This window comes from Barbatula barbatula, assembly GCF_947034865.1.
Source record: "Barbatula barbatula genome assembly, chromosome: 13".
In the NCBI taxonomy this organism is placed as follows: Eukaryota; Metazoa; Chordata; class Actinopteri; order Cypriniformes; family Nemacheilidae; genus Barbatula; species Barbatula barbatula.
The window spans coordinates 18,623,044-18,673,933 of record NC_136776.1 but is presented as its reverse complement, the minus strand read 5'-3'; the positions used below and the strand labels follow the sequence as shown (position 1 = coordinate 18,673,933).

Genomic DNA, 50,890 nt, shown 5'->3' with positions numbered 1-50,890 from the left:
GGATCATATATGAATTCATTCCAGGATGTGTTAAAAACTAGACACAACAATCGGATCACCTTCGTGTACAGTACAGATTTTGCGGAGCAGCAATACAAATAGAAGTTTTTCTTTGTTTGACATGAAGCAAAACATCGGTTCGGATGCCGGGCACCTGATGACCTGCTTCTGTCATAACAAGAAAATTAAATCAGGCCCGTAAACCGCTCTCAGGATCGTTGTGGAACTTTCTAGACAAACAGAAACAGCTTTTCTTTAAACAGGGCAGTAAGCGAGACGTCGAAACAATGCATTACAAACATTTTTTATGGAATTGTTATGGCCTGTTAGAGCAAACAATTAATTCCAGTTCCAATGTAATAAAAGTACCCGGGATCAGAAAATAAACATGTCTCAAAAGTTAAACCAGATGCTGAGTGCAGTCAGGAGAGCCTTTCAAACGGGAGAAAGCGAGGGAGATTTTTCAGACAGGAAAATGAGTCAATAGCCCCTATATTTCTGCCACTGTTAGTTAAGGGGCCACCTCATAAACAGTACACTAAACCTTTCAAGTCCCTCCATAATGTTATATAATGGTATACAACCTTGAAAATAAGATTTCAAGGTACCTATTAAAACTTAAATGGATAGTTCGCCCAAAAATGAAAATTCTGTCATCATTTACTTTCCTTTTTGTCATTACAAACCTGCATGGCTTTCTTTCTGCAGAACACAAAAGAAGATATTTTGAAGAAAGTCGGTAACAGAACAGTGCTGGCCCCCATGCACTTCCATTGTATGGACACAGTCTACAGCAGTACTACTTTCTTCAACGTATCTTCTTTTGTGTAAGAAAGAAAGTCATACAGATATGAAATGACAAGGGGGTATGACAGAATTTTCATTTTTGGGTGAACTATCACTTTAATTCTACTTGGTCGGTGCTGTTCATTTATTAAGCTTTGTATTTTGCACAGTGTTGAAACTACATGCTGCGACAGATCAGTGACTTTTTGACCGATTTTGCACATAGTAGTCACATTTCATCACAGCTGTTTGGGTGAAACTTCAATATTTTCTTCAATAAATTCCTCAATATGATTTCACAATGGTAGGGCAATAGGTAACTGGAAAACCGACAAATTAAAAGTGACATGCAGTATTCAGTGCAAAAGTTTGATTGTGATATCGCTTGTATTCAAATGTTCTATAAACAAGTTATAGAGTAATACAATAAATAAATAAATAAAGTTATTGAGTTCCTCGGGTTAAATTTTGACATTATTTGGCCTTTTGGTTTGTGTGTTTTTCTATGCTTTTTCCTAACATTCTCTTATTTAGACAATTACTCACTGTGGGTCAAATTCTTCTGTCCGTCTGTTTTGTATTTCATATGTGTATCTGTTTCATATAAGATTAAATATATTTTAAGCTTTAAAAGTTATTAATTTAGGGATTGGGTGATACAAAAATGTCACCATTTTTATGCTAAGAGAAAATTTCATGAAATGTATACGTATATGTACGGAATGCCAAGAATGTTTTAGTATTGATTTTTTTGAGTAAGACAAGTGACCCTTAAAATATTCTGCTGTGTTGATATTTTTACAGTATATACTCGGATACTGCAAAAGGCTTTACATGAAGGTTAAAATATCATATAAGGTTATACAAGATTACACAAAGTTTAAATCTTGTATTCGCAGATCACCCAACCATTTACTGGGAATTACAAAAATATCAAATGACTGACTTTTTACTGCGTCTAGTCATTCAATTTGTCATTCAACCAGTAAGCTACACAACAAGGTCAAGTGACCTTAAAAATAGCATAGACACACTATGTGAAAAAAACATTAACACGGTAGAATGTACTGTACATTTTTGGACTGTCCCAGCGCCCTCGTAAAAAATGCTGCCATTAGACTGTAGCTGGTTATTTCATTGCTTGGTGGGTGGCTGAGTTTTGTCCTCGTGCCAGTATTGCGTGCACTGCAGCGCAAGGCCTGGAAGCGTTGCTGTTTTGGCTGAGTAATCCTTGTGAATACAACCAGCACACGCACAAAACTTTATCTCAGTGAGTAAACAGTCTCCCATGTCCATAAGATTTAGGAGGAGAGCCACAATTCGTTAAAGGCATACCTGGACTGTTCAAGTGGAATCTAAGGTATTTCAGTCGGACTCATTTCGAAGTTTAAAGGGACAGTTCAACCAAAATTTAATTCTGTCATCATTCACTCATCCTCGAGTTTTTCCAAACCTGTATACATTTATTTGTTTTGATGAACACAGAGAAAGACATTTTGAAGAAACATCATTCTTGGATGTAAAACTTCTGGCTTTAAAAGCATTCACCACTTCTTCCTTATTTGAGTATTCTGTTACTTGTGTTACTCTTACCGCTGGTAAGGACAAAATGAGGGATTGTCTCAAAGAAATCTGTCAACAAAATGAATACACACAAATGCCCAAATATCCCGAGATGTGATTGCAAAAAGGGTACTTGAGGTATGAGATCTTGTTTTTTATATTATAAAATCTGATGTGATATTTATTTTGATGATTATTCAATAAACCTTTAGTTAATAAGTGACTCAAGTTTTAGACACAATTAAACACAAGTTTTTGTTCTATTTTGGCTAGTCCCAAACAAACACATCTAAACGTTTGTGAATTTCTGAGCAACACACAGGTATTTTGCTATCGATTAGATATGAAAGCAATGACACATATTAAGTCACTGACTGTTCTGTTTTGTTGAAGGTCACAGACTTAAAAATACCATTTTATTTTATGTTTGGTGGTTGGAATTTTTACCTGCACAAAAATGGGGGTGATAAAACATTGAACATAAAACATTTCTGCACATAAATCACCCAAGTTACTTCTATTATTATTTTATCATGACTTTATTATGAGATCTTTTGAATGCATTTTGGGGCGTTCAAACAGTCTGCCTTGGTCTTGTTCTTGGTCTCGACACCCTGTGGTCTCGGTTTTGGTGGTCTAGTAAGTACTACATATGGTAGTCAAAGGTGCACCAGAACTGCTTGCCTTCCTACATTCTTCAAACTATATTTTGTGTTCAAAGAATAAAGAAATTTACAAAGATAAGTTTTACCACTATAGTAGTCAGTGGTGGCCAGGAACTGTTTGGTTACAAGCATTCTTCTAAATATCTTTCGCTGTGTTCATCAGAACAAAGACATCTTTACAGATTTGGAAGAACTCGAGGCTGAGTGCATGATGACAGCATTACATTTTTGGGTGAACTGTTCCATTAACAAGAACTGTGTCTAAGTGAAGTAATAATGTTGTAACCCTTGCTGAGTTGCCTTAAAAGGGAAAGTTCACGCGAAAATAAAAATTCTGTCATTGTTAACTTACTGTCTTTCGAAACTTGTTTGTCTGTGTTCAAGATGAGAGGAGTTATTTATAGGAGAATTTCCAAAATGCTCTTATTATGTGTAATATAATACATTTAATGCATATAATACATAATGAAAGTAAATGGTCAACACAGCTGTAGCAGAATTTTTCACAGCCCCTGGTCACCATCCATAGAATAGAACAGTGTAAACGTCCTTCATTTCGCCACAAATCTCTTTTCGGAAGACACTCACATTAAACTCAAAATAAGTATATATTGTAAGCATAAGTGCACTTTTTATCCAAAAACTAGCTGTATTATGATGCATTATAGAAAACACACAATATACGCCTTAATAATGGTGTCTCAAACGTGTTAAAACATAAATAACACTGACTTTATTACTTTTCTCCAATAAATAGTAGCTTGTAGTATATTTACAATATGCACATTGTCAGTTCATCAGTCCGTGTGAAGCAAAGGCACATTTCCCTTTAAATATGTATAGCATGCGTTAAAATTATAGTAATGTTTTTTTAACAGAGGATCCTGTTGTTAAACTATATGGTTTTGAACAGGGTCTCTCTCACGTCATATGTGCCATCGTAATATGTACATAAAGCAGGAAAGCTGGCATCCTCAGAACAGTGAATTTTCCTCGCTTTCTTCATTACCTGGAAGACAAAACATACAACCGTTTTATTTGACTGATCAGATTTTGGTGTGTCATGCATGGGTATTATGGCTTTTGGTATGATTCGTCTTTTAGGGCCTCTTGGGCATCTTTTTTGGCTTTTAAGGGGCATCTTATCTAACAAGCCAAGTGCAGATTCTACAATTTTGTTAAAACGATTCACAAAGTAGTGACAAAAAGTTACTTCTGCAGTGTCCATAGTGGCGGACTCCTATGGATCGACCCAGAAAGCAAGTAGCCCGACGCAGGTGGCAGGAACTGGCGTAAGTGATGTTATCATTGCCGCAGATGCTTTGGTTGGTGATCATTGGCATCGGGCAGGGCGCGGTGCGACACATGACACAGTGGGCGCTGTTGGTCTGGTCCGTCACACAGGATTGCGTACCAGGACATACAACCTTTAAGCAGGACTCTGAAAGAAAGCAATGTGTCAAGTATATGTGGAAAAATTCACATTTTAGGAACATTACTGGCAATACCCAGAATTTACTAGTGCAATGCATTTTAATGTGCTGTTTTTAAATCTACCCAACATAATTGAAAGTGTTTAATTTGTATAATAATGTAAATTAATAAAGAAGTAAATAATAACAAGATGAATAAGCACAACATTTTCCAAAAACAGGTAGATGAATCAAGATCTCCGGTCTGCAGTGTGCAAGAAAAAAAATGGATTGCGATAAGTTAGCAAAATGGTGGGCTAAGCAAGTGCATCCCAAAAAAGACAAGCTTACTCTTGCATTCCCCCTGGTACATAACTTCCAAGTCAGGGTGACCTCTGCAGCGAGCCATCAGAAGAGCGCACTCGTCTTTATACGAGTTCCCATCGCTGCCACACACAGCGTGTTTAGCGGAGATGTTGGAACAGTCTGGAGCGCACACGCACTGTGGACGTCCAGCCTTCATCCTGCACACCTTTCCAGAGCCGCAGTTCACCCCGTCACAGTTCTCTATAAAAGAAAGATGGGATAGAAAATTAAAATGTACACTTACGAATGAGGAAAGCACATTAACCTTGTTTGAAACCTTTACTATTGCGAAACAAGTTGAATGCTGATGTATTATTTTCTTCATCAAAAACTCATTTTTGTTGATTTTTTAAGGAAAAAAGATTGCATGTTTAAAGTTTGAAGCTATAGCTCTATTCTGAAACCTTTTTCCCGATGTGACTGCTGACCCAAAAGGCATGTCAGTAATGCCTTCTACGGACAAGAAACATCTTTTTATTAAAAATGATGAATAAACACTACACTTATTCATTCAACACTACAAAATATTGATAAAAAATAGTTTAATTATACAAATATTATAATTTATAATACATTACTATATATTGTCTAAAATAATAATATGTTTGCTTATTTAAGTTTTTCGAGTAGCCACAAAGTAATTTCGGAATCCCCTGTGTTGTCAGTTGTTGCATATAAACGAAGAACGTTCTAAATCTGTCATTTTGTTTGAGAACAATACTTGTGATACAGTCCACATCTTTTCTACTTTGTTCATAACTCCTGGTTCCTTTTCCTGCAAGTCCTTTAATATCCTGTTGCTCCATTTCTCCGTGGTGCCACCCCGTGTACCACCAAACCACCTCCTGTGGAAATCGCACTTATGGTTCCTCAAGATCCGTGAGCCGTCACACATGATTTACGAACTATCCGTCTCCAACAGATATGTAAGGAAAAGCGGAACGTTGAGCATTAAAGAATGCTTTGAAGAGTTTGACATCGAGAACACACTAGAGAGGTCACGCTGTAGGGTCCGTCAGTCCATATAGTTTTATGGTACGGGAAACCGAACGCCACAGAACAATATACAGACTTTCACTTGTTTTTTTACAGTCTGATGATGTTGATTGTGTTTGAGCTTTATTAGGACCAGACCTCTCCAGCATGTGGCAGACATTTTTCTTTGTGGTGGGCTGGAATTCTCCAACAAAACAAGCCTGCTTTCCAATAAGCATTAGGAAAGAGTGAACGTGAGGAGAAATGAAGAGAAAATTGCAATTTTGTGTTGTGTTGTTTTGTTTATATATAATTCAAATCATTATGAAACTATGAAGAGATACAATAAACTGTTGAAGAAGTTGAAACAGTCAACACTTGTCTTGGGCAATAGGATTTTAGTCTTTGTGGGTTGAAGCAATTCACTCAACTTCAATAAATCTTAAATCATAAAAATCACACAAACTTGCATAACTTGCCACATTTACTAGTAGGCAGCGCTTTCCACAACAGCCCACGAAAATAAAACCAAACATCTGGTATAGATCCGTGTTTTGTAAACTTGCTGGCGAATTTTCAAAGAAAACATTCCCAAACCTAGATCTGGCCGACCACTTTAAAGGATCCGCTCAGAGTACAGAATGCTCTCTACAGTGTGTTAAAGTCAGGAGCATTTTAGTACAAAGTATCCATATCAATATCTTGCATTGATATCGATACGTTTGAACATCTGCAGAGCGAACCAAGCATGCTTAGATCTTAGAACAGATACACGGGTGCGTACCTTTGCACGGCTTGCAGGAAACGATACCTAGGAATCCCAGCAGGCTGACTTCATTGATGGGCAGACTGGTATTGGACCAAGCGGTGTCCAGACGGCCGGTGGCGCAACACTCCTCCCTGCTCACGCCTCTCATGAGCACCATGTCACAACGGTGCTCTGGACCCTGCTGCAGCCAGCACATGCCAGCTAGACACCAAAACACGATTAAAACGTAGCCTACGATTTATATTGGATACATACAACCTAGTCGAATAAATGATGTTGCACCCTGTTCCTTCTTAATTTTGCAGGTGACATTAATGCCAAACTGGTTGATGCAGGAGTAAAGATCTTAACGTAATTTTAAAAAGGGAATATATTTCTTGGACAAAGCCATGGAATTTTAACTTATTTGTCCTATATCTGAGCGCTTTTGGACTGTTTTCATGGCATTTGATTTGATTTTGAAACATTCAAACGTTTTGATGAGATAAAAAAGAAATGTTATATCTCAAACATAACACCGCAGGACTGTTGCAAGGATGTTTTACTAGGATATGTTTTGAAAATGTTTTTGTAAATGTGAACAGTTTTAGTTTTACTTCTTGACGAGGCTTTTTTTGTATATGTTCTGTATAGCTCAAATGTTGACTGTCTCTGACTGAATTCATAGTAGAATAAAGATTTCATTATAATGAAGATGGTGGCGCTAAGAATCTACACAACTTGTTTCATCTGCAATTTAACATACATTCACAAATAAAAAAGCAGAGAGTCAAATAATGAATAAATAAAAACACACAAAAACGTTTAAGTTTACTTTTTTGTTTCAACTTCTATCGGGTTTTCATGACGTGCACCTGCGCAATGCGCACGTCACATCACATCGGCTTTGAAATTAATTTGATAAGAAACATCTTTACAGTACAAAGTTTAGATACACTACGGCTTTGATTTGTTAAAGTAAAAAAAGCCGTATACAATCTTATTTAACTGTCGACTTATAGAAACGGTTTATCTAAACGGTTGAATAATACCGAAAAGGCGAATTATCGCCAAGCTTTAAACTCCGTTATCGCTCACTTACCGCTCGTTTGGTGTTTCCCAAGTATCACACAAACCGAAATATGTATCACAACGTGTAGGACAGACAAAAAGTTCATGGTGCTGTTAAGTAGGCTACTTTAAACAGATGTCTGAAGTATGCGGCAACTTTCCTCACAAGTATTTAGACCGATAAGATATCGCGAGTTGTTTCCTCTCGGTTTCGTGAATGGACTTGTTGTAAGTGATTTCGGTCCGCCTCTGTATAAATATTTTGCCCGAGCAAATTATGCTTCTGGGATGGGCGATCATTCCAGCCAGTTACGTTGCCGATGTGGACGATGTCGTGGAAGTGTTGTGTACTTGAGTCAGTTCTCGGATATGAGGCTGAAAACTCCCACACTTCATCTCGGTCCGTCTGTACGCAGTTAACCAAGACATGCATCACGCAGGCTGCAATGGCCAATGTGTGACGTCTGTTTCGTACTCCATTAAACGTATATAAATCACAATACCTTTGATAAACCACGTGGTGGGCTTACCCCAAAATCCGAAGGTTTATTTTGGGGTAATTAATTACATTAGAGTTGTTGAATCTAGAAATGCTGTGATGTGTGTGAGCAATACAAAAGGCAAATGGTTATTTTCATTCTGCGTTGAAGACACGTCGGATTTGGGATATTTCCCAGGCGGAAATAATGTCTAGATTTAGTAACATCAAAAGCATTAGATTAAAGGGATTGTTCGCCCCAAAATCGTCACTTACTCACCCTTAGATTGTTCCGAACTTGTATAAAGGTCTTTGTTCTGATGAGGACAAAAGTAGATATTCGGAAGAATGTCAGTAACCAAACAGATCTCATCCCCCATTTATTGCAGGGAAAATTAAATAGGATCAATGGGGGGTGAGATCTGTTTGGTTACTGACATTCTTCCATTTCTTTGTGTTCAGCAGAACAATGAAATTCATACAGGTTTGGAACAATCTGAGGATGAGAAAATGATGACAGAATTTTCATTTTTGAATGTGTACTGTCCCTTTAAAACAATACAGTTACTCATTATTTAGTATGCTATCTCTAAAACTGAATCCGAGGTGAACGCATGCTAATGATGGATGATTGAGAAATGATCATGTATAGGCCTGTTCTCTTTCCAAATCTTCGGTTTATCATGCTTAAAGAAAAAGCATTAAAATCTTCAATAGAAATAACCGATTTCATACCTAATACTTATCAATTATTCACTGAATGAAAAAGCATATACATAATGTTGGCTTCCGCTTGAATCATGTCAGTTCACGTCTTATTTTTCAAAAGTTCACATCAGATTTCTTGATAAAACTTTACTCTGCATGAAGCCAAAGAGTAAAGTAAACATTGACAACGTTTTATGTCTATATACGGTATACTTGCATGCCATTTATAATCTCTTTTTAAGTGAGAAAAAGTATTTCATTTGTTAACATCCTCTGTCACAAGAGACTGTAAAAGGTTTGCCACACAGTCTGCCCTGTGTTGCAAAATTCTGCGTGCAAGAATTTATCCAACGAAAGCACAGAATGAGGCCTAATTTCGCTGGATATCTTAGCCATTATACAGTTTAAATAAGTGATGAGAGACATTTGTAGCCAGATAAACTGAGATAAACAGTGCCGTGACCACCAAACAGGACAAGCAGGGGGGCTTGGCATCACAGTCCTCTGCCCGTCACTCATCAGCAGGTGACTTCTATTAAACTGTGGTCTAAAGCTCACTGCTGTGGCCGCTCAACAGATGAGACTCACTGTGTCTGTGGGCCGATCAGCCATGTGGAAAACCACCGTCCACTGCGCATGGAGCTCATTAAGATGTTGTGCTCAAGACAAGAAGTTCCCTGAGATCGGAACACATGGTTCATATTGGCAACGTTGGTTTTGATGTAAACTCTCAAAGTCAACCATTGGCACGCTTTCCGCATTGGCACAACCTGCCCCACTGTGCTCCTTTCACCGTGGTGATGTCGTATGCCAGCTAATATTTTGCAGGATTTGTAAATCTGTCTGGAGCTTGAATGTGGGATCTTTGATCTGGAGACATCAGATGTGAACTGTCTGTATATGTGTTTAGCTAAATGGGTGGGGGGGGGGTTCTGTTGATGTATAACAATTCACATGATTTGGGTTTAAATACTGACCTTGAGGTGGGTGGCACGTGGACTGCCCAAGGGAAACACATTTTTCACATGGTTTGCATGTACAGAAACTCGTGGGAATCATTTGTTTGATTGTACCAATTTTCATCACATTTGTAAAAATACTATGGGAACATAGTCAAACACGTCTGATTTTGATTTGCGATAATGAAAAACACTATGATTCTACATAAAATATATAAAAACTGACAGTTTTATATTTTATATCATGACAGTAGAGCATTTAGCACAGAATATGACTTTGAACGTTTCACAGTTATTAAACATTTATTCAATAAAATCAATCCCAACAAAACCATAGAAACCCAATAAAAACCATCACAGAAATTCTGGTTTCCATTTAAAACCCTGCTAAAAAACCGATACAAACCCAATAGAAACCATTACAGAAATTCTTATGGTTTCCATTAGAATACTATTATGAACCATTAGCCTTTCCCATTAAAACCATTACAAAATTCATTTTTCTAGTGTGTTTTGGGCATTATTCCAATAGGATTCAATGCCCCACTAATATAATCCACCACATACATGTAGAACCATTACAGTTTCAACTAAAACCAATAAAAGTCCAATAAAACCATTATAACGTCTTCAATGGTTTCTGTTGTTTTTTCCAGCAGGGCATACAACCCAATAGCTTTTATCATTAAAACCATTTCAAAATGCCTTTTTGTTGTACGTCTCTGCACAACACAATACAATAGAAACCATTAAAGAAGTGATAATGGTCTTAGTGGTTTTAAAGGGATTTGTATTGGTTTTAATGGAAACTGTAATAGTTCGATGGATTCTATTGGTGGGATGTTAAATCCTATTGGAAAAATGCCCAAAACACATGAATGAATTTTAACGGAGAAAGCTATTGGAAAATTTAAATCGACTAATATATTAAACTATATGATATATATTTCCTGTAGCTCAGTGGTTAGAGCATGGCGCTAGGGTTCGATCCCAGGGGATAAACCAACACAGTGGGTTATTTAGCAATGCTGCTCTCTGCTGGTCGTATTTCACTAGACGTTTTTTGCTTAATTCCTAAAATAAAGCATTTCACATAAAACGTTACACCCTTTCTACACCGAGTACCTTTAATTTCTTGCAATTATTACATTACTTTGCAGAAAGTACAGTGTCTCAGCTAAATGAGCTGACACAGACACAGTATTTCAGTGTCAGCTGCTGTGTCTAATAAAGAAATGAATGTTTTGTGTATGATAATCCTGGATTATAATGAAATTTATTCTGCTTGTTATTTTGATTTAAGATATCAAGACAGAACAGAATAAACACACTATTCATTTTGTTGCGTAATGGGATGAAAGCTTTGATTTACATCTGTGATGCAGAACGGATGCCAAATCTGGAAAGGATACTAATGGCTGTAAAAGCATTAAAAAACATCTCAAAATGTTTACACCATGATCAACTTTATTTATAACTCCATTGCTTTCTCGTTTCACAATCACTTAGCAGATCACTCAGTTAATTTCCTTTGAATGTGTTCTGTTGATTGAAGATCTGAAGTGACTCACCCCCTCTCATCAACACACCTTGCTTTTAATGGCCATTTAAAGTCCCTCCAGCTGTTCATTGATGAGTTAATCCTCCTTAGCCGGCTACGCCATGGGGTGCCGGGTCTTGCTGCACAGAACGTGCTCTGACGCAAGTCTAAGGAGAACGGACTGTGGCAGGAAGCCTGGGAGCCTCGGGGCGATGGGAAGCATCCATTGATGTCTGTTCAGGCCTGTGCCAGTAAACGGAACAAACACAAATAACATGCACATGAAACAGTTAGCAATCTCAATGACAAAGTAAACAATTAGATGAGCATCTATTTGTGAAGAGGAAGAGCACACTGGCAGGAAAAAAGTACAAAACTGTAATTTTACCAAGGTTTCTTTTTGTACCTCTGCAGGTACAATGGTTTGTATGTGTAGAGGTAGAAAAACGAACCATTAAGGGACCTTAAAAATGATTCATCAATGAATGTGTTAGTAGATAAACATGCACATTTATTTTATAATGCCCGATTTATGTCTGAAAAGTTACATATCTTTATTTTATGTTATCTGAAAGAATGTTTGTTTGCTTAAGCAAAGCAAAAAAGGAAAGAAAAGTGTCTAGCTTTTATATTAACAATATATATTTTTTATATTATCAAAAATGTGTGAAACATTTTCATTTTGAAGATTAACAGTATTTTTATTGTTTTTAGTTGTGATGAGCTGACAGAGGAAAAAATACACCTTCTGTGGTGTTTGTATGTTTTTATATTTACATCAATTAATCGTTTTTTTCAACATCAGACAGTCATATTTATTCAAGATAAACATATTATTTTCACCCAAATCATATATTTTTCTGTTTTATTGAGCTTAAAAAATGTGTCCTTACAAATAGTTTATATTAGTAAACATTCATAACAATAATTAGAAAGACAAACGATTAATCATGATTTGTTGACTCTTGGAATAAAATATTGTGTTTGTGTAGTGTGAATATTAACTTTGTAAACACAAACACATACCTGAATACATATTTAGGAAATATTTACATGTGTTTATTTATATTTACCAATCATTTAAATTACATATAAATGTTTATACATTTTTATATTTATATACATGTATGTGTATGTTTTTATAAATACAAAATTAATGTGCACAGTACTCATGCATATGTCATGTAAACACAGACTTTTATTTTTTTTTGGAAAGTTTATAAAATGAACGTAATATGCGCAGTATGTGACAGCATACTATATTCTATCCATCTTGTACATCTTTCGGTATCTTCAGTTCTTTATCTGAGCGTCCTGTTAATGTCACAACTATCTGGTTCTCAGCAATATTATAATAATATTGAGTGGAGCTGCACAATACAGCCATCTGTATTGGTCTGTTTGGTTAGTAGCCTACTGATGTACTGATTTATCTTAACAATGTTATCTGTGTTCATCTGCTCAAGATAACCCAAGGCACCGGAGTCTGCTTTTGGAAAAAGAAGCAGATGGAAAAATACACAGGTGATCCAGTAGGTGGCACTGTTATGGCACGAGCATCTTTACGACAGTTGGCAAGCTGAACTACTGCATGCTGAAATGCGTAGGTGGGATGAGAGTCGTGATGTTTGTCATAGCACTGATGGAGCTGAAAGGCGCTAAAATGGCCTTCAGGTGCTGGACAGCATGTGTTTTTACAGTTGCCTACATGTTTCTGGAACAGTTTATCGTAAGTAAAGAGGTCAAGTGGGTATGTAGGCAATTTTAGCTATTGCATTTTATATCCTGGCTTCGGTTCACCTATGTATTAGCTTGTTTCCTAGGAAACATTTTTTTCCCTTGACATATGCTTTTTATGATTAACCTAATAACTTAGACAAATCAACTCATTTTATCATAGTGCTCCCAAAAACACTGTCATTTGCAAATGACTGAATGTTTTAATGGCATTTGCTGCAAAGGTTTCACATTTGAACACCAGACAGTCACGGATGACATTATTTAGATGAATAATGGGGTGTGGGTCTATTATGATGCCGATGGGATATCACGACTAAATGTTCAGTGACATACTTGATAGAGACCTTCAGTATGAAACAAAAGCCTTTGAAACAAATATTTATACCCTATACCCCTTTTGTATTTTTGAATTTGTATAACACTTTGCATTAAGATACTCTTTATGAAGCATTTATAAAGCAGTTCAATTGTAAAGCAGTTATAACCGCATGAACAAAAAGGGGGATTCTAACGAAATTCCTGCCAAATAGTGAGCAGGTATAAGAAAAACAACAAAACGACCTACAGTGTCCAGTCTGACAGCCTATATTGCAAACAACATCAAGATAATAATGAATCTGCTTTCCAGTCAAATAAATGATGAATAAATACAATTATACATCGCTCACTATTTGGCAAGAATCCCTCGTTTTATCCGTGCAGTTTTAACTGCTTCATAATGTATTTGTAAATGACTTATTTATCATTAATGAATGCTCAATAAAGGGTACCTTAATGTGAAGTATTACCATTATACAATTATTATTATTTACAAACACAAGTAACATTAAAAATACAAGACATAACACAATATACATATCAAACATCACAAACAATAATCGTACATAGTCCAACGTGAGCAATTGTTCTGTCCAAATGCTCTGCCCATGCCATTATCTGTCCAAAAAGTCCTTGGAGCAAAAGTAGTAAAACAAAAAGGCAGCAACAACAGTAGATATTTCAATGATCAATAAAATATATATATTTTAAATTATTGCTTAAGTAAAACAAATTGTATATAAAAAGATGTTGTGGCTTTAAGATGCAATTGCTGGAGAGGCGACCAAAATGCGTCAATATTTATTTTTAACTCCGTTCAAAGTTGCAACACTGAAGCAGAAAAACGTCTCTTGATCACACCTGGGTAAAACAATCTAATGTGGCATATAAACTGTTCACAAGTCTCGGAAGCTCATCCCAGAAGGCCCGGACACAGTCGCCATGGCAACAAATGACTGAAGCGTAACATCCGTTTGAGGACGTTCAAGCTTGTCTGGCTAAGCGAGCGCGGGAGTTTTACCCACTTCTCGGTGAAGAATCTCAATGACCTGTTGTTTAAAACACAAGGGGAAATGACGATTGTATTTTTTGTTTCATGGCAGTGATGAGTGATTTGTACCACTAAATTCTGCAGAATACAAAAGAAGATATTTTAAAGAACGTAACCAAACACCATTTACCACCATTTATTTCCACTGTATTGACACAAAACCGCTACACAAAACATTTCTCAAAATATAGTCACAAGTTTTGAATGCTATGCAAATGTATTGATTTCTTATTGAAAGATTCTTGTCTTGTGGAGTGAATAAATGACGACAGAAATATATATTATATAATTTACCATGGTATTTGTAGTAAAAATTGTTCACAAGTCAAACCGTACATGGTTTGTACATGTAAAAGCACTCACTGACAATAAGCCATGGTAAGATACACTCATTATTTGCTCATCTATTAAATAAATCACCATGGGCATATCAATGCTCAACATGAAGCAGGATATGAAGCAAACGTAGAAGGAAGAAAAACACTTTTTTATAAATATTTAAACAACCTAAAGGGCAGACGGGTCTTTAAAATTAACAGCACAGCTCCATGCAGAAATCATCTTTAAGGGGATTTGCCATGGAACAAAGGCACCATTCGGTAACATGCTATGCAAATTTAATGATTTCTTATTGAAATATTCTTGTATTGAGGAGTACCGTAAACCAAAGTTATGGTTATTACAAATTGTCATGAACTGCACGAGGACACACAGATGAGGATGGTCAGTCCAAACACAAATCCACAGGGCAACGGCAAACAGATTTTTACATAGCAAGACCAGATATCCAGACATAGAGAATGGCCGTGTGACACAAGACTTTGCAATGAGTGACTGAGACAACCTTGTAAATAGGCAGACAAATATTTCAAAGTACACAGCAATAACAGATAATGAGTCCGGTTAATGGTTATGGGTAATGTAGTGTGATATGGCAGTCCAAGTGATGAGTGCCCTCTAGTGGATTTGAGAGGCCACTGCAGCTGGTAACAGTGACACAAATGATGAAGAATGATTCACAATCTTGAGATGAAGTTTTGTGAAGTTGTAACTTTACATCCGCCCTGCTTGAAATTCTGCACAATTTAAAAGTATGAGGTAGTCTTTTACATATTCATAAGTGAATCAGCTGTTCGCTCTAGTTCCTCATCAAGAAACGTTGACCTTACACCGTATTTGCATTCTTTAACAGATGAATCACCGTGATTTTTTTCAATGGTTATGAAACAAAAACATGCATACATTCCATGCACGTAGTTATCTTATTTTGTCACTGGCAATAGAGCGACCATATGCTCAAACGTTACTCTTGCTGCCTTGCGAGCAAAGGCCGAACTGTTCCTCCATACAGAAGCTCCAGAAAGTGACTGTTTTTTTCATCCTAAATATGCTAATCTATTCTCCTTGAACTTCAAAACCATTTCATTGGGCCATGATTAGCCTGTCCTTCGGATTACCCTCAGAAGTTAATGACTTTTGCTATAAGGACATCTGCTGGGGCAATCACTTCAGGCTTAATTGAGAAAACACAGTAGTCTGAGGATTGACTGCGGCTTCTGTGCAGACTATGTTTAGATTTCTAAAGAAGTAACCTTAATTTCCGCTGTAAATGTTCTCTTAAATAAGTGAAATCATTTGATGGGTATAGGTTGATTTGGTTGATATTTCTTTATATTTTTCTCCCATCCCCTCTGTCTTATAAATATACACACATGTTTGTCGGAATACTGAAAATCGTGTTTGACTGTATTAAATTACTTATTAAGGTTTGTACCAGAAAGCTTTTAATTTGTAGCATCGGATTGAAAAACGCAGGAAACTTTGTAACCCACAAGATGTAAGATATTGAAAGGCGGGTAAATCAGACTATGTTTTGAGGTCAAAATGAATGAAGATAACTGCAGCTGTGACTCACCAAATATAAATATTGAACTTTTGAAAGTTGTAAACACGCACGCATTGAAATGAATGTCTTTGACTATAGAAAACCAGCCGTGTTTCCCAATTTTAAGCTGTTTGTGAATACACAGCAAGCAAGGAAGGCGGATTGTTACTTAATGCTTTGACATATTGAGTCACAACCCGGGTTGTAACGATAAAACACGTTAATCAACAAGGTCAATTTAATTGTTTTTTTTTCATTTGTTTCTCAAAACATAATGCCTATGGGAAGGCAGACACATTTTATCAAAGGGAAGTTATTATTTCCTCAATGTATTTTCCTGGGGTTGAATAATGGTTGTAATAATGTTTGCAATCATGGAACAAGAAGAAGTGTAATTTAAATTCATATATTAAGGTGTTTTATGTGTTCTTCCGTTGATGTAATTGCATTGACTTCATTGAAATGCTTATGTATTTAATGCAATGCATAATTTGCAACTTTCCTAGAAGCCCCTAAACCTCTAAATATATTTGAGGAAAACTACAAATCATGTTTTTTTAAGTTGGCTTTCTTAATGTTGTTTCTTGTTTACTATGTCATTCCATTATTCGGGCATCCATTAAGACCCTGTATGATTGTTAAAATTGATGTCTGCTTTTATAACCCATCCCTGGTCTTTTGGGCCCGTCCAGCGCCGTGCCTTGATTATTTTACTCAGCCTTCGCTCTCTTCATCGGGCTGCTGAAATAGCCGATTAGAAAGTAAGTGGTAAAGTTGCCATGGCAACTGTGAGTCATTCTGCGGCAAGCAAAATAGTCACACTTCTACAATAGACCGTGCTGGCCCTTTCTCTCTTTCAACACATTCACAACTCTGATTCGCCGTGCATTCTTTTATGTTCGCCATCACCTTTATTAACGCACGTCACAGAGGTCAGCTGCATTTAGTTAGTGGTAGCGGAGATAGCATATAAGCGGCGCTAACAGTCACGTTTATTGACTCTGGCTAATAATTTCAGGAAACAATTTTTCAGCGAATTGCCTTTTATGCCATGTCTTATTTTGATGTTTTGTTATTTTATTTTTGTGTGTGTAATTCAATGAATTGCTTAGTTGCCCCCACAGACTACAAATTTTGCATTGTTATCATAGCAGTTTATAGTTGTCGAATATGAGACCACCTGATTGGTTGATCGATGACGTGTCCATACAATGAACATGGCCAAGGTTGTTTGGTTATCAGCGTTCTTCAAAATATTTTGTGTTCTGTAGAAGGAAAGACATTATATTTGAAATGACATGAGGGTGAATCAATGATGACAGAATTTTCATTTTGGGGTGAACGGTCCCTTTAAGAAATCTGAACATATTGCTTTTTGGGTAATTGCGTGGACGCAGACAAGAGCAATCCTACGCGTATCATCTTTATAAGAGGAGGAGGAGAGGCAGAGGAGGAAGAGCGTGTGGGTGGATGTGTGGGCATGAGCTGGATCCTAATCTGCTTTCCAGGGATCTCTCTTTCTCCCATTTTAGTCTTTCGGTCTATATTTCTTTGGCTTTATTGCTCTTTGTTAAATGGATTATTTCATTATTTACACATTCCCGTGTCATTTTAAACCTGTATGACTATCTGAAGAACAAAATTAAGAACGTTGGTAACCAAAAAACATTGGGTCCCATTGACTTCCATTGTATCCCATTGACTTCCATTGGACCTGAAACAGCGGAGACGTTTCTCAGAATATCTTCTGTTGTTGTCCACAAAAGAAGGAGGTTTTGAATCTCTTTAAAAAGAACAATGAATAACAATATAATGAAAAAATGCAAGATATTAATAGTCATTGTGTCTACTCTTCTATATACTGAATTAAAGACTCGCTCTTTCTCTTCAGTGTTGGTGGCTCTTGCCCATTGATGTGGGCTACACTGCCTATGACTCATTCATAAGCACAGGCTCAATCACTTAACAAGTTCCCACTTTCCTCTGCCTACTCTGCCCCTTAGGAAAGAAGCTGCTAAAATCACCTCGCATTGTGCTCCCAATGCAGCCATCACCATTCATCAGAGTCAATGTTAAAAACGGCACTTTCTTGCATTTGCATCCTGTGTCTGAGAAAACGCTCAGAGGATCTCTGTGGTTTGAATGAGACAGACTTATCTGTCATGTTCTCACGCATTACCAAAACACGGGACATTTTATGTGACGTCAAAATGCTCAGAAAGGAAGTGATAAGACGACGTGGAAGATAATGTCATTGCTCAAATTTTGAAAGTCGACTGTGTTTCATTTACATGTTAGCTTTATATCAAGTGTTGTTCTGAAAATGTACTTAATCTGAAAAATATTCAGCTGAAAAAACATTTAATGATCATTCCAAATTTTCATTAAATCAGCATTTTTTATATATTGTCGCCCTTCCAATCCAGTGTCTGTTGAATGTCAACAAAATCAATCCACAGGAGTGACAAAGTCATCCAATGGCAATGTTTAAGACTGACTAAATGTGATAAAGGTTATCACACAAAAGTACTGTTAAAAATAAAAATTTTTACTGTCGTATTGCTTAAAAGTGAATCTGAACTTGTTTTCATTGCCATATTTGTTGCTTGAATAAATACAGAGCATATTTTCTGTTATTCTGACCTGTTTCTCCAGTTTTAATTTCCTGCAAATAAATGCAAATAGAAACAAGATTTGTATTTAAAATTTGGAAGAAATATTGTAAACAGTACAGAATGAAACAAAAATATTCATTTTACCTAAACACATACCCACAGTATAAATAGTAAAAAAAAGAACGACTGAAAATAATTTTGAAATGGTCTCTTATTTTTTCAGCCGCTGTACATACATATTAATTTAATGAGAAATGTTTAAGATCATCTCTATTGGTTGGAGATTTTGACATCTAAGCGAATCCGAGCACAATGTGAGAAATCGAAAATATGTGATGTTACTAAAGATGTCAAAAATCTCACAAGTAGAAAACGTGGCTTTCCATTTAACCTCTTGACTGTCTAAAACAAACTTCTGAGAGACACGAGAACTCTCATTTCTAATTATTTTCCCTGTGGGATCTTATTTGGCAGCTAAAGTCCAATGCTTCTGAAGTCTGGCATATTGAAAATACCAGTAACCAATTTTTCACATTTTAAACATGGCTTAATTGGAGAGGAGAGTCTGAGTGACCTTCCAATAAAAGTGTCTTATCGTGTCTGAGTCACCAGGTCTCCCACGCGTTCTCTCCCTCCCTCCCTCCCACCCTCCCTCCATCCCTCCCTCCCTCCCTCCCTCCCTCCCTCCCTCCCTCCCTCCCTCCCTCCCTCCCTCTCTCTCTCTCTCTCTCTCTCTCTCTCACTACCTCCCTCCCTGAAATGGGACCAGGCTGATTGAATGTTGATGCAGAATACCATTCTGTCTCTTTCGATAGGATGGAGTGGGGAGTAAGTTACATTTCACCTCCATTATTTCGTGCATTGCTGGTGACTCACCGGCCATCTCCGCTTAATGGATTGCACAGGATATTGTGTTTCATAGAGCAGAGACATTTCATCAATTTTTCTAGCAACTCATGGCTTTCTAATCTCATGGTGGTTCTAAGCACAGTGCCAGCAATTCAAACTTTTGACACTTACATTAGACAAATAAATGGATACACACAGATGAGTCTCAAAGGGCAACACCATCCCCTGTTGTATCTCTAGTTTGTCTGTGACACAGTATGCGTTCAGTATAGTGCATTGTGCAATGACAGCACTGGAAGGAGCCGTATGTGAAGCACAATGTTTTCTGTGGCCTCAAGCAGAGCATATGTGTACCCAGCACGTCATGCTAATGAGAGCCAGGCTCTGAAGGGTGATGCCATCGCTGTCCATGCGTTTTTCTTTCTATTTGTTTCCCTCCTGAGTGTTGGAAGAGGTTTCGGTTAGTTTAAAATGCGATGGAGTCAATGTGTGCTCATGCACCTATTGAACGTATTTACTATTGTAAAAAGGATTAAGACTGTAGACTTTACATATAGAGTATTGTTCTCTTATACACAATATGTTGCTGAATGGGCATTTATATTGACCAATCACATTTTAGAGTTAGTGTTTTATGTTTTGGCCTGGGTTGACCGATCCTGTATCAATGAAAAATCACAAATGAAATCTTAATAATTAGATCACAGAAATGAGTTTACTATAGGAGCACTTGCATCACAGATTACTCTTGTAAAGTATGTTATCTCACATGTGTTTTTATCAGTGTTGAAAAATCCAACGATAAAATCTCAAACGCTGCTAAGATTTGTAAAGGCAACAAGTTTAAAATCATAATCCATTTGAAATACACAAACATTTTGTATTATATTTTACAAAGTTGTATTGAGCTATATGTTATCAAGTTTTATATAGTGCCAAAAATATACTGTAAAAATGTACCTTTAAAGGTCGTCTTTTTTTAAAATATGTGAAAAATCTATAAATAAAACAGTAGAATGTACTAAATTTACAGCTTTTTTTGTTTTGGTACATTAATGTATGGTAAACACAGTACTTTTTTTGTGAATTTGTTTTGTAAAATTCAAAAACCCAGTAGTGTCTTGTAATTTCTATAGTTTATATGTAAATACAATGTTGGCAATTATTTTTTGCACAAAATTAAACTGAATTTGAGAAAACATCTAATGGATTTCAAATTGCAAATCCGCAAGGTGACCAGTGTTGGGTTTAACTAGTTACTAAGTAATTAGTTACTGTAATTCAATTACATTTCTCTTGAAAAGGTAAAGTAAGGGATTACTCTCATTTTTTCTGTACTTTAATTACACTTACTTCAGATGTAATTAAACTAAATACTGTGTAATATTGGGAATGACATCAAAATGTTAAGTCTAACTTTAAAATGAATGCTATAATGTATCCTTCTTACACTTTGTGTACATAGTTTTTGTAGTTGTTTTTTATTTATTTATTTGATAAGCTGTTCCATGTCTATCCTTGAATCACTTGAACTAATCAAGGTTGACGAAGATATAGAAAGAAATTAGTAAGAAGTAATAAAATACTATTTGGAGAGAGTCATTTGTACAGTAATCTAATGACACTATTGAATATGTAATCAGTAACTAGTAATTCATTACTTTTTCAGAGTAACTTACCCAACACTGATGGTGACATGTCTCTGTAATGTTTTTTTTCACATCATCCCCATTGAATAAGGATCAAACATTCGGTTTCCACAGAGAAGTAAATCTCAAAGCCTGACATCAATTGACAGGCAAAATTTCTGCCTGGTTGTTCATCTTGAATTCAAATGAGCGACATATAATGGCACAGGGAGCTGAATGAATACAATGTGTCTATGATATCTTTTGTTTGAGCCCTCAAGCGGATGATTGATAACCGCTATCACAAGAGTAATGTCGCTCTCTCATTCTTCTTGGTAACCGGGGTTGCTATTGATTTAGAATCATAATGACTATACAGTCATCTTTAATTTATTAGCTTGCCTGATATGAATATTTGATGTTCCTACAGGAACATTTCAGCACCTAATAAGGTGAACAACAGGATTGAACATAAACAGGTGCTGATAAGACTGTAAAGTAGACAATCTCTCGATCATGAAGTTGAGTAACGAAAACGACTCAGGCGAAGTTATAATGCATCATTCTTTATTGACTAGTTGGAAAACATAACATGAAAATAAATGTTTGGATTGGTTGGTCCCTCAAGGCTAGAACAAAGAGATCCCGGTATATAAACAAAACAAACATTCAGAAAACGGTTCTTGCTCTTTACGTTTAAAGTCCCAGTGAAATAAAAAAATTCCAATTCTTATTTTTTTATGAAATATTGCAGCGTTTATAGTAAATATCTTATCAATTTGGGTCATTATCTTTTTAAAATGCATGTACCCTCATAATCTTGTTAAAATCTGAAAATGCATTGCCGCCCTGAAATGACGATCAATCTCAAATGACGTAAATTACACGGCTTGTGCGGAGTCTCTGTTAACTCCTCCCCTTCGACTGTCAGTCTGCTGCTAATTTCATTTCAAAATGCAACAGCTGTTTTTATACATCCAATCAATTTGCAGTAAAAGCGCAAGAAACTCCCACTGATTTTCGCCTTCGAAATTCCTTTTCACTCATAAAAGAGTAAGAATACGGAAGTAAAAACGATCGCATCGTCGGGTTCAAAGGGACTTTAAATGTTTGTTTAAGTAATTTTAAAGATCAAGCAGTTTTTTCTTAATGGAAATATACCTTGCACATAAATATTGTTTCTCTATCTGTAGAAATATGCCAAAATCCCGTCCACCAGCAAAGCTAAAATAACAGACTTCATAAAATACTTTACAATATTCAAGTTTAGTTCTCTCAATTATCAGACTCACACAAAATATATATGGCCGCATCTTATTTGGTGCTGGATTTCGGATCTGCTAAATGATGTTATCACATGCAAATCTATACACGATAATTCATCAATGGACAGACCATAAGACCATTCTAGTTCCTGTAATAGGACATGATTTGTGCTTATATACAACTCAGCTTGATACTTTGTACATGTTTGGTCGACCCTGACTGACTACAGTTCATCAAAACCGCAAACAAAACAAAAGAGAAGATTTGGACAGTGTTCATATTTCCATGTGCACGCTGCAATAAAAGCCTTTTGTTTGTTTTCTTTTTTTATTAACCACGGGTAGGTAATTTGGACTATTCAATTGTATCTGGGTGATAAGAATTAAGTGCTCTGCGGAGCTCCCACTCCATCAAACCTTTCTTAATGTTTAAGCACACAGGAAGGCACCGTACTCATGTGAGTTGGTCAGCATGTTTCATTTAGCCAGAAACAATCATCAATATAATCTCTCTCTCTGTCTCTATTTTTCTCTCTCTCACTTTCCATTGCTAATTACTTCCCGCACATCAGTCATTGTTCGTCTAGATAATAAAGGTCTTTTATTTTTATTATCTTTTATTTCTGGATAGGGCAGCCTAAGCCGTACAATCGTTTTTGTTTTTCCAAAAAAGCTTCTCGTCCTTGTAACTGCTCTTAAAAAGACATTGTGGGTGTTTGTAGACAAAGGTTGGCTTGGTTACCTCAAGAGGCTTCCGACAAGGTCGCCAAACAACGTTAATGGCCATCACAATAGTGAATGTGAATACTGTGAATTTAAGAGCAGTGACTGACACTATTCACTTTCTACACAATTTCATAGATTAAGTTTTTCATTCTTTAAGCTTCCAGTTTATTGGATATTTCGTATTGAGCTGAATGTTGATAGGCCTTATGCTGTGCAGTTGGAGTCATTCTGAATGACTAGTAGTCCATTTTACCCCCTAACGACAACATGTGCTGTCTCTAGAGATTCTCTTACTGTATAAGTAATCCTGACATGAAACTAAAGCTAATGAAGAGTTCAATACATGCAAGAAAAGGCATGCCTTCCTCACACATTCATAAAAATGTCTCTAAGGATGACTGATTCAAACCCCTAGAGTGCCATATCGCCATCTGTTTACATAAACAATGGTACTGCGACCCTTTTTCCCATTTGTTTGATCTCAGTATGTCCTCATACAATTTGGCACTGTATATTTAACTTCTCATTCTCACAAGTTGGATTAACAATACACAACAAATGATACAATTAAAGATACAATAATATGAATAATATGGTCGTAAAATTACAGTATCACACAAAGAGGCAGTTTTAGCCAATTTCGATAATTAAATAAAGCTTCATATGACAATGACACGTAATAATAGAGCACGAATTTGTGATTTGCTGCAAGGAAGTAGCTAATGTGTCTAGCGTTACTTTAACTAGTCCGACCTATCTCCCTTTTACAATACATATAGACACGCCTTTCCACATTTTTCCAATTTGTAAAACACTGTAGATTTTACAATATATAACAAAATCTGACAACATGATCAAAACATGATTCGCAATAATAATTTTTTTTCGTTTTAACACATCTCAAATAGCAAATCATAGCAAACTAAATGGAGGATCATTGTTTTAAAATACTATTAGAAAATACTATTTATAATAATAATTGGGTTGTGAACAGACATCCACATAGGCAGCATTGCAACAAAATCCATGGCATGCACTTAGAAATATAATCTTAAATCTAATAGCACCCAATTTCACAGTGGATTACCTAGTGCAGAGAAAATATTGGCTTTCGAAGTCAACACGTAGCTAAATGGCCAGCTTTAATAACAAAGACTATGACATTGCAGTTGTTGTTTTAGACGTAGTATGTTGATAAACGTGAGGTAAGAGCTTAAATCTCCATTTTTTTACTACTCTGGGCATGGAAGAAACGTCTCTACATCACTGATCTTGGATACGACAATGATTATAAAAGCATGTGGCTGGCTAAAGCGAACCAGCTCCAGATCCGAAATGTATATCAAAACTTGTGTATCTGTATGAAGTGATGAATGGAGCCACATGCTACACTGGCCTTTGATCGGGCGACGCGTAGGTTACAGTCACCGTACTACAGTCGGGCTGTTCCCGGGTTCTGCGGAGATCCGAGTACAGGCGCTCTTCGAGGGTAGCTGCTAGTTTGTCGCTTAGTTCGTCTGTGATAGTCTGTGGGCCGTAGCTTTTTTCGGCAAGCTGTGTACTTTCATCCACTTGACTTGAGTTCTCCCTGCCCAGCTGGGTCTGCAACGCTTCAAGAACCTCCCTTTCATTATTAGTGCCACTGCTTTCAGTGCTAGAGGATATTCTTATTTTACAGTCCTTCTCCAGATCTGTTGCAGTTGCATCCTGATCCGCTTTGGGAGTGTCGGGGGTACTGGTCGCACCTTCGCTGCTCTCTTCGTCGGGGGCACTTACGATTCGCGGGAGGGGGCTGGGGTAGCTAGTCTCTAGGGGATAGTTGACGGTTTCACCACGGCGAAGCGGGGTGCGGTACCGGTCGAAAGATGTTTGGAAGCGCTGTCCAGGGTCACTGTACTGCTTGGAACGTTGCCATTGTTTGCGCAGGTGCACGCGGGAGCGGTTCTTAGAGCGTAACGGAGAATCCTGTTGATCGAACTGCGGATCGTGCCGCAGGAACTCGTGAAAAAGGGCTTCAGTTTTTTCGTCGATGCTGTAGTCGCGTCGAGAAAGTACGGGAGGGTGAGGCTGGGCATCATGTTGAGTGAACATTTGGCCGTAGGGGGACCATATTATCTTGCTCTCATTCGTTCCCACTCCGTCTACGCCGCCGCTAGCACCCGCAGGTTCCTCCTCCAGTTCCTCATCGAAGATGTCCGTATCAAAGCTCTCGCAAACCGTCCCTTTGCATCCAGAAATGAAAAAGTTCCTGCGCTCCACCGCAGAGCCATCTTTACTACTACTACTCGTGCTTCCAAACAGTCGAAGCTCTTCTGGAGCGCGTGATGGGGCTTCAATGGATGCATAACCACTGTCCATCTGCAGAAGCTTGCGGTTTCCCGATTCTCCATCACTTCCCTTTTCTGAATCTAAACTGTCCTGTTTGCGTCTTTTCTCTGCCACTTCGTCTATAGGCAGGTCTGCATCCACTTCCATCTCATCTCCGATATCTTGAGAAGCGTCTCTAGGAAGCCCAACCCTCTCAGTCCTACCCCCAAGAGAACAAACGCTGTCTGCATCGCTCCGGACCGAATCTCTGTCGTTGTTGCTGCTCTGGTCAGAAGAGACATACCGCTCGAGGGAGGCACGAAGAGTCCAGATATCGCGGTACAAGGTTTGAGGTTCTAAGCTCTCTTGGTGACTGGGATCTGTCACATCCGAGGGCTCGGAGGGGAGGCCAATCACCCCCAGCCCGGTCGTTCGGCTGCAGCTGGGCTCCACCATCACCTCCACCTCTAACCTGGAGAACATCAAATGTACAAGTCAAAAAGGCTCATAGTGTAAAATACACAGTATTTTGGCAGATCGTGTTTATTGGAATGTGTCTATTTTTATTATCGGTTTATTTTGTACGAATTTTCAGCTCAGATTGAAAGATGTTAAGGGAGACATCTGTTTTTTTAGTGGACAGATGGTTGTGACTCATAGTGGTGCTTTAACAAGACCACAACACAGCGACAAATATCGGTTTTAATAACTATGCAAAAATAAACAAATATATCCATGTTGATTTTGAACCTTTCGGATTGTTATGCAAAGCATATAAGAAGAAATTTAAGCCATTTGATAAAAATACCTAAAGATAAACATGATGTAGACAAATTCAACGTATGAAATGCTTAAAAACGTCTTCTATCTCCCAAAGCAAAGCTCTGTTACTAAGGCACAGCCTACTGAATATGTAACCGATGATGGTATGATAACTAAACGCTATCAGTGATATCAATCCAGCATGGAATGGATTTTGCCGTATGAGGAGGGCAGATGGTTGCTATAGCAAATGCATGAGCAAAGCAATTAAAGATACCTGCCAAGGGAGGGTGGGGGTGTGGAGGGGGGTGACAGGAGATGCGGGCTGGGTCGGGTGGGGCAGTAGGTGACGGCCTTTGTACGAGCGATGTACTGAATAAGGTCAATGTGATGGGCGTCGTGCTCCTCCTGGTCCATGCTTTCGCTGGCAGCACGCTGCCTCTGAAACTGTCTCCGTTTGGGAGATCCTGTGAGGACGACATTTAGATCATCAGTGCATGGGTTTACAAAAATGTGCGAAGTGGCGAAAAAATTATGAATGCACGGCCACAGCTGATATACAGTCAAAATCCAGTTCAGTGTTCTAACAAAAATTATCTTTACACATTGAATTTAAAAAGATTTAGTAATCATGTAAAAACTTCAAAACTTAAATACATTATTTATAATAAATAAAACCAAAAAATAAATAAATGTTGCCACACCAAACGTTTTATAAAGTAACATGTTATTTAGTTTCAAACAGAGATGGCGATAGAGAGGCAAAAGTTTGAGATTCTAGCTTTAAGGTAAGAAATAATACACTCTTGAAAAATAAATGTACCTTCTAAATCCTGATTCCTTTTTATTTATTTTACTTTCCTATTTTTGAAAAGACAATACAATATGTAAAGACTTTACATAAGTGCTGTCAAATCGATTAATCGTGATTAATCGGTTATAAAATAAATGCTTGTGTTTATATTTTATGTGTGTATGTATACTTCGATGTACAAATACAAAAACATATAAGTATATATTTAAGCAATATGGGTCATATATATTTATATTTATACATCTTGTAAATGATATTTAAATATAATGTATATTCAATTATACAAATATTTTACATTGTAAATAAAAAATGATATACACATGTACTGTATGTGTGTGCATTTATATATACATATTAATATACACAGCAAAAATACAAACATGAATCGCGATTAATCAATATGACAGCACTATTTGACAGACAACATTAGAAATAGTTGGATCCCCAAGAAAAGACCAAAAGATGCAGAATATGACATATTTATGAAAATAATAAGCTCTTGGGAGGGTCTCTTTCTCCATCTTTTCAAAAAAGAAAATTTGCCCTGCGTCAACCGGCCATCTGCTTAAGCGCAAGTTTTGGCAGTCAAATACAGCAGCTTCGTCTTGGCTGAGAGATTATTCTATAGTCTGTTATACACAAACAAATGCCAAGGTCTGATTCTGAATCTCTTCAATGCTACATGCAGGCAATAAAACTCCAATAAGGTTTTCAATCATTTTCAAGGTACAACGCAAGACTGGAGCTTAATGAAAAGCAAAGAAATGTTCAATATTGCTTTACATCCTCTAAGGCTAGAAAACGGATCGCTTCAAAGGGTCATATTAATGCCTGAATTTTTCAGCTCCAGAGCAGTGTTATCTAACATCTTTTAGACCTGACAGACCGGAGTGGACATAAATCAAAATAGGGTATATATTTATTTATCCACGTTTGAATTCGTTAATGTTTAATTATTCATTTATTTAGCGCTATTAGTTATCTTTGATAAGAGGCAATGGCATTCCAAATAATATAATTTGCTGAAAAAGCTTATAGGCAATGGCACAAATCATTAAACGCAATGAGCCATTATATTTAATAAAATTATTTAACCAAATCCTCTTTATTTTCATTTATGAAGAACAATGGCAATATTCCCAGAGTGCTCCCGGATGCGTCCACTCACCTCTCATGTCCAGACTTGAAGCTCTTTGGCTCTTGTCAAACTTCCACTTCTTGATCTTAAAATAAGGACTTGCTCCCTCCAGACTGGCGTGTCGCCGGAGCTTGGTGAAGAAGTGTTGCATGGGCCCCTGCAGGGTCCCCCCAGACGACGACAGGGCTGTGACCGAGCCTGACGCACCCTCTCTGCCATTACCCATAATGCCTGCGGTTCTTACCACTCCTCCTCTCAACTCCATCTGTTCTTGTTGGCATGATAACATAACTTCAATATAACATGAGATGACAACAAAAAAATTAAGTATTAAAAACAAATCACTTGTTGCAAGAGATGAGGAGGGAAAACAATTATTTGGATACCGTATACTACGGTATATGTTTCAAAATACATGTTTGTATTAATATAGTATTTGTGTGTGGCGTGTATTTATATAAATGCACTCCCACTTGTGTGTGTGAATGCAAGTATATATATATATGACAAAATGAGATTACTCCCTTTATCAACTAACTATTGTATTAGTTAGCTGTATTTCTTTAGTAACTATGGCTTAAATCAAAACAAACCAACTGTGGATTTTTTAAACATTTTAGAGAGTTTTGTTCCAAAATGAGATAACTATATTATATGAACACGATTATTTTGGAATCACGGTTTTGATCCTAATTCATCAAAGTTTTGACAGCACTTGTGTGTAATAATTTACAATGACTTCAAATGCTATTATGTAGCTGTGACACCGATAAACTTTGTGACTGGTTATTCATTTGTTCTTAAATTTGTGTTTATCATGCAGAGCTGTTAGTGATACAGTATGTCAGAAGTGAGTGTTTGTTACTCACCAGACATGGGCTGGAGGGTTCAGGACCAGCTGTTGTGACAACCTCGCAGAATGATGTGTCCACAACAGAATTGAGAGCATCGCCGGGAAGGGCAGAACTAGGGCTGAGACTTCGACTGATCAGGGCAGTCTGGGGCAGTGAGCATACTGGTGGCTGTACATGTAACAAACACAATAATGAAAACATTCAACTCAAAATCAAGTAATTTCTTAATTCTATCATTTCAATTTTGTGTTTATACGATTAGGCAGGTAGGTTCATTTCAACCCGATAGTGTAACTCTCATCAGGACCACCCCATGCATCCAAAACAAAAGTTGGAACCACCAACAGCCCTATTGTTTTTCTTTCCAGACGTTATTTATCAAACACAGTATGGCCATCCCATAGTATTTATAAATAAATACTCATTCTATAGAGGATGTGACATAGTCCTAATTTATAATTTATCAGCCTACCCTGTTAAAAAACCTGCATATGCTGGGTTAGGTGCATCATATGCACCAAAAGTCTGTAATGAACTCCAAAACAACTTACATTTAAAATCACTTCCATCTATTAATATTTTATGAAAACCTTTTAAAGTCAACTCTGATTGAACGGTGTAATTGTTTAAACTAGGTACCTTTTAAATGATTTGTCTGTACTTATTTAAGTTAAATACAATGTCTTGTTTGTATATGTATAGTCTATGTATAGAGAATTGTGGTGTACTACGAAACGTGTTTTTTATGTCTTTGCAACTTTTTGGCCGCCTATCTTGGCCATGACTCCCTGGGAAAAGAAGAGTTACTCTCAATGGGACTTTTCCTGGTTAAATAAATGTTATATAGGTATGTTCTGATGCTGGATTAAGCTGGTCCTTAGCTGATTTAAGCCGGTGCTTCACATTTCATTATAAAACAAATTTTTTGGAGTAAAGTCGAGTGTTGTCACTCCATTATGGAAGCCTTGGATCACACTTTCTATGTGAATTGTGGGATTGAAAGTCATGGCATTAAGAAATCACCCCAAAGCTAATGCGGCCATGAGTTGTGGGCATTGGGCAGTGAAGACGTACTACTGATGTTTGAAGCCATTTGAAATAACCATGGTTATGTAAAATACGGCTACTTTGAATGTTTTTGAAGTGCAAATGTGCTATTCAATTATTGAAATATTTACTTTCCTTCCTCTCAGGAGATACTTCAAGTTAATTATTTTGGTCAAAGGGGAACAGCTAACAAAAAAAGTTTGAAAACCCCTGATCTAGATACATCAAATCCATAAACTTCTCCTAATGTATCGCGTAATTTCAGTCTGACGCCATCAATCGTGACCTCAATGGTTTTAAGTGACCTAGAAAAAAAACATCAAGGTTATTACTGACATTAGTATTCCAGCTTCTGTAACCAGAGCAATGCGACTGTCACCTGAAAAATTGAAAGGCTGGATTTAGCAACATGCCGCGTTGTCATGGCGATGCTGTTCTCCGATGACTCACACTCATGGATGGTGAGTATCTGCAGGGTGGGGGGAGGGAGGTGGAGGTGGGTGAGGCGTGCGTTCTTTAAATGATGAAAGTCGCCCTCCGTGAGCGTGTACCTGAGGTCATAAAAAAATCTAATAAATCCATATAAAAGTCCAATTTTAAAATAAATATTTTTTTTAAATGCTACATAAATTTGACAATATATCACATTTTATACTGCATTTAAAATTTGATAATTAAATATTACAATGCATTTTTCTTGTTCTTTTAAGATGTATAAATAGAGAGTATGCATACTGTATATATTCTTAACACATCAGGATTATAAGACAACTATCAGTCAGTAGAAAGACTGTATTTGTTCAAAAGTACTTATTATATATTTTCATTTTTTGGGGGTCAAAATAATAATAATATGATGTTAAAGTTACTGTAAAAATATTTGCAATCGTCACCTCACATGTTTTTACATTTGCAATGATACACACTTCAAAATATTCCCATAAACATTTATTTTAACCTAAAACCTCTATGTTGAAAATGTTTTATTAATCAGCATGTGTAGCTGGAAACTGTACATGTAAAGTGCATATATAAATGAATAATAAGTAACCGCTGTGAATAGGAGCTCTGTGTGTTTGGAGTGGGTGGTATGAGAGCGTTGGCGTCTGACCTTCGACCTTTCTCCTGTGTCTTCTTGCTGTGGTCGAAGAGCGCAGCTTCGTTAAAGGAAACCCGGCGGCCCGTGGTGCCCGTGAAGAGGAAACGCTCAGTCTCCATGTCGTGGGAGCTGGCTGCCGACAGGCAGTCTGACTCATCGACACGAATTGTAATCTCTGTGTGGAGCGAGAGTGATTACACCAGTGGATGTGTGTGTTTGAATGTGTGTGCGTTTTGCAGACTGCCTTCACTTGCTGAAGTATGACATAAAAAAGTAACATTTACGTTTGAAGCCATTGCTTGCAATGTAATGTCTAAAAGTATTTTTGATGTATTTGGATTCCATCATTATTTACATTTGTGTGCTATGGCAGTATGATGGTGAGGTTCTTACCATGCACTGGCTGGGCCTCTTCGATATAGGTGGTATTACTTTTCTCAGCATCATCACTAGCCCTGAGGCAAAGAATGAACCTTCAATGCAAACACGTAATCAGTCAAATTTACATTGAAGTAAATCTCTCGCATCTCATTCATCACATACACAGCTGGGTCATTCTCAAATATTCCCAATGTGACAAAAGTCCATGGAGATTTCAGTCATATAAAACGCTAAAAGATTCTATAACAAAACAATAAAAATATAAAATTCTATATATGTCTGGACATTTAAACACATTTTAAGATCTTTTGTTTAATAACAATGTTTTTTTGGGAAACAAACTTTTATTTTGAAAAGACAAATATTTTAGAAAAACACTTCCAATGTGACACCACATTAATGGGTTTTGTTATCTTTATTGTTTTTGTTCAGTTGATTTGTGAGTGAATTGTGGTGAATTTTCTCTTGCGTTGTTTTATCAAAACGTTAAGATAATTCTAAATAAATAAAATTGATAAATATAATTAGTTTAATTTAATCATCATGAGCTTTTAAGGGAGAAAACTGACTTTAAAACGTATAGATATTTCAGTTGTTTTATTATTAGACTTTTATTCGAATTTTGTGTCTTTAAGCTCACGTTTGTTACCTATCTATACAATAACACGCTCTACACATTGACAAAATTCACTTTCAGCACATACATTTAAATTCCTCTGCCTCTTTTCTGTACAAACAGAGCAAAAACACTCATGACTCATCCTGCACTGCACATATTTTTCTTTACAAAGCATGTCCTTTCAACACCAACATGACTATTTTTAAAAGAAAAAAATAGAGTTTTTGGGGTCCTCAATATTTACTAAATCAGTCTTTCTGATATTTTTTTGTGAATGATACAATTGTAACCCAGTGCCGCCTTAATAAATGACACGTGATGGGCACAATCATGACACTAGGTTTATTGCAACAAAATGCATTTTATTTGCTATGAGGCATCGCGTGGTAATGAGAAACTGGAAATGTGCTGTGACCATAGTGAATGTGCATGTTTTAGTGGGTGTCGGCTAGAGTGCACTCCACCGCACCAGGAGTGATTTATAACGGCTGATGGCTGGTATGAGATCTCATTATGCTTGTCATTTGTGTGAGCCTGCACTCCTCTAGGCTGCCCGGAAAGCAGGCAGACTCCACAGCTCTTGCCCGTCGCTGAGAAATATGGCCAAGCTGTGAAATATTTGCATTTTTGGGTCTAAAAGCTACCAGCTTTATGGCAACATCAGTTTATTCCAGTTGCATCTATGTGTTACGGCTTCATGCATTCTGTAAATTAGTCAATGATACAATATGAATCATCTGGCAAAATCAGATGTTGATGTGCCAACATATGAAACGCTTTGGTTGTAATAATTATTTTTTGTATGCCATGTTATATATTACTACTTCCTGCCAGATGTCACTAAAATGGTTGTTTCGAGTACATTTCTGTGATATCCTAAGGTTCACCAAAAAACATACTAGCCATTTAGAAAACTGGTAGCTTTCAGCCAATGGCAAAAGTGTGAGGCGCAGTTTCCAATTTGACTAGCAAGTTAAATGTATAACGTTTGATTGTTACTACGAATTTCTTTCAGGGCCAATAAGGATGTTTATACTGTAACATGTCAGCAATATGTGTGGGTTGAAAGGTGTTCATCTCACCACACATGGCGTCTGTCCCCTTCACAACAGCGGCGACAGACGATCAGAAGAACAGAGAGCAGGACCAGCGTCCCCCCGACAAAGATGGACAAGAGGACCAGCAGGAGAACATATCCATTCTGTGTCCCTGATGACGGGGGGCCGTCCTGGACAAAAAACAGAGAAAGGACAGTCAGTCTGGAAGATCGAGACACAGTTTAATAGTTTCAATGGATTAGAGTGTTATTATGAGAGGAAATTCCCTTTCTGAGTAAAATCTCATGACTTTAATTTGCGTTACACCAATTCCTGTAACTTCTTGCTTAGGCTACTGGATTTTTCTATTTTTTGTTTCTTCAAAAACACACACAGCACACTAAACTATATAACATATTAACTAAAAACAAACGAATAAATTGCTTCTAAAAAACTAAATACTGTATGATTTAATAAACATAAACTACGAACCTAAAAAAACTAAATGTCGTAAAAAATAAATTTAATAATTCTAAAAAAATTACTTTTAAAATACTGGGTTGATTCGAAAAATATATGGACAAACCCTATCAAGAGGTTGCCCTATTTGAACCAAACATTGGTTATTTTAAAGCCAGCGGTCGGGTTTGTCCAGTAAGACCCAGAATTTATTTGTGTGGAGTGTACTTACATAAGCCTAACAAACAGATCTCATCCCCTATTTACTGCCATAGTGGGGAAAAGAAATTGTATGAAAGTCAATAGGGGATGAGATCTGTTCGGTGACTGACATTCTTCCAAATATCTTTCTTTGTGTTCCTCCGAACAAAGTCATTTTTACAGGCTTAGAACAATCTAAGGGTGAGTAAATGATGGCAATTTTTTTCTATTTTTGGGTGAACTATCCCTTTAACATGAAACGCTTTGTTCAAAATTGCCCCTATTAGCTATAGCTATAATACATATAAACCTCAGTTTCTCTTGATCCTGGTGGGCGGCTGGCAACAGTAGGAACCATTGCTGGGGGGCTTTTGTTTCTAAGTTAAGATTTTAAGTATTCACTCTCCAAAAGGTTATAAGAGATGAGGTTAAAAATATTTAAGAGGCGGAGATCTACACCGCAGAAACAGTCACACAGATGGTTTCTTTCTCAAAGACATCAAAGCACAAAAGTGTACAGCACGTCTCACCTCACCACCTGCTTAATTGTCATCTTCAGAGGTACATAATGGAAAGAATGCTAATAAGTGCACGAGAACAAGGGCTGTACATGTAATAACTACATTATACAGCTGTTCATTGGTGGAGGGTGACATGGTCCTATCCAGAAGCTATTGTTATCAAGAGGTGACTGCTATGAAAGCAACAGTTTATACAGTTTGAAACTGCGGGTTACTTGACATCAATCTTAAACCAACAAAATCGTACCTGACAGCTCAACTTCCAGATGATTATTTTAAGATTACCGTTGCAAATGTGAGTACATTTGAGATTAAACACGGATCCATAAAGTTTTAAAGACATCTAAGTGTATATATAGACTTTATTTAATCCAAAAATTATTTATATTTCCTTATTATATTGTTTTCTTCTGACTACTATAATATATTGTTAAATGTATTAATTATTTATGAGTTTATTTGTCAAATATATAATCTGACTTTTTTAATATTGATCACACTTTTATTTAGTAAATATAATTTTACTCACATTCCGTATTTGAATCTATTTTATTAAGATATATATTTCGCCTTATTTACTATATATTCTTTTAAATAATTTACTATTATTTATTTAGGCATATTTTTTACTTTTTAAAAAGGGGGGTCCTCACACCCCAGTTTGCTTACTGGTGTCTTAAAAAACAAAATGCTGATCTAGTGAACCTTAATGTAAAGTAAAAAAATTACTTGTATAACGTAACACCAAGACATTTTAAGAACTCTGCTTAGAACCAAGGACGATTTCATTATGTTAGATTAATGATGTAAGATGCTGGACCGGTGTTTGCATTTGCGAAGTGTTGAATCAAAATGATTCTTGAAAAGAAGGATCATTTCAAATTTACACAAAGCCAAAGATTTTATTTTTAGTGTCGAGGAGATCACCACCAAAGCCATTTGAGCTGTCTGGTTCTAAGTCACATCAATATCGGAGTGAAGGTCCAAAATACTTTGCTGTTCTGCAAAGCACATCCCTTAATCCAATGATGCTGCTTATTCCGGTAATTGAAGTTCCTGACAGTAATTCTGGGTTCTGATGCGATATCGTGTGAGTGCGATAGATTCGGTCTGACTCAAAGTTCTCTAATTTGCTTAGACACTGTGATGGATCCAATTACGAGGGGCACAGGACAGGATATTTTCTATTTGCATGTCTGGAGATGTTGCTGTAAAGAGTAAAGATGGAGAACGGGGGTAATGAAAGCGAGCAGCACAGGAAGGAGAGGCACGAAAAACTTACTGTGGCGTGATCGGTAAGGTTTTTCCATAGGGCAGAGTCATTGCTCATGGTCCAAGCCAGAGAGAGTGTCCCCCCTGAGGAAGGCAGTACAGGAAGTCAGGCGGCTGCTTTGAAGCTGGTTATGGCACTAAAGAAGGATTTGATTTCCATTTCTCCTTTGGAAAGTGAAATGAACGCATCTCTGAACCATCAGTTTGTCAGCAAATACCAAAAGTGTTCTGCTGTCAAACAAAAATATGCAATAGAATTTCTGAATGTAAACATATTAGATAATATTTAAAAACAAATCTTGTGTTATGACCACAATAGACGAGGACTAGATTTCAAACTACGACCAAGACCATAATGGTACCACAAAATTCCTTAATAAGGCTTTTTAATGAACAAAGTTAAATTGTTGTTCATTTGTTCATTGATAAAAAATGTATTATTCAAAGTGGTTTTGTGAAACAAATCTCATAGGAATTTGTAACTATTTTAAGAATTTGTATGATCTTATTTGTACATATTAGTGCGATTTGCTTTCGCACAAGTGACATTACACTGTAAAAAAAGTTACAAAATCTTACGTTTCTTCATAGATTTTTTCACATAAAATCAGTTTTTAACAGATTTTGCACATATTTTTTAAATGTGAATTAGCCGCCATGTACAATAGTTACGAATTCCTGTGTGATAAAGTTGAAAACAAATAAGCCTTTTCACTTCAGTGCATAACAGCATAAATGTAGTATTCTTATCACACGACTTTGGAAGACGACTGGAACTTTTAGGTGTTAAAATTCCCCATTTCATAATGGGCTCTATGCATGGCTGAACTTGACGTATTTCCGGTCAATATGCTCAGAACGCTTGATAACTTCCGCCGATCGTAGAGTGCTGTGCCAATGCAACAGTCAAAACAGCAACGGCAAATTTTGTTGATGCTTGTTTGCTTTAAATAGATATATGTATTTATGTTTACTTAATGACATAATGACATCTAAACTTATAAAATATCATTTAAAATATAGAAGGACAGGATTTCTATATTCCACTGCTGTGTGCCGCAGTGTGCAGCATTTGCTAAATTTATTTTCTCAGTTTACCATTTCTCCCTGCTTTAAGTCTCCCCAACCAGAAACTGAAGAGGGTTCTTGTGTTAAACATGGAAGTATCGCGTGAATAGACCCCATTGCATGGAAAATAGTACAATTCTACGTTCACAGATCATACGTGTGTATGGAACAACATGAAGCTGGATAAAACTTACTTCTTTTCTCATTTTTGGATAAGCCATTCCATTAAATGAATCAAATGCATGCAATCCTGCAATCCTACAGTGCTTCCAAGATGCAACAGTAAAAGAACAGCAGTTTGCATAACGCATGATCCCTTTTCCACCCAAAACCACCCTTTCGTTTGCTCTTCACTCTTTCTCTTTCCATTATCTCAAGATGTTTCTGGCTCTCTGGCTACTCAGGCCTGGTAGCATGCTCCTCTCTTTTCGGATAATACCGTTACAGCTGCAGGTTTCCTTGCAAACCATAAAAACCTCTCTCACTTTCACACTCACCTCCAAAGCAGCTTTCCACAAACAGATTGCTGTTTGTGTTTGTCCTGGCTTCTTTACTGTTGCGATGCTGCCTCTTCTCACATCTCTAAAGGTAGTGTGTGTGTGTGTGAGAGAGAGAGAGAGAAAGAGAGAGAGAGAGACAGAGTGAGGGAGAGAGAGAGAGAGAGAGAGAGGTGCAGAGCGAGAGAGGTGCAGAGAGAGCGGTGTGTTTAACAGTGTCTGACTGCAAAGCTTTCAGCTCTTACTGCATACTCGCCTAGCTTCTGCCCTCCTACCTGTTGTTAGGATTTTATTTCTCGTTCTTTTATCTTTAGCGTCTCAAAGATAACTGAAGGTACAGTATTTTTTGCATAATGCTGCCACATCTCTTACAAGGACATTTCACGGAAAGCAAACCAAAAGAGACTCAACTGGATTATTCCTTCTTTAAATGTAATGACGTTTACAGATTTATGCTCTTTGTGTCACTGACAGTAAACCTAGGGCTGCCAGCTTTCTTGCTTTAATGCAAAGATAATATTTTGTGTTTACATGACGATATATCACATTATGTTTGCCATATTGCGAAAAGTTTGACTTTACAGTAATTATACTTGAACTGACAAGAAGAATGCATTGCAGAATCATTATTTGGTATGTCATGGCTAATACAGTCAGGTTAGTTTTGTCATACTAAATATAGACAAAACGTGCAATGCAGTCGTCTTCTATTAAGATGCCGACATGACTTCTCAAAAGAAAGTTTTAACCAACATATATCAAAACGCTGTGTAATTCCTCACTATTGCATTTACAATAAAATAACATAAAAAGCTACAGTTGAGGAATTATTGTCAGATATTATGCAACATGCTCCTCTGGTTTCCTCGGTAGACTCTGCGTATAGGTTTACAACATTCAAGATGTACTCCTAATAAATATTTCTGATAGATTAGACGCGTTTTTCGATATTAGGAAACCGATTAAACGCATTAATAATGTAGACCGGTGCGCATTCATAGACAGGCGATTTGAGGCCAAATAAATTGATTTAATTTGCATCCCGAAACCAGTGAGGCTCGGGTTGTCTTTTCTATCGTTTAAAACGTGACATAAGCAACGTCTTCTTGAACATTTCCCTTTTGCAATAATACACGATTTCATGTTGAGACCACCGCGCTCTGAACAAGAAACAACGCACAAGGTAAAACAAAGGCAATGCCAACTCACCTAACTGTAATACGTGCGGTCCATGAGACAACAATCTCACCAACGATTCCCCGATCTTCTCTTTAATTTGGGCTTTAAAGGCTTTTCGTATTTATGAATGAAGTCCCCCGTTAAACACACCCACTCTCCCATCACCCAGTGAGAAGAACATGTCGTGACGTCAATGTGAGGTATAGCGTTACTTTATCACATGTGTCTATCACGCCCGCGTCCTCTGATTATGTTATGGAAATGAGGTAATCCCCCATTTGAGTCAGTGAAAAATCCGACAAGTCACGTGCATCCCCATGCGGTCTGAACTGAATGGTCGCATGCAATAGCTAAGATATAAGATGGAGTTCGGTCAAACGGGAAAAAATATAGATAGATCGTATTGATTGAAGCACTGCACGTCAATGGCTTTTATTTCACATGTGCATTGAAGAAAAATTGTATGTGCAATTTGGGACCTGGTTGTTTCGACACGAAATTTTCTCAAATCGTTTCTATTGTTATTCCATATAGACGTATTAGATCATCTTGAGCATGAGGTCATAAAATAATCATTTTGAGAATTGAATTAAAAAATGATATTGACTGAGCGCCCCCTCTTGGTCACACGCAGCATCGTTGTCTACATTAAGGTCCAAAATGAGGAGGATTCTGTTAAAAGTTCTGGAAATTAAAATAAACGAATAGACGGAATAAAATACAATTTTAAAATATTTTTTATTGAAAATGTACCATGTGGTCTAAAAAATATGATTTGTGCAATTAGAAAAGAATTTTAAATAAAAGCATTTTCACTAGCGCTCCCAGGTCTGTATTTCCCACTGCATATAAGTGTACAAATATGAAACCGCTACAGAATCTGCAAAACGTGCGCCTTCTTTTGGAAAAACTATATTTCCCATCTGGCGCGCGTTTCTCGCGAGATTCGACGGGAAATCCTGACCGTGTCCTTGTTCTATCAGCCCCGCACCTTGACTGCGCGGACAGAGAAGCTGAGGCTTGTGTATTGTCGTGCTCTGAAGGTCTGATCGCTTCTCTGTTGTGAAAAATGATGGCAGCAAGATTTCTCCTCCGTCGTGCGGTACCCGCGCTCAGACACGCGCGTTGTTATGCCGACGCGCCCAACGCTCAGATGTCCTTCACTTTCGCATCTCCGACACAGGTACTTGCGCTCCGGGCTTTGGCCTACACGGCATGCTAACATGCTAACATGAAAGTGCATTGCTCTTTAACCATTTTAACTACAGTACGCCATACATGTTAAGTCATGCGTTCAGGTGCAATGGATGTGCTTTAAAAGCATACAATATTTTAAATATGACGTAACGTTTACTTAACGGATACTGTTTGTGGGCTAGCATGTTGCTAGTGTATGTCAGGGTAACGTTGCACTTAAAATGTCGAAGCTATATCATGGCCAGTGCCTATTTCGTTTTTGTTGGGAATGTTTAAATTTGCACTGGGTCTCCGAAAAATATGAATTCGTTTTTGTTCATTTTTTTGGCTTGCAAATGAACGCCAAACCTTGAATGACTGAGCTTAGCAGACTGTTAGCATTTCTGCCAAGCGCTCTTTCACCTTGACTTTTATTTTGACAGATCAGGATCATGTGTTGTCAGCTTACAAGTTTCAAGACAGTAGTTTTTAAGTAATTTTCTCATCTTTTTATATTTAAGTCACATATTTTGTACAGTACGCAAATCTTTGTTTAGCGCTTGGACAAGTAACGTTAGCAGTTGCACACGTAATGTGCATTCACGTTTTTTAGGATGTTAGGATGACGTCCGATTTATCATATCCCAAGAATCTTGTGTACTTGAAAAGTCATAGAGATGAGTTAAGACTACTAAATAACATTTAATGAGTGCTTGTCATTTTTAAAACAATTTCGTCTTGAACTTTTTGTAAGGGAGCATTTAAATGGTTTCAAGAATCTCTACCCACTAATAATAACAGTCAATAAAAAGTGTGCTCTTTTTATATAGTGTATTAACACTCTTGATCAAGGGCACAATAGTAAAATGCACTTTGTATATTAGCCTTTTGGTCTTCATTTTCAACCACTAAGCTGTTTATCTGGAGATGGTGGTGATGCTTGTTCTACTCGCTGCAGGTGTTCTTCAAGGAGGTCAACGTCAAACAGATTGATGTCCCGACATTGACAGGTGCCTTTGGTATTCTCCCGGCCCATGTTCCCACACTGCAGGTGCTCCGGCCTGGCGTGGTCACTGTCTTCAATGATGACGGCTCTTCTGCAAAGTATTTCGGTGAGTTATAGCTGCAGTAACCATATAAGTATCATAGCTTGCAAAATAAACGATTAAAGGCTGCCATTGTGGCTTGTACTGTGAAATTTGAGTTTACGTACTTTCATTAGCTATTGCGTCCAGAAGGGGTCAGTCTTGCATAATTTTTACTCTCCCATTCATTTACATGAATGCGTTTCTTTTGAATCAAACCTATGACCTTGGTGTTGCTAGTGCCATATTTATCCTTTCGGGCCACAGGAACGCAATGTGGATTTGGTGTGTCTTGTGTTTTGCAGTGAGCAGTGGATCAGTCACGGTCAACGCCGACTCTTCAGTACAGCTGCTGGCTGAGGAGGCAGTTCCTCTGGACACCCTGGACCTTGCAGTAAGTGTCTGTTAAACCTCATTGTTTGTGAAAAACATGGAATTATCTGTAGAAGGAAAAATTCACGATAAAATTAGGGGGGAATCTACGCTTTTAAGGAGGCTTTGATTGTATTAACTTTATTCCCCTAATTCCCTCACACATCAATACGATGAAAAAAGTATTCAGTTTGTAACCTCTTAATCATATCGAGCTGACTGTTTTGAGTGCTGCATGGACAATGACCCCATTCTGAAAATGATGTTCTCAGTCATGCCCTTTTTCCGACACGGAATAAAGAGCACATTCAGGTTCATTCCACATAAATAGACGGCCTCTTTTTATTCTTCCTAGAGATAGCTGTGCTCCGCGCCCTCACTAGTTAATAAGGAAGGAAAGGTCAGTCACCGTTGAAGTGGTGCAGATCTGTCAAATCCCCACTGAGAGACCTTTAACTCCCAGCTATGTTTGGCCTTTACATTGTGTAATCGCCAGTGTGACAAATGTCCTTCACAGAAAAAAGGCCAAGTTTATATGCTTGCACTATCGAAAAAACAGCCATTCTAGTGCAGAATACGGTTCAAGTAGCAGTTGCATGCATCGATTTTTGCTGCTCAGAATATCTATTTTTTTAGGTCTGCTTGTCACGTGTTCCGATTGATGGCGTGGGTTATAATGTCAGTTTTTATAGGTTAGTGCTGGGTAGAGTCAACTTACTCGCGCATCTCACTACAGTTGTTCTGATTTTGGCATCCTGGCACTTTTGTTAGTGTTTTGGCTGAACTTTTTAAATATAAAATGCAATTAAAGCGCCTGTGAATGTGAGAAGGGACTCTGAGAGACATCAATTGTTTTTTTATCTTACTATTTTTACTTTTGTAATATTGATACATGAATCTTAAATATCAGTGCTGTGTTGTGAAACAGTGATTGTATTGCCATATACCGTACACTACATATATAAAACTTCACTTTCTTTTATTAATATGTAATTAATTTCCATCAATAATTTTTTAGAATGTTAAGTAAACAAATCAAAACCATGATGTAACACAGATAGAACTATGGGAGTTAGTGTTGTCATCCTTGGCCTTGGTGAAAATTGGAGAAAAGTTCTCCTGATAATTTTTCTAGTTCCTGAGTTTCTATACTGCACATTTCGAGATGTAAGACTTTCTAGATTGTGTCAAAATCATGCATTATCGTTTTATTATTTATAGTTTATTTTGGTTTACCAGAATACTTTAATATAACCAGATACATTCCTTTAAACAGTTTTATGTGGTTACAAGAAACATTCTAGCGAAGTGACCCTAAACCTTTAAATAAGTCTATGTGAATATTACAGAAAGCCTCATATCAAAATCGCTCAAAACTATTTTGCACAGGCGGCGAAAGCTAACCTGGAGAAAGCCCAGTCAGAACTATCCGGAGCTTCAGATGAGACGGCCAGGGTGGAGGTTCTTATCAGCATAGAGACCAACGAGGCAATCGTCAAGGCATTGGAGTAAACTACTTCCTGTGTAGGTTTGTATCTAAATGCTTTCTAGCAAGATCTGAAAAAACGCCACCTACTTGAGACAATTAGTTTTTAATGTGCATGTCTGTGTTCTTCACGGTACGATTGTCAAATATCAATTCATGAATAGTCTTTTTTATGTCATTTGTTTCCAGGCAGGAAATTCTGTTGATGTGCTAAGGTTTCCAGCTTCGTCAGTTCCCCACCCCAGTGAAGTCATAAACTGCAAGACATACCTACTTGCTTTGTACAGTGGATGAAATTAACAATAAATTTATTTGAAAGTAACACATGTTGCCACTATTTTTGCTTATACACAGTAATATATTGCACTTTGAAAGTTGTTGAAGCGCTCTGCATGGCAGAAAGGGGGCAGTATGGTACTGCCGGAGCCTAAATGATAGCCAAGCCTTTTGCAAGGGGTATTGCTGTGAGCACATTACTTCATCTTCATTACTGCTAAACCTTTCTGTCTGTGCATGGTTCATAGTAGCTCGAGCACTTTTGTGTAGGCAGGGTTTCGCGCTCAAGTTTCCTTTATCAGTCACTTGCAGATTTTAAAAATATCTTTCCATGAACTCGACTTGAGTGTTACCAATGCAGCTTCTCTACACAGTCAGAACAAACTACCAACAGACAGTCGATGTTCTGGTGCAGTATAAATTCTAGAAATTGCTTAAGTATGGGGTGATTTTATAGGGCAGCTCCAGTTGGCGCATGCTTGTTTATGTGCAATTTTACAACGCTAAACCACATGTGTCTTTATGAATGTCTGTCCTGGCAACATGCTGCAGCTTGCTGGATTTCCACATGTACAGAATTGGACGGGAACGCTTTCAGTAAGGAGTCATTGTCGATTGTAAATTTGTTTTGGATGATTTGATTTTCCAGTTGGTCTAAATTGTTTAACGCACTGTGCAGTTTGCATAAACAGGAACATTAAATCTACATAATGGATTGTTTATTTGTGATAATTGGTCTTGAATAGAAGGAAAAATGGACCGAATTGCCTGAAAACTAATGTCAGGTGTTGCCAATGATAAAGTGATGTGTTATTGGCTAGCTTTTTTGTTTTTCCACAAGGGGTTTTTGACCAAAGCGAGAGGGGTACGGTTTGAAATAAGATTTTGGGATAAGATGTTGCTGGTTGTAGAACCACCTCATCTGCCTTTTCAAGACATTTTGTAATACTTATTTTTTTTCTAAAACACTATATTGCTTAAAGAACTATCCATTTATATGGGTATATTAAAATATCTAATGGGGTGCAGTTACAAAATCTTTATTAAAAAAGTCTTGCTCCGGTGTTGCAATCCATCAACGCTAAGCCTAGTTAAGATTCAGACCTTTTTTTGCTTGCTGCGTGCAAAAAGAGGCTACAGACTCAAGTGGTTGCAAGATACTGCACACAGGCTGAAGGTGGGCGCGAAGGCCTGGTGCTCCCACCCACGCGGACATGCGGGTCGGCGTGGATCTGTGGCCTGTTCTGCATTTAGTGAAACTGATTAAGGCTGTAGCTTCAACAGAAGGAGCTGGTCATAGGTCAGTATTGTCGGTCTGATGTAGACCCAACAACCACATCCTCCTGCATCACTCTCAGCTGCAAATGTTAGGTGTCTTGAAGTAGATCGTTTTTAGAGGAACCTGTAAATCCACAGCACACCTCAAACATGCTGGCTGAACTTTATGATCATCTCGGGTATCAACAATGGGTCTTTGTATCAGCGTGCAATCGGGTGTTAGCTACAAAAGCTATGGCAGATAAAAAAAACTCACAATTTATGTATTTAAGCCTGCCACGCACCACAATGTTTACATTTTGTCAATGTTTTTGGTATAATGATGCAAAGGTACAATGTTATGTAACTTTTTCCTGGAATCGATCTATCATTTGTCCGAAAAGAGTCTGGAAATAAAGTTAAACCTGGTTTTATTTTTAAATTGCACCATGTCACTGTTTATGCAGATATCCAAAAGATAAAGTAATCACTCAATAGCATTTCCTCCATAAACATGCTTGAGAGACATGTAACTGTCATTTTTGCTACAAAATGATGGGTTAACCTCTTCTCTGTCTCCCTTGGGCAAACAGTGATATTTGTGGCGGTCTTGTGTTCCACAGAGTAAAGTGTCACATTCCAAACGGGTGAGGTTGTTAAATCAGTGGTTGGCCTGTGGGTAAGGTGGTCTCTGATAGATCAAAACCCTGTATTGCAACAATACAACAATGTTCCAGTAAAGGAAAGGTTTAAAGTGTACATGTTTATATGGATATAACAAAAAAATGTGTCAACGATATTGAGGGCTAGTTTTACAAACGTCAGTGTTTCTCTCCTAAGGGTGCATCAGGAAATGCCAATTCACCAAAAGTCTTTCCCCAACACTTTCGCAATCCAAATCCTTCCTGCAAGATCTCTGTTTGATTTCATGTTTCTAACATTAAACTTACTGATCAAAAAGTTCCCTTCCCCACCTCCATCACATTTTCCCAAGTAAGGTTTCTATAGACACCTATACTATCTGAAGCGCTGCATGGAAAACCAATTGGGGAAAACCCAGCTGACTTCATTTTAAAAAAGGTAAACTCGCATGACTGTGCATGTTTATGTCCTCTCACAGTACGCCTTGTTTGGAAAACACAACGCCAAGAGTTTTTCTGCACATTCTATTTCAGAAATCGTTGATTAGTTTTGCAGAATGATAAAAATAATGATAATTCTCCATTTGTATATATAAATCGCGCTAGTTGCTTTGGATAAAAGTGGATGTTAAATATCCAGAGACATAAACTAAGATTAAGAATCCTTGGATCCACTCCTGTCCTTACCCAACATGGAGTGACTTAATGGTTTCCTAATCACATGTCTGTGCGCTGAAGTACTTGGAAAATATGCCATCAAGCTAGTTTCCACTTGAGCAGACATAGTGCCATTTACATGCTTACGCTCTTTCGGACAAGGCCTGGACTCTGACTGAAGGCCCTGTGGCCGCATGCAAATGTGTGACGTCTTTGAGTGCTGGCACGGAGCGAGTCTAAGCATGAGCCATTGATCTTATTCTGTCAGCTGGCCCAGTATTAGCAGCTGGCAGTGGGGCGGGGTTGGACAGGCCATTATGCTAGGTCAGGTATGCAGTGACCGTAGTGTTTCAACAGACAAGCAAGATGCAGATTGGTCGCTTACATTTATGGTGGACTTGGTGACGACAAACGATGACAGCCTAACAGCCAAGCCTTATATGCAGAAGGGAAAGGCAGCCCACCATCCAGTCCTATTACCAATTTATGCTATGACATTTCCTGTGAGGCAACACTCCCAGGAATCGTAACTCTTTCAAAGCTGTGACATGTTAAAGATAGCCTTTCGATTGTTAGGCAACAGATGTCTATCAAATCTGAATAAGGCAAATGATGGTATCAGTTTTTCGCATAACGATAATTGCGGTGTTATTTTCCGTGGTGTACGGTATTATCACGGTGCCTCCATGTGGTGGTCCGATATATTCGCAAGTTGTTGATAGCAACACATATGCAACTGGCACCATTTAACTTAAAACACAACTTTTGATATTTCAGGTTCCAACGAATATTTTATGTTACTCAGAACTAGCCAAACTTAGCCATGTAGCCATGTTAACTTACGCCACATGCATTTTCTAACAGCACTTACATACTGCTGATTAGGTACTACATACAGAGAAAATGCAGGGTTCAAGCCGGGACAAATCCCCAAATAGATCAGCTCCTGGAATTATTATGGCCTCAGATTAGGAGAAGTCACCACTTGTAATATGTAGATGGTTGCTGATGTGGCTTAGCATCGGGACATTTAAGTAAGGAACATCTCACACACGGTGTGCAATGTCGGCGTAAAGATGTTGTAAGAACATCTAACATATATAAACGAGTTTACGCCGTGCACTTGTAACCCAACCAAGGGGGAAATGCACCTTAGATGCGAAATGCAAAATGTTACATTAACATAGAACTGCGTGTAAACATCGCATGTGCCTAGTGCCAGATAGGTTAACAAGGACATAAAAATAGAGCTCTTTCTCTAATTAACTAAGCATTAGTCCTGCTGCACGTATCAAATTATCGGATCTGCTATGATACACCAGTGTGACTAAATCTAGACTGCAAGCCAACCAACGAATGGCTCAAAGCATTAAGAAATTATTCATGGAAAACTCCCCTTGGTTCCTCCAAGTTGGAGTTGGATGTTTTGATTTGATATTTTGTCACAGTATGATTAACCCTATGGGTGGAACAAGGTTTTGCAGTTAACTTTGAGGAGGATTTTGCAGTTTTTTTAACCTGGGATATGAATAGTTATCAGAGCGAGGTCTAGCTTTGCCAAGGGTACACAGTGTGAATTTGGGATCTGAGCAATGTATGAGCAGAGATAAAAAACGTAACAAGATAATCTAGTGTAATAGTAACCCAGGGGGACCCATATGACCCATTAACTTTGACGTTTGAATAGCTGGAAAATAACTAACTTTAGGTGGGTTTGTTTTGGTGCAACCGGATTGGATCCCAAAATTCTTGCAATATCTTAGCTTCGGTTTGACTATCAAGCGTGGAGGAACTGAAAGACACAAATTGATGAAATGATCTAAGAACATAGAGCATTAAACTTGCACAGGGTTGGAAAATGGTGGCAACAGTATTGTGATAAAACCAACCAATGTAAAACAGAGGTGATGATTTGATTAGGACCGCAAGGTGGTACCGTACAAATGCTTTGGAACCAATCACTATTCACTGGTTAACTGGGCAGTCAACCAGAGCTATGAGCTTTGTAAAAAATCTGCACATTACAGAGAAATGAGGAGACACTTGTAAGACTATCTGTAAGGACCAGAGCGTTACATTTCTGAAATAGTTTTTTTTAAATGTAAATGTGTTCGCTATTAACTCACCCTTGTGTCATTTTAAACCTGTATGACTTTATTTCTTCTGTATAACACAAAAGAAGATATTCTGAAGAATGTTGGTAACCACACAACATTGCCCCTCATTTGGACACAAAACCACTGAGACATTCCTCGAAATATCTTCAGAAGAGAATCATACACAGATTCTGAATGGTGAATGAATTAATACAAAAATATTTTTGTGTGAACTATCCCTTTAACCTGCATGTAGGAAACCAACAAGATTTCAAGAATGTTTGATTCCCAATGCCGTCGAGGGGAAAGTAGGAAAAGTAAACAAGTTCATTGGCCCTCATGTAAATGGTTTACCGGACAGACACAATTAAACCCTCTGTGTTGAACTCAAATACAATGAGGAAGTAAGTACCAAGCTTCTTCCACATTAGCGAGATAAGAGCAGCTAGCGGACGTGGGGGGCGCCTCTCAGAGACCAACAGGAATTAATGGCATTCTTGTGAAGTGCACCAGTCTATTTTTAAAGCCTGATTGGACGCAGGGTGACCACGCTTGCAACGTCACAGATGGGATCAGAAGAACAGAATAACCTTCCGTATCAATGATTAGATTATGGCAGCCGGCCAAACAACAGATACAGGTGAAATGTCAGTGTGCCACGCAGCATTACTTCTCTCCGGAGGCCGTGTTCTGATTAAATTAACTTAATGTGGGAAATTGCTAATCTGAGCCAACCCAGGATTAAGCCTGCAGAACATCGAAAGTACATGGGTGTGGGTGTTTGACTGTGGGTTGCTGAGTGGGTGGTGGATAATGAGGGTTTGTGGCAAGCAAATAAAGCTTCCAGAGAAGAGACCGGTAATGATTCTCTTGAAATTTTGCTTTGTGTTAGTTCACAATACGATAAAACATTCAACAGAATACAGGTCATTTGTTTTTACAATTGTGCAAAGTTAAAGACACATTGTTTATGAAAGCAGGACTATACAAATTAAAGTGATAGTTCACCAAAAAAGAAAAACTTCAAATCAACAGCGGTACCCATTGACTTATGTATTGTAGCCCCCATTGTTCGGTTACCAACTCTCTTTAAAATATGTATTTTTTTATTTTGCAGTCATACTTTTGAAATGTTTGAAATGACAAGAATGTGAGTACTTGATGACAGAATTGTTTTTTTGGGGGCGGACTATGACTTTAAGCTTTAAATGTTAATAGCATAGCTCATAATTTAGTTTTGGTGGAGTTTCGTGAGAAGTGTTTGGGTTCATATTAAAATGTTTGACTTTGACGAATGAAAACTAAGGTTGCACATTGTTTAGATAGATGCCTTTAAAAACTCTATGGAGATACAAGCGAGATTACTGATGCCTTTTATCTGGGATAAAATACAGTATTGGCCAAAAGTGATGTCTTGACAAAACCTCTTGACTAACCTTCTGAGGTTACTGAGTTCAAGCCAGGAGATTTGCTTGAAAATATAATTACACAGCAGGCTCAACAACTATTAGTCACTAAGTCAACAAATGCTTTATTTAGTTTTTTATGCACTTTTGTATATCAAATAAACCCATATTCACGGATGTACTGAACTTTGCTTTTTTTTGCAAATAATTTGTTCAATAAAGAGTGTATTGTCTTTTTGCACCACATGCCTGATGCACCATATTTTGATGATACTCATAGTCTTAATTAATTCTCCATTTAATCGGATTGCTTTCTAGGAAAAACAGCTATTAAGATTTCAATATCTGCATGAAGAATACAGCATGTTGGTATAAGATCTAGTTTGTAAGGATTGCGTTCTATTGAAAGGCCAGCTCTCAGTGTTTTTAACTGTTTCATTTATAATTGTGTGAACGGGCTCCGCAGGTGGCTACTCATGCAGACTAAAGCAATATGCCTCCAAAGCTACCATAATTTAATATAGTTATATTATCTCAAATACTTGCAGCTGTGGGCTCATGATTCACTTTTAAGTGACCACATCACTATTTATCAACATTACAGTGTAAATCATAAACTTCATTTTAAAACAAAATGCACGAAATGGAATGACGATGCTGACTTTCAAATACCTTTTCTGCCGATGGGTGTGTAAAAGCTTGGTATCTCTCACTATATATACTAAATAATTTTGACATGTAAACACGGCCACACGTGTGTCTTCTCTTTTTGCCACCAAATCGGCCAATCCACTCAACAAGACCACAAATTTTACATAATGTCCTAGAGATTCATTTGTTTAAATCCCCTACTGATGTCTTCTGGGAGAGTGCCTGGGCTGTTTAGACTTCATAACTTTATTGATTCATATCACTTTAATGTGAAAGTTGAGATTTTGCGGAATGTGGAAATGGTTCTTGTGTAATTTTGTATTCCCACATTGGCAGACTTCCTGTTGACAAGCCCGTGCATCACCGCCCGTGAATGACACAGGCGTTTCCTAATGCGTCCCCTCCTGTTTCAACAGAGTAATCGAAGGGTAAACAACATAAACATTAACAATTGTAATGGGCCGACGGATACTGACTGTTGAAAATTTCTCAAACTCAAAAGTGGGAATGGGAGTGACTTTGAGGTCCTGGAATGCTGTTCACCCACACATGCACAAACGCCCACATATGTCCCACACGTGTCACATGAGACACCAAGCATGCACATAAATAATGACACTTAAAACGTTCGCCATTCACCCATTCAGTTTCAAGATGTGACTAATGATAATTGATGATTCATTAAACGGTGTTTAATTGGCAAAAGCCTCTTTGACGGAAATCTCTTCAGGGTGGGAATGCAGCTAATCTGCTGGAGTACAGTACAAAGACACAATTGTTCATTTACAAAGAAAGGTGTGAAACAAAATATGTACTGAAGTGTGGCCTAACAAAAACATACTTCAAGTGTTATAGTTAATTGCTATTTATGACCAGACTGTACAAAGTAAATGAAAAATGTATTCTTTCATCGTTTGTTGACCCTCGTGCCATGCCTCTTTGACATGCTTTTGCAGAACACAAAAGTAGATATTTTGAATAACGTCCCATTGAATTCCTCCCATTGTTTTGCCAGAATTAAAAAAGTAATATACACGATTTGAAGGACACGAGAAAGTTGACCTGTACTGTCAGAAATGTACTTTTAAAAGTAAACACACCCCGAGGAATAACTATAGTAGAAAATACAACTTAACTAATAATCAATCATTTTTGTGACATGAATATTTCATTTTTTCAAATTT

General features: G+C 37.5%; 3 protein-coding genes across 4 annotated transcripts; 1 reads left to right on the top strand and 2 right to left on the bottom strand.

The window, feature by feature from the left end:
* Nucleotides 1–2,879: 2,879 nt before the first annotated feature.
* On the bottom strand, nucleotides 2,880–7,985 carry fstl3 (follistatin-like 3 (secreted glycoprotein)). Its single transcript, XM_079470783.1, has 5 exons — nucleotides 7,618–7,985; nucleotides 6,552–6,737; nucleotides 4,778–4,993; nucleotides 4,228–4,455; nucleotides 2,880–4,023 (listed from the first exon to the last, which is right to left on the bottom strand). The coding sequence occupies exons 1-5, from the start codon at nucleotides 7,691–7,693 to the stop codon at nucleotides 3,989–3,991; spliced, it is 741 nt and encodes a 246-aa protein (XP_079326909.1). The 5' UTR covers nucleotides 7,694–7,985; the 3' UTR covers nucleotides 2,880–3,988.
* A 15,860-nt stretch (nucleotides 7,986–23,845) lies between these two features.
* Nucleotides 23,846–38,790, bottom strand: cbarpb (CACN subunit beta associated regulatory protein b). Its single transcript, XM_079470944.1, has 10 exons — nucleotides 38,634–38,790; nucleotides 35,870–35,943; nucleotides 33,452–33,597; nucleotides 31,763–31,842; nucleotides 31,382–31,544; nucleotides 30,650–30,821; nucleotides 29,239–29,391; nucleotides 28,400–28,634; nucleotides 26,695–26,884; nucleotides 23,846–26,127 (listed from the first exon to the last, which is right to left on the bottom strand). The coding sequence occupies exons 2-10, from the start codon at nucleotides 35,915–35,917 to the stop codon at nucleotides 24,735–24,737; spliced, it is 2,580 nt and encodes an 859-aa protein (XP_079327070.1). The 5' UTR covers nucleotides 35,918–35,943; nucleotides 38,634–38,790; the 3' UTR covers nucleotides 23,846–24,734.
* An 87-nt stretch (nucleotides 38,791–38,877) lies between these two features.
* On the top strand, nucleotides 38,878–44,693 carry atp5f1d (ATP synthase F1 subunit delta). 2 transcript variants are annotated; one of them, XM_079470775.1, is made up of 5 exons: nucleotides 38,878–39,786; nucleotides 40,738–40,891; nucleotides 41,170–41,258; nucleotides 42,626–42,760; nucleotides 42,912–44,693. In XM_079470775.1, the coding sequence occupies exons 1-4, from the start codon at nucleotides 39,673–39,675 to the stop codon at nucleotides 42,746–42,748; spliced, it is 480 nt and encodes a 159-aa protein (XP_079326901.1). In that variant the 5' UTR covers nucleotides 38,878–39,672; the 3' UTR covers nucleotides 42,749–42,760; nucleotides 42,912–44,693. The 2 variants fall into 2 exon arrangements, with proteins under 2 accessions (XP_079326901.1, XP_079326900.1); XM_079470774.1 differs by having other exon boundaries at nucleotides 39,545–39,786; nucleotides 42,626–42,764; nucleotides 42,912–43,714.
* Nucleotides 44,694–50,890: the final 6,197 nt, after the last annotated feature.

What these genes read in the sequence shown, in the direction of transcription:
- fstl3 (XM_079470783.1), bottom strand. Translation starts at nt 7,693, where the DNA reads ATGAACTTTTTGTCTGTCCTACACGTTGTGATACATATTTCGGTTTGT. An exon ending in TTCCTGCAAGCCGTGCAAAG is followed by an intron (nt 4,994 to 6,551) that starts GTACGCACCCGT and finishes TTTCTTTTATAG; the next exon opens with AGAACTGTGACGGGGTGAAC. An exon ending in GTACCAGGGGGAATGCAAGA is followed by an intron (nt 4,456 to 4,777) that starts GTAAGCTTGTCT and finishes GCTTTCTTTCAG; the next exon opens with AGTCCTGCTTAAAGGTTGTA.
- cbarpb (XM_079470944.1), bottom strand. Translation starts at nt 35,917, where the DNA reads ATGAGCAATGACTCTGCCCTATGGAAAAACCTTACCGATCACGCCACA. An exon ending in ACCTTACCGATCACGCCACA is followed by an intron (nt 33,598 to 35,869) that starts GTAAGTTTTTCG and finishes TTTTTTGTCCAG; the next exon opens with GACGGCCCCCCGTCATCAGG. An exon ending in AGAGGCCCAGCCAGTGCATG is followed by an intron (nt 31,545 to 31,762) that starts GTAAGAACCTCA and finishes CGCTCCACACAG; the next exon opens with AGATTACAATTCGTGTCGAT.
- atp5f1d (XM_079470775.1), top strand. Translation starts at nt 39,673, where the DNA reads ATGATGGCAGCAAGATTTCTCCTCCGTCGTGCGGTACCCGCGCTCAGA. An exon ending in CTCTTCTGCAAAGTATTTCG is followed by an intron (nt 40,892 to 41,169) that starts GTGAGTTATAGC and finishes TGTGTTTTGCAG; the next exon opens with TGAGCAGTGGATCAGTCACG. An exon ending in TGGACACCCTGGACCTTGCA is followed by an intron (nt 41,259 to 42,625) that starts GTAAGTGTCTGT and finishes TATTTTGCACAG; the next exon opens with GCGGCGAAAGCTAACCTGGA.